The sequence below is a fragment of the Echeneis naucrates genome, chromosome 13, assembly GCF_900963305.1.
Source record: "Echeneis naucrates chromosome 13, fEcheNa1.1, whole genome shotgun sequence".
In the NCBI taxonomy this organism is placed as follows: Eukaryota; Metazoa; Chordata; class Actinopteri; order Carangiformes; family Echeneidae; genus Echeneis; species Echeneis naucrates.
The window spans coordinates 9,204,000-9,266,393 of NC_042523.1; the positions used below are offsets into that span (position 1 = coordinate 9,204,000).

At 41.0% G+C, this 62,394-nt stretch overlaps 9 protein-coding genes across 9 annotated transcripts; 6 read left to right on the forward strand and 3 right to left on the reverse strand.

Moving 5' to 3' along the window:
* The first annotated feature begins 8,444 nt into the window (after positions 1-8,444).
* On the forward strand, positions 8,445-9,368 carry LOC115053153 (odorant receptor 131-2-like). Its single transcript, XM_029517719.1, has one exon. The coding sequence runs from the start codon at positions 8,445-8,447 to the stop codon at positions 9,366-9,368; it is 924 nt and encodes a 307-aa protein (XP_029373579.1).
* A 6,634-nt stretch (positions 9,369-16,002) lies between these two features.
* LOC115053156 (odorant receptor 131-2-like) lies at positions 16,003-16,869 on the reverse strand. Its single transcript, XM_029517723.1, has one exon. The coding sequence runs from the start codon at positions 16,867-16,869 to the stop codon at positions 16,003-16,005; it is 867 nt and encodes a 288-aa protein (XP_029373583.1).
* A 2,035-nt stretch (positions 16,870-18,904) lies between these two features.
* On the forward strand, positions 18,905-19,822 carry LOC115053158 (odorant receptor 131-2-like). Its single transcript, XM_029517725.1, has one exon. It carries the CDS (start codon positions 18,905-18,907, stop codon positions 19,820-19,822), a length of 918 nt encoding a protein of 305 aa, XP_029373585.1.
* A 6,259-nt stretch (positions 19,823-26,081) lies between these two features.
* Positions 26,082-26,960, reverse strand: LOC115053161 (odorant receptor 131-2-like). The gene has a single exon (XM_029517727.1). The coding sequence runs from the start codon at positions 26,958-26,960 to the stop codon at positions 26,082-26,084; it is 879 nt and encodes a 292-aa protein (XP_029373587.1).
* A 3,154-nt stretch (positions 26,961-30,114) lies between these two features.
* Positions 30,115-31,038, forward strand: LOC115053163 (odorant receptor 131-2-like). Its single transcript, XM_029517729.1, has one exon. It carries the CDS (start codon positions 30,115-30,117, stop codon positions 31,036-31,038), a length of 924 nt encoding a protein of 307 aa, XP_029373589.1.
* Positions 31,039-32,219: 1,181 nt separating this feature from the next.
* Positions 32,220-38,261, forward strand: LOC115053164 (odorant receptor 131-2-like). The gene is made up of 2 exons (XM_029517730.1): positions 32,220-32,354; positions 37,473-38,261. Exons 1-2 carry the CDS (start codon positions 32,220-32,222, stop codon positions 38,259-38,261), a joined length of 924 nt encoding a protein of 307 aa, XP_029373590.1.
* Positions 38,262-39,469: 1,208 nt separating this feature from the next.
* LOC115052872 (diablo homolog, mitochondrial-like) lies at positions 39,470-41,120 on the reverse strand. Its single transcript, XM_029517293.1, has 6 exons — positions 40,984-41,120; positions 40,631-40,763; positions 40,383-40,508; positions 40,143-40,253; positions 39,910-40,006; positions 39,470-39,675 (listed from the first exon to the last, which is right to left on the reverse strand). The coding sequence occupies exons 1-6, from the start codon at positions 41,118-41,120 to the stop codon at positions 39,470-39,472; spliced, it is 810 nt and encodes a 269-aa protein (XP_029373153.1).
* Positions 41,121-45,161: 4,041 nt separating this feature from the next.
* On the forward strand, positions 45,162-46,356 carry or95a1 (odorant receptor, family 95, subfamily A, member 1). The gene has a single exon (XM_029518405.1). The coding sequence runs from the start codon at positions 45,172-45,174 to the stop codon at positions 46,255-46,257; it is 1,086 nt and encodes a 361-aa protein (XP_029374265.1). The 5' UTR covers positions 45,162-45,171; the 3' UTR covers positions 46,258-46,356.
* p4ha3 (prolyl 4-hydroxylase, alpha polypeptide III) lies at positions 45,273-59,921 on the forward strand. Its single transcript, XM_029518404.1, has 14 exons — positions 45,273-45,387; positions 47,912-48,124; positions 48,889-49,043; positions 49,168-49,391; positions 51,950-52,099; positions 52,203-52,254; positions 52,407-52,564; positions 53,199-53,375; positions 54,934-54,998; positions 55,181-55,340; positions 55,465-55,527; positions 55,914-55,982; positions 56,864-56,960; positions 57,744-59,921. Exons 1-14 carry the CDS (start codon positions 45,350-45,352, stop codon positions 57,812-57,814), a joined length of 1,692 nt encoding a protein of 563 aa, XP_029374264.1. The 5' UTR covers positions 45,273-45,349; the 3' UTR covers positions 57,815-59,921.
* The last annotated feature ends 2,473 nt before the right edge of the window (positions 59,922-62,394 follow it).

The following is a 62,394-nucleotide window of genomic DNA, read 5'->3' on the forward strand; positions in this document are numbered from 1 at the left end:
GGTGGCAGATAGTTCTGTACACAGTGTACAGTCTGTAAACAGAGGAGGCTGGCTCCCTGGTACAATTCTCACATTCCTACCTTAAAGCAGACATCATGGAAATTAGAAAGAATTTGGTGTTCCAGTAACTCGGAAGAGTTTCACAGAGCCTGAAAAGAAAGCTTAAAAACATATAAATAAGCTCTCCACAGTGCTAGAAGTTCATATTACTCAGCACTAATAGAAGAAAACAAACAAACAAAAAAAAAAAAAAACAGGTTTCTCTTCAGCACTGTAGGTCTACAGACCCATATTGAACCTTCTGTTCATCTATAAAATCATTTAGAAAGCGGTAGCAAACCAATTACATGACCATCTGCATAGGAACGGCTCGCTTGAAGAGTTAGTCAGGATTTAGAGCCCATAACAGCACAGAAACCTTTTGTCCCACCTGGTAAGGAGGGGGGTCTGGGAGCGACAGCGATTGGCAGCTGTTGAATACCGTTCTGCTGCCTAAAGGAGTGAGGACCTGGCCTGGGTCCAGTTTTTGTGGCAGCGGCAGATGAATGCCTCCACGAATAGACAGAAAGTCTCTTTTTCCTGGGTCGGAAATATTGGAAACAATGAAACCCAGAAGACGGACTGGCGGATGCTCCAACAAGGCGACAGAACTCCCTCCAGAACAGTGAGGTGAACTGGGGCCCTCGTTCCGACACCCTGTCAGTAGGAAGGCCATGTAGTCAGAACACGTGTTGAAGGACCAGTTCAGCAGTCTTTAGCTGACAGGAGTTTGGGGAGGGGAATGAAGTGAGAAATCTTGCTGAATCGGTCTACAACAGTCAGGATGGTGGTGTGATCTCCAGACCGTTGTAGCCCGGTGACAAAGTCCAATGAGATGTGAGACCATTTTCGATGCGGGACAGGCAGAGGTTGTAGGTGGCCTGCAGGAGCCCGGCGGGGGACCTTGTGCTGGTTACAGACCAGGCAGGCATTGACGACGTCTCTGGTGTTGTCCTACAGAGTGGGTCACCAGAATCGTCTTTGCAGAAACTCAATAGTGCGTTGGATCCCAGGATGGCAGGTGAGCTTGGAGTTGTGGGCCCATTGCAGAACCTCTGACCTCAGTTCCTGAAGGCCGAACAGCTGATGCTGGGGACTGGAACTGGGTCCCGGCTGGTCCTGCAGGGCAAACCGTTCCTCCATTTGCCAGGTGAGTGAGGCCATCAGGCAGGAACTGGGAAGGATGGTGTCCATTCCCCCAGTGTTCTCTTCCTCGACCAGGAACTGGCATGACAGAGCGTCGGGCTTGACATTATGGCAGCCTGGACGGTACGAGAGTGAAAAGTTAAACCTGGTGGAAAGACAGCCCACCTGGCCTGTCGAGAGTTAAGTCTCTTTGCTGAGCGAATTTATTCCACGTTTTTATGATCTGTCCAAACAAGGAAAGGGGACTTGGTCACCTCCAGCCAGTGGCACCATTCTTCCAGCACCAGTTTCACAGCCGACAGTTCTTGGTTCCTGATCTCGTAATTCCTCTCTGCTGGGGACACACGCCTGGAGAAGAAAGCACGGGTGAAGCTTCTGGTCCTCAGCAGAGCGTTGGGAAAGGACGACACCCCCCCCTACATCCAAAGCGTCCACCTCCACAACGAACTGTCTCTCGGGGTCGGGAACCAGGAGAATGGGGGCTGAGCTGAACCGTCCCATCATATGTTGTAGCGCTTCCTGTGAAGCTTGAGACCACCGAAAGGTTACCTTGGAGGAGGTGAGGGTGGTGAGCAGTGCAGCCACAGTGTATCCCCGGATGAATGTTTGGTAAAAATTGGCGAACCCCAGAAAGCGTTGCAACGGTTTACAGGATTCAGGGACGGGCCAGGAGACGACAGCAGAGACCTTGGCGGGGTCCATCTCCATGCAGTTCAGGAAAATTAAATATCCCAGGAAAGAAACAGAGGGGACATGGAACTCGTACTTCTCTGCCTTGACAAACAGGAAGTTCGTCTCCCTTGCAAATCTGGACCAAATGATAGGCATTGTGGAGATCCAGCTTGGTGTAGATGTTGGCCCCCTGCAGTAACTTGAAAGCTGTGGCAATAAGGGGGAGAGGGTAACGGTTTTTAAATGTGATCTCATTCAATCCTCTGTAGTCGATGCAGGGCCTCAAGGAGCCGTCCCGCTTGCAGACGAAGAACAACCCTGCTCCAGCAAGTGATGAGGACGGATGGATATTCCCAGCAGCCAGGGTGTCGCTGATGTAAGTCTCCATGGCCTCTCTTTCAGCTGCAGACAGGGAGTAGAGCCGGCCCTTGGGGGTGTGGTACCGGGAAGAAGTTCAATGGCTCAGTCATGCGGCCGATGCGGGGGCAAGGAGATGGCCATCGCCTTGCTGAACACCTCTTGAAAACTCATGGTAGTCTGCAGGTACCTTGGAAAGGTCAGAGGTCAAACAGGTTATGACGGTTGGTGTAGGGGCAGTAGGTTGGACCCCGTAGACCAGCCTAGATTTTAGGACGTGGAAACAGACTGTCTCTTGGTGGTTGCCGGACAGGAGCATGGGAATAGCTTTGGTCTGATGGGTGACAGTCCCCAGGAGGTGCACTGCCTGGCACTGGACGAGACGGGGGAACCTGATTGATGCTGCTGATAGGCGAGTTCCTCATCAATCAGGTGATGCCCGGCGGTAGCACAGGAGCCGGAGTCAGAGTCGTGTCGGAGGGGTCGGGGCTGCAGCGGCTGCAGCTTGTTGAGTCATGACCGTAGCCATCTGTTGAACCTGGACGGCTAGCAAGGCTAGCGCCTGCTCCAGCCCTGAAGCTGTGCCTTGTGCTGCTGGAGCATGTCCTCTACTCGAGCTAGGCGAGAGGTTGGAGAGGAGGTGTCTGCTGGGTCCATGTCTAGCCAGATTTTTACTGACACTGGGGTGGTTAGGACCCAAAAGCACCTCAGACCCAGGCCCCCAGTTCGTGTCAGAGCTGTGGTCAGCACTTGCGCAATCATTTGGTGTGCAAGTGCACCGCACTACCACATGCCACCCTCAGGCCAATGGTTTGTGTGAGTGATATCACTGGTTGCTGGAGGCAGCGCTGCGTGCTTCGCTCTCAGATGGTAACTGGGTGGACCGTTTACCTTGGGTTATGCTCAGATTGCATTCGGCACCCAAGGAGGACCTTGATGCTTCGCCTGCTGAGCTGGTTCTTGGCCAGCCACTCCTCATCCCTGGGGAATTTTCACCTGGGGGCTCCGTTCCTCGGCCTCGTCCAGCCATTTATCCTATTTTAGTCAGACAGCACTCGTGTACTTGGCCTCATTCACCACTGTTTTCCGCAGTCGTTTGTGCCTGCAGAGCTCATGTCGGCTCGGTTTGTTTTAGTAAGACACGATGCTCACCGCTTGCCCCTTCAACCCCCATAAGATGGCCCTTTTCGGGTTCTTGAGACGGATTCTAAGAGTTTTGTGCTGATCATGGGTGGGCGTAGGGAGCGTGTTACACTTGATAGCGTCCCCTCTGGGTATTCAGGGTAGGGGGCTGTGTCATGGACACCAGGGGCTCAAGAGTAAAGTTGTTCCTGTTTCAGTTGGTGGAGGATTAAATAAGTTAAAGCTTTCCTGGTTTTTCCTCCTCCTGCCACAATATTTTCAATACAGAACGAGTAGATAAGATTTGATTCTACTGTTAACATCGGTTGATGTAGATGTAGACATTAATCATATATTATAAAATAAAGAAGCCAATTCTATACAAGTAACATTCTTACAGTATTTTCAAATATGTAGAAGACCACATATCCCCAAGCATTGTTGCTGTATAGCACTGGCAAAAATAAAATTCAAAAAGAATAACTAAATCACGTCAATATATTTATTTTTAGATCCCATTGCAACGACTCTACAATCGATTCATCTATGGATTCATGGCTGATTCGTATCGATTCAGGAGGCTGCTACCAACGCAACCGTATCTCTCACGTGTCAAACCAAATATCCGGTCTTATTTTCTTTATCGTTCACGACCATAGTAAATATTGATTATATGTCATCTCCGGCCATTCAGTGGGATCATTTCTCCATTAAAATGAGGGCAAACAGAAGGGTCAATGAGAGATACCTACATATGTGAGATTTTCATTGTGTTTCATTGTTTTAAGCAAACTACTGAACAGTGTAATTTAAATTGTACCAATTGTTTTCCCCTCCGGTGGACGTGGATTTTGGAGAATGACGCGTTGCGCTCTGTCCTATCACAGGACGCCCTGAGGAGGATTTTCCTTCAGCCCGAGCAGGATATTGACTCGTATTACTCATATGGTACTTGTACTTGTCAAAATTGCTATATCTGTACTGGATACTTGTTTCAACCAAGTTTCTGGCTCAACCTATGATAATAATATTTCAAACATAAAGTTTTTTTGAACATTTAAGAGCTGTATTCTAATACTCCTTAGTAATAGCCAGGTAACATATCAGCCCTTTATTTATTTATATGATTCTCCTGAGGTTCATTTGATTTCTTTATGTTGAAAATGATATTTATGTAAAAAGAAAGACCTTTAAAACCAATATTTTCATGGACAAGGAAGCCTAACAAGGTAACCAAGAGGTAAGAAACGAATTGGATGATCAATAATTGTTTTTAGGGTTTTTATGACTGATTATAGAAACAGAAAGCTAACAAAGTTAGCACGTTCATCCCGAGAGTCCCTGATCTCTTGTCTCTCTCACTCTCTCCATCACTGGCTGGCCACACTGATCCTCATGTTTTTGTTGTTTGTTTGTTTGGATAGTTTTTTCTCTTAGTTCATATGTTAATAGGTATGTTTTCTTTTGTGTAAATAACATGATGGAATCTTGTGAGCTGATGGAAGAATGTGTATGAAGAGGCACAGATGATTTTAATGAAAGCATTTATTGAAGAAATATGTGAGCAGTAAGGGAAACCAGGGACAAAAATTCCCTGAATCAGAAACAAACTAGAACACAAATTTTGCGCTAAAACATTTTCACCAGTTTTCACCAAAAGTGTTTTTCCAGATTTATTTTTTGGATGCTGTCCTGAGATCAAATGTCGACAGTAGGAACCCAAACAAGTATTACTGAGTCACTGTTTTGTTGGCTAACAACATAAGACATCCCTGAACCAACTAGTCAGTGACTTTCAGTGGAATTCTCTCTCTCATTATTTCATTCTTTCATTTTGACAACATATATCATGAACATCATCACAACAAGTCATTCATTTTTTTCCCTCGCACCATTTGATCACCAAATATCACACCATAGCTGTAAGAAGTCATTGTTTACTCCACCAACTGCTTGCCAATATCTTCAGAGGAATTTTTTTCACCTGACTGTGATGCACAAGAAGTCTGTCACATCAAAGAAGAGAGGCCCAAAGTAAGATAAATGTTAAAATACAGGTACTCATCCATTTTGACTGATACTGTGGTTTTGTTAAAGAAAACCTAGAGGCCCACTGGCTCATTGTTTTTGAGGACCAGCTCATTAAGATCAGATCGACATGCTCTGACTCGGACACACACACTGACTTTGATTTATCAAATCAGATTTCCTTTATACAGCCCAAAGGAGAGAGAACTTTTCAGTGCATGAAAGAAAATCTCATCTCTGAGGCCATAAATGAGAGGGCTCAGACATCTTGGTGTAAGATAAAATACTATATAGTTGAAGTATCTGACATAATAAAATACAACAAAATCAATATGAAACAATGCAGATTCAATGAAGGGACACCACAGCTGGATGACACAGAGCAGCAGCTGGAAACCATGAAGAGCCACTGTCCTGAGCCCTTTCCTTGATGACTGCTTATCCTCTCCTGATGCAGCTTTGGCCACTTTCATTATTTTAACATAGCAAAAAACAAGTATGATGCACATGACCAAAAACTGTAATTGATATATAGCTGACCTCAGATGGCGCTGCCATAAGTAAATCATAAATATCTGCATAGAACATAACTGATATTGGGTGTAAAATTTTAGGGATGCAGATCCAAAGAAGGTGGAGAAAATAAAAATAGAGGGCACAGAGCTGAGAGCATGAATGATGAGGATACAGTTAATAGTATTACGTGTGGAGCAGAGCTCTCCATGATGCAACGGCATACAAACAGCCACATAACGCTCCAGAGTCATTGCTGTCAGAGTGACTGGTGTGACTGTAGTATACACAATTACCACAACACAGATAATGACACACAACCAAACATGAATGGGGATATTAAACTGGGTCAAAATAGCAAGGACATCAGAAAGGAATAACACCAAACTATCAGATAGTAATGTAACAGCAAATAAGATGTAGCGTGTTGTTGTGTAGAAACACTCTTTTTGAAAAAAGGTTATGATGAGCAACAAGTTGATGAACAGAAATATTATAACCAGGAGCTGGACAGTAATCATATTATCCTTCATCGATACATGCATGAGTTCATTACCAACCAGTGAATTGTTATCAGCCATAAGTGTGTTTTCTAAGCAAACGTAGAGTTTTAGCCACAACAAAATGTCCTTTAAGAGTCAGTATTCCTTCAAGTGTTTCCTTGTAGTTTCAATCAGTTTATCAAATCCTACATGCAGTCTCAGGCAGAGCTGTTGTCTTCTGATGTGTGTCCATCCTTCTGAGAGAGGGCTGTGCACGAGGCTTTAAAGTCTAGAGCATCCAAAAATAACTTCAAATGAAAGTTCACCCACCAGTATTGTCATCGTCTCTGAGATCCTGCGTGTTGATTGGCTGTTTACAGTTTGATGGACAAATTACTGCAAACTTTAAAGTGAGCCGATGTTCCGGCTCATTTTATTTAAAATGTAAATAAAACTATTATTATTGTTATTAATGGGAAGGCAGCTGCATGTTTTGCATGCAGAGGCCAAACCCCAGTTGCAGGGTGAACCAGTGGAATGCTTGTGCTGTAGTAATGGAGAGGGTGTGACAGGAATGGCAGCCAATGTAAAAACTGAGGCCATCAGTCATGAAAGACACTGAGCTGACTTTTTGTGGCGACCCCAAATAGGGAAACGCTGAAAGAACAAGTGACAAACATATACATACATATATGTTATGAACCGAGATAGACTGGTGACCTGTCCAGGGTGTACTCCGCCCTCACCCAGTGTGAGTTTGGATTGGCTCCTCAATTGTAATATAAAACTGGGTAAAGATGACAAGAATATCAGACATGAATAGTAAGAAACTATCTGATATGAATGTAAGAGCAAATTAAATATAGCATGTAGTTGTGTAGAAGCACTCTTTGGTAAAAAAAGGTTATGGTGAAGAAAAAATGATCTGCCATCTTTGTATTTTCTAAGAAACGGGAGCTTCAGTCACTGCAACAAGTCCTGTAAACTGTAAAAATGTGTTCTTTACACAATTTGATTACTGTCCAATTTTAAGTACCCTTTAAAGTGATATGAAGTTGGATTGTTAGTTTTCCCAAATCCTGTTTCTCCACTCCAGCGACTAAAGTTGTCAGCTGAGCTCTAAACCAGGGCCGTGCATGATGATGACTTTATAGACTGCACGTACAACAGTTGGAAACAACGCTGCCGTGACCTCCTGAGTTTAGGTTGTTATTCATCCCAGGTTTTTGTGAGTTAACGGTGACCCTGACCTGTGACTGCGAGAGTATAATCAGTTCAAATAAAAATCACTTAATTTTTGAGTAATAATCTATGTTTTTGTTCAATTTAAAGAGATTACCTCAAAGTATTAATGAGATATTGTGTTAACAAGACCTGGTGATTTTTCACTGTGCCAACTTGTTGCTCATCATGAACCTTTTTCAAAAAGAGTGTTTCTACACAAAAACACGTTACGTCAGTTATGTGCAGTGGAGCTGTTTACGAGTGGTGGTGTCCAGTTGATGGAAAACTACAGGCCATAGAAGAATATCCTGTCGTAGAGATGAAGAAGGAGTTGAAGCCTTTTCATGGCCTGCTCAGTTGCTATGGCCACAGTTGTGGTACCTGTGACTGCACTGCTAGATGCTTTGGGAGGCAGGTCTTGGATGTAGTCATTAATCTGCTTGTAGAGGGGCTTGGACCCTCCCCATTATCAAGCAGAGATCCCTGATGTTGTGACCAGATAATATGAGTGAGTCACAAACAACACGTGGCCAGAGACAGGGCGCAACAATAAATGCTGATGACGACAGTGCAGTGTGGAGTGAGTTTGACTTGATGTTGTGTTTAGATGCGCTACTGTTGATGAAGTTTTTTCTCAAGCAATGAAAAACCACGTCTTTAATTTCATTGAACCTTACTGCAGATAACAGCTGTAAATCACTTCATGAGGAACTTGGGCTTCATTTTCCGTATATGTATTGTGTGTGTGAATATTTGAACAATGAATGATATCATTGTAATTATCCCTCACAGAATTGTAGCTGCTTTGTGTGATCAGTAATATCAGGGACTGTGGACTCTTGTAGCATATAACAGCATGCCATGGCAGATAACACTTCACTGGCTGGTGAATTTCTGCAGCGACAGATTAATGAGCAGGTCTTGATTGTTCAGGTCCTGGTAATAATTTTTCTCTGCGTCAACTTGTTGCTCATCATAATCTTTTTTCAAAAAGAGCATTTCTACACAACTGCACGTTACATCTTATTTGCTGTTGCATTGGTGGCAGATAGTTTTGTGTTATTCATTTCTGATGTGCTGCTCATCTTCAGCTATTTTCGTTTTACCATGCAAATTTGGTTGTGTGTCATTATCTCTATTTTGATTTTTATGTACAGCGTTGTCACACCAGTGACTCTGACAGCAATGACTCTGGAGCGTTATGTGGCTGTTTGTATGCCGCTGCGTCACGGAGAGATCTGCTCCACACGCAGCACTGTGCACTGTATCCTCATCATTCATGGCATCAGCTCTTTGCCCTGTGTTGTTATTCTCTCAATGTTTTTTGTGTCAGCACCTCTCACTCTCTATAAGCAATCTAAGATATGTTCATTAGAAATGTTCAGTCTTTATTTGTGGCATGATCATGTCAGGTCAGCTGTTCAACTGCTCTTCTTCCTGATCATGTGCATCATCATAGTTTTCTCCTATGTTAAAATAATGAAAGTGGCCAAAACTGCATCAGGAGAGGATAAACAGTCATCAAACAAAGGACTTAAGACAGTGGCTCTTCATGGTTTCCAGCTGCTGCTCTGTCTCATCCAGCTGTTATGTCCATTTGTAGAGAGCTGGATGTTTCATATTGATTTCAGATTATTTGTTGAAGTCAGATACTTTAATTATGTAATGTTTTTTCTAGCACCAAGATGTCTGAATCCTCTCATATATGGCCTCAGAAATGAAGCTTTTTCTCAAGCAATGAAAAACTATGTCTGCATTAGTTCATTTAAAAGAAACGCTAACTGAGTTCAGTTTTAAATCACTCTGTGAGGAACATCCAATATTTATTGTGTGCGTGACTATTTGAAAGGAACAATGAATGATATCACTGTAACTGTCCCTCGCAGAATAGTGGAGTTCCTTTGTGTGATCAGTAATGTCAGGGACTGTGGTCTCTTGTAGCATTTTAATCTGGCAACAATTAGGAAGGACTGACTTCTGAAAAGAGAGACTGTGTTTCAGTAAAGATTGCTTTGTCTCAAAGGTATGCTCCGTTTCATTAGAGTTCATTTGTTATTTAGAAATGTTATGTTTTTTGTGTTTTGCAAAACTCATATATATCTTTGCATGCTGTTGAAGCTCTAATCCTAACCCAGTGAGACCACCCTGCCTGCAGCACTCACCCCTCTCTGCAGTGAGTGAGGGAGCATCACATAACCCTGAATGTCCCTCCACATCTTTGACTAAGCTGCAGCCCATCATCCGTCTATACGACCAAAGAAATGAAAGAAGAAAAAGACAAAACCACCTCTAGCACCACAGTGATGAAGTCAATAACAAAGAAAAATTCATTCCAAGCTGAGCTAGAAATCAGAACCTAGATTTATCTACTATCAGCTCCAGGATTGTTATATTTAGATTATATTTTTATATTCATTGTTGTGACGGTTTTATTAAAATTCGGTGGTGTTTGTAATGTTCATGATGATCAGGTGATGCTTTGTTCGTTCTTTTTGGAAAATTAAATCTCTCTTAAATGACTAATCAGCCTGCGATGCAGATTGTGGACAAGGAAAGAATAGGACAGCTGCCTCGGGCTGAGGGGTGCAGACTGTACGCTACCAGGCCGAGGCTTAAGGTCAGGCCTGAACAGCCAGAGTATGATCGAGTCACAAACAACACCTTGCCAGTGAGAGGGAGCAGCAGTCAGTGCTGATGACGACAGTGCAGTGGGGGGTGAGTTAGACTTAATGGTGTGTTGGGATGGACTACTCTTTAAAATCATTTGACACAGCTCTTTCTCAGAGGGCAGCACAGCGCTCAGCAGAAGGTATTTATAAGAACCTGAAGGGTTTGAACTGCTGGATTCAGAGAAGTTGGACAGTGAGCTTAACTATTATCATTTGGTAAAAAGAATGGCACTTGATTTGACTTTTGACAGCACCCAGAAAACTTGGTTTAGCTCATAAGAGCCATGACAGATAACACTTCACTGGCTGGTGAATTTCTGCAGCGACAGATTAATGAGCAGGTCTTGATTGTTCAGGTCCTGGTAATAATTTTTCTCTGCATCAACTCGTTGCTCATCAGAATCTTTTTTCAAAAACAGTGATGCTGACTTATTTGCTGTTACATTGGTGGCAGATAGTTCTGTACACAGTGTACAGTCTGTAAACAGAGGAGGCTGGCTCCCTGGTATAATTCTCACATTCCTACCTTAAAGCAGACATCATGGAAATTAGAAAGAATTTGGCGTTCCAGTAACTCGGAAGAGTTTCACAGAGCCTGAAAAGAAAGCTTAAAAACATATAAATAAGCTCTCCACAGTGCTAGAAGTTCATATTACTCAGCACTAATAGAAGAAAACAAACAAACAAACAAAAAAAAAAACAGGTTTCTCTTCAGCACTGTAGGTTTACAGGCCCATATTGAACCTTCTGTTCATCTATAAAATCATTTAGAAAGCGGTAGCAAACCAATTACATGACTATCTGCATAGGAACGGCTTGCTTGAAGAGTTAGTCAGGATTTAGAGCCCATAACAGCACAGAAACCTTTTGTCCCACCTGGTAAGGAGGGGGGTCTGGGAGCGACAGCGATTGGCAGCTGTTGAATACCGTTCTGCTGCCTAAAGGAGTGAGGACCTGGCCTGGGTCCAGTTTTTGTGGCAGCGGCAGATGAATGCCTCCACGAATAGACAGAAAGTCTCTTTTTCCTGGGTCGGAAATAATGGAAACAATGAAACCCAGAAGACGGACTGGCGGATGCTCCAACGAGGCGACAGAACTCCCTCCAGAACAGTGAGGTGAACTGGGGCCCTCGTTCCGACACCCTGTCAGTAGGAAGGCCATGTAGTCAGAACACGTGTTGAAGGACCAGTTCAGCAGTCTTTAGCTGACAGGAGTTTGGGGAGGGGAATGAAGTGAGAAATCTTGCTGAATCGGTCTACCACAGTCAGGATGGTGGTGTGATCTCCAGACCGTTGTAGCCCGGTGACAAAGTCCAATGAAACGTGAGACCATTGGCGATGCGGGACAGGCAGAGGTTGTAGGTGGCCTGCAGGAGCCCGGCGGGGGACCTTGTGCTGGTTACAGACCAGGCAGGCATTGACGACGTCTCTGGTGTTGTCCTACAGAGTGGGTCACCAGAATCGTCTTTGCAGAAACTCAATAATGCGTTGGATCCCAGGATGGCAGGTGAGCTTGGAGTTGTGGGCCCATTGCAGAACCTCTGACCTCAGTTCCTGAAGGCCGAACAGCTGATGCTGGGGACTGGAACTGGGTCCCGGCTGGTCCTGCAGGGCGAACCGTTCCTCCATTTGCCAGGTGAGTGAGGCCATCAGGCAGGAACTGGGAAGGATGGTGTCCATTCCCCCAGTGTTCTCTTCCTCGACCAGGAACTGGCATGACAGAGCGTCGGGCTTGACATTATGGCAGCCTGGACGGTACGAGAGTGAAAAGTTAAACCTGGTGGAAAGACAGCCCACCTGGCCTGTCGAGAGTTAAGTCTCTTTGCTGAGCGAATTTATTCCACGTTTTTATGATCTGTCCAAACAAGGAAAGGGGACTTGGTCACCTCCAGCCAGTGGCACCATTCTTCCAGCACCAGTTTCACAGCCGACAGTTCTTGGTTCCTGATCTCGTAATTCCTCTCTGCTGGGGACACACGCCTGGAGAAGAAAGCACGGGTGAAGCTTCTGGTCCTCAGCAGAGCGTTGGGAAAGGATGGCACCCACCCCTACATCCAAAGCATCCACCTCCACAACGAACTGTCTCTCGGGGTCGGGAACCAGGAGAATGGGGGCTGAGCTGAACCGTCCCATCATATGTTGAAGCGCTTCCTGTGAAGCTTGAGACCACCGAAAGGTTACCTTGGAGGAGGTGAGGGTGGTGAGCAGTGCAGCCACAATGTTGTATCCCCGGATGAATGTTTGGTAAAAATTGGCGAACCCCAGAAAGCGTTGCAACTGTTTACAGGATTCAGGGACGGGCCAGGAGACGACAGCAGAGACCTTGGCGGGGTCCATCTCCATGCAGTTCAGGAAAATTAAATATCCCAGGAAAGAAACAGAGGGGACATGGAACTCGTGCTTTTCTGCCTTGACAAACAGGAAGTTCGTCTCCCTTGCAAATCTGGACCAAATGATAGGCATTGTGGAGATCCAGCTTGGTGTAGATGTTGGCCCCCTGCAGTAACTCGAAAGCTGAGGAAACAGACTGTCTCTTGGTGGTTGCCGGACAGGAGCATGGGAATAGCTTTGGTCTGATGGGTGACAGTCCCCAGGAGGTGTACTGCCTGGCACTGGATGAGACGTGGGAACCTGATTGATGCTGCTGATAGGCGAGTTCCTCATCAATCAGGTGATGCCCGGCAGTAGCACAGGAGCCGGAGTCAGAGTCATGTCAGAGGGGTCGGGGCTGCAGCGGCTGCAGCTTGTTGAGTCATGACGGTAGCCATCTGTTGAACCTGGACAGCTAGCAAGGTTAGCGCCTGCTCCAGCCCTGAAGCTGTGCCTTGTGCTGCTGGAGCATGTCCTCTACTCGAGCTAGGCGAGAGGTTGGAGAGGAGGTGTCTGCTGGGTCCATGTCTGGCCACATTTTTACTGACACTGGGGTGATTAGGACCCAAAAGCACCTCAGACCCAGGCCCCCAGTTCGTGTCAGAGCTGTGGTCAGCACTTGCGCAATCATTTGGTGTGCAAGTGCACCGCACTACCGCATGCCACCCTCAGGCCAATGGTTTGTGTGAGTGATATCACTGGTTGCTGGAGGCAGCGCTGCGTGCTTCGCTCTCAGATGGTAACTGGGTGGACCGTTTACCTTGGGTTATGCTCAGATTGCATTTGGCACCCAAGGAGGACCTTGATGCTTCGCCTGCTGAGCTGGTTCTTGGCCAGCCACTCCTCATCCCTGGGGAATTTTCACCTGGGGGCTCTGTTCCTCGGCCTCGTCCAGCCATTTATCCTATTTTAGTCAGACAGCACTCGTGTACTTGGCCTCATTCACCACTGTTGTCCGCAGTCGTTTGTGCCTGCAGAGCTCATGTCGGCTCGGTTTGTTTTAGTAAGACACGATGCTCACCGCTTGCCCCTTCAACCCCCATAAGATGGCCCTTTTCGGGTTCTTGAGACGGATTCTAAGAGTTTTGTGCTGAATATGGGTGGGCGAAGGGAGCGTGTTACACTTGATAGCCTTAAACCAGCACACTCAGGAGTCCCCTCTGGGTATTTGAGGTAGGGGGCTGTGTCATGGACACCAGGGGCTCAAGAGTAAAGTTGTTCCTGTTTCAGTTGGTGGAGGACTAAATAAGTTAAAGCTCTCCTGGTTTTTACTCCTCCTGCCACAATATTTTCAATACAGAACGAGTAGATAAGATTCGATTCTACTGTTAACATCGGTTGATGTAGATGTAGACATTAATCATATATTATAAAATAAAGGAGCCAATTCTATACAAGTAACATTCTTACAGTATTTTCAAATATGTAGAAGACCACATATCCCCAAGCATTGTTGCTGTATAGCACTGGCAAAAATAAAATTCAAAAAGAATAACTAAATCACGTCAATATATTTATTTTTAGATCCCATTGCAACGACTCTACAATCGATTCATCTATGGATTCATGGCTGATTCGTATCGATTCAGGAGGCTGCTACCAACGCAACCGTATCTCTCACGTGTCAAACTAAATATCCGGTCTTATTTTCTTTATCGTTCACGACCATAGTAAATATTGATTATATGTCATCTCCGGCCATTCAGTGGGATCATTTCTCCATTAAAATGAAGGCAAACAGAAGGGTCAATGAGAGATACCTACATATGTGAGATTTTCATTGTGTTTCATTGTTTTAAGCAAACTACTGAACAGTGTAATTTAAATTGTACCAATTGTTTTCCCCTCCGGTGGACGTGGATTTTGGAGAATGACGCGTTGCGCTCTGTCCTATCACAGGACGCCCTGAGGAGGATTTTCCTTCAGCCCGAGCAGGATATTGACTCGTATTACTCATATGGTACTCGTATTCGTCAAAATTGCTATATCTGTACCGGATACTTGTTTCAACCAAGTATCTGGCTCAAATATTAAATTGCGGAAAGGTATGAACATTTTAATCATATACCTTTTTTCCCCTATTATTGTTATTAATTTTTTTTTCTCTCTCTCCCTCTCTCTTTCTCTCCTCAACCCACACGACTATTTTAGCCCCAATCCTAACCTTAACCAATTTCTTCCCCCCTTCTCCCCTTAAGCATTTTATAGGCCACCTGTGCCAGAGCAGCTCAGATAAACAATGAGCTTCTTGTCCCCAAATTCAACCTAAGATAATAATATTTCAAACATAAAGTTTTTTTGAACGTTTAAGAGCTGTATTCTAATACTCCTTAGTAATAGCCAGGTAACATATCAGCCCTTTATTTATTTACTTATTTTCATGGACAAGGAAGCCTAACAAGGTAACCAAGAGGTAAGAAACGAATTGGATGATCAACAATTGTTTTTAGGGTTTTTATGACTGATTATAGAAACAGAAAGCTAACAAAGTTAGCACGTTCATCCCGACAGTCCCTGATCTCTTGTCTCTCTCACTCTCTCCATCACTGGCTGGCCACACTGATCCTCATGTTTTTGTTGTTTGTTTGTTTGGATAGTTTTTTCTCTTAGTTCATATGTTAATAGGTATGTTTTCTTTTGTGTAAATAACATGATGGAATCTTGTGAGCTGATGGAAGAATGTGTATGAAGAGGCACAGATGATTTTAATGAAAGCATTTATTGAAGATTGATTAGTCAAGAAAATATGTGAGCAGTAAGGGAAACCAGGGACAAAAATTCCCTGAATCAGAAACAAACTAGAACACAAATTTTGCGCGAAAACATTTTCACCAGTTTTCACCAAAAGTGTTTTTCCAGATTTATTTTTTGGATGCTGTCCTGAGATCAAATGTCGACAGTAGGAACCCAAACAAGTATTACTGAGTCACTGTTTTGTTGGCTAACAACATAAGACATCCCTGAACCAACTAGTCAGTGACTTTCAGTGGAATTCTCTCTCTCATTATTTCATTCTTTATTTTGACAACATATATCATGAACATCATCACAACAAGTCATTCATTTTTTTCCTCGCACCATTTGATCACCAAATATCACACCATAGCTGTAAGAAGTCATTGTTTACTCCAACAACTGCTTGCCAATATCTTCAGAGGAATTTTTTTCACCTGACTGTGATGCACAAGAAGTCTGTCACATCAAAGAAGAGAGGCCCAAAGTAAGATAAATGTTAAAATGCAGGTACTCATCCATTTTGACTGATACTGTGGTTTCGTTAAAGAAAACCTAGAAGCCCATTGGCTCATTGTTTTTGAGGACCAGCTCATTAAGATCAGATCGACATGCTCTGACTCGGACACACACACTGACTTTGATTTATCAAATCAGATTTCCTTTATACAACCCAAAGGAGAGATAACTTTTCAGTGCATGAAAGAAAATCTCATCTCTGAGGCCATAAATGAGAGGGCTCAGACATCTTGGTGTAAGATAAAATACTATATAGTTGAAGTATCTCACATAATAAAATACAACAAAATCAATATGAAACAATGCAGATTCAATGAAGGGACACCACAGCTGGATGAGACAGAGCAGCAGCTGGAAACCATGAAGAGCCACTGTCCTGAGCCCTTTCCTTGATGACTGCTTATCCTCTCCTGATGCAGCTTTGGCCACTTTCATTATTTTAACATAGCAAAAAACAAGTATGATGCACATAATGAAAAACTGTAATTGATATATAGCTGCCTTCAGATGGTGCTGCCATAAAGTAATCATAAATATTTCCACTGAACATAACTGATATTGGGTGTAAAATTTTAGGGATGCAGATCCAAAGAAAGTGGAGAAAATAAAAATAGAGGGCACAGAACTGAGAGCATGAATGATGAGGATACAGTTAATAGTATTACGTGTGGAGCAGAGCTCTCCATGATGCAGCGGCATACAAACAGCCACATAACGCTCCAGAGTCATTGCTGTCAGAGTCACTGGTGTAACAGTAGTATACACAATTATCACAACACAGATAATGACACACAACCAAACATGAATGGGGATATTAAACTGGGTCAAAATAGCAAGGACATCAGAAAGGAATAACACCAAACTATCAGATAGTAATGTAACAGCAAATAAGATGTAGCGTGTTGTTGTGTAGAAACACTCTTTTTGAAAAAAGGTTATGATGAGCAACAAGTTGATGAACAGAAATATTATAACCAGGAGCTGGACAGTAATCATATTATCCTTCATCGATACATGCATGAGTTCATTACCAACCAGTGAATTGTTATCAGCCATAAGTGTGTTTTCTCACCAAACGTAGAGTTTTAGCCACAACAAAATGTCCTTTAAGAGTCAGTATTCCTTCAATCGATTCCTTGTAAAAAATGTAAAAAGTTACATTTCATCAGTTTATCAAATCCTACATGCAGTCTCAGGCAGAGCTGTTGTCTTCTGATGTGTGTCCATCCTTCTGAGAGAGGGCTGTGCACGAGGCTTTAAAGTCTAGAGCATCCAAAAATAACTTCAAATGAAAGTTCACCCACCAGTATTGTCATCGTCTCTTAGATCCTGCGTGTTGATTGGCTGTTTACAGTTTGATGGACAAATTACTGCAAACTTTAAAGTGAGCTGATTTTCCTTGAACTTTATTTAAAATGTAAATAAAATTATTATTATTATTGTTATTAATGGGAAGGCAGCTGCATGTTTTGCATGCAGAGGCCAAACCCCAGTTGCAGGGCGAACCAGTGGAATGCTTGTGCTGTAGTAATGGAGAGGGTGTGACAGGAATGGCAGCCAATGTAAAAACTGAGGCCATCAGTCATGAAAGACACTGAGCTGACTTTTTGTGGCAACCCCAAATAGGGAAACGCTGAAAGAACAAGCGACAAACGTATACATACTGTATTTTTCGCACTATATGACGGACTTAAATCCTTCAATTTTCTCAAAAATCGGCAGTGCACCTTATGTATGAAATCTTGCTGTGCTTACTGACCTCGAACAAATTTTATGCGGCACACTGCGCTAAAAAATCTGTCAAAATGTTTTAGTGTGACTTTGGTGAGCGATGAAGCGGATTGTCGGAGGATTCCCAGCTGGCACAGGGACGTCGTGTTAACATTGGTCCTTGGTTGGATATGGGTTACAAAGTCAGACAATGTTAGATAACTAATAATATAGTGCTGGCAACCAACCACCATCCAACATTTAGTCAAAGTACCCTTCCGATCATTAGACGTCAGGCCAACGTTGGGTTTTTAACGTAAACCCAATTTTCAAATCCAGATAATAATCTAATTATAATCAAATGTTTTACAACGTTGTTCCAACGTCACACTAACTTCAGCTGTTTGCTACAGCTGGCAACGATAAACCAATCAGAGAACAGTATGCAGTACGCTTACCTCCGCCACTTTTTGTAATACCGGTACATACTGTGCTTTGCTTTATATAAGTTTTATCATGCGCCTTATGTCTGAAGTTAGACTCCTTCATTGATATTGAGCCTTATGATGCGGTGCACCTTATGGTCTGCAAAATATGGTATATCTATGTTATGCCCTGCGATGGACTGGTGACCTGTCCAGGGTGTACTCCGCCCTCACCCAGTGTGAGTTTGGATTGGCTCCTCAATTGCAATATAAAACTGGGTAAAGATGACAAGAATATCAGACATGAATAGTAAGAAACTATCTGATATGAATGTAAGAGCAAATTAAATATAACATGTAATTGTGCTAGATGCTTTGGGAGGCAGGTCTTGGATGTAGTCATTAATCTGCTTGTAGAGGGGCTTGGACCCTCCCCATTATCAAGCAGAGATCCCTGATGTTGTGACCAGATAATATAAGTGAGTCACAAACAACACGTGGCCAGAGACAGGGCGCAACAATAAATGCTGATGACGACAGTGCAGTGTGGAGTGAGTTTGACTTGATGTTGTGTTTAGATGCGCTACTGTTGATGAAGTTTTTTCTCAAGCAATGAAAAACCACGTCTGCATTAGTTCATTTACACAAAGTGCTAGTTGAAAACGTTTCCAGTGCATTCATTTACTGAAACTTTAATTTCATTGAACCTTACTGCAGATAACAGCTGTAAATCACTTCATGAGGAACTTGGGCTTCATTTTCCGTATATGTATTGTGTGTGTGAATATTTGAACAATGAATGATATCATTGTAATTATCCCTCACAGAATTGTAGCTGCTTTGTGTGATCAGTAATATCAGGGACTGTGGACTCTTGTAGCATATAACAGCATGCCATGGCAGATAACACTTCACTGGCTGGTGAATTTCTGCAGCGACAGATTAAGGCCTTGGTTATTCAGGTCCTGGTAATAATTTTTCTCTGCATCAACTTGTTGCTCATCATAATCTTTTTTCAAAAAGAGCATTTCTACACAACTGCACGTTACATCTTATTTGCTGTTGCATTGGTGGCAGATAGTTTTGTGTTATTCATTTCTGATGTGCTGCTCATCTTCAGCTATTTTCGTTTTACCATGCAAATTTGGTTGTGTGTCATTATCTCTATTTTGATTTTTATGTACAGCGTAGTCACACCAGTGACTCTGACAGCAATGACTCTGGAGCGTTATGTGGCTGTTTGTATGCCGCTGCGTCACGGAGAGCTCTGCTCCACACGCAGCACTGTGCACTGTATCCTCATCATTCATGGCATCAGCTCTTTGCCCTGTATTGTTATTCTCTCAATGTTTTTTGTGTCAGCATCTCTCACTCTCTATAAGCAATCTAAGATATGTTCATTAGAAATGTTCAGTCTTTATTTGTGGCATGATCATGTCAGGTCAGCTGTTCAACTGCTCTTCTTCCTGATCATGTGCATCATCATAGTTTTCTCCTATGTTAAAATAATGAAAGTGGCCAAAACTGCATCAGGAGAGGATAAACAGTCATCAAACAAAGGACTTAAGACAGTGGCTCTTCATGGTTTCCAGCTGCTGCTCTGTCTCATCCAGCTGTTATGTCCATTTGTAGAGAGCTGGATGTTTCATATTGATTTCAGATTATTTGTTGAAGTCAGATACTTTAATTATGTAATGTTTTTTCTAGCACCAAGATGTCTGAATCCTCTCATATATGGCCTCAGAAATGAAGCTTTTTCTCAAGCAATGAAAAACTATGTCTGCATTAGTTCATTTAAAAGAAACGCTAGCTGAGAAATTCTGCAAATATCAGTTTTAAATCACTCTGTGAGGAACATCCAATATTTATTGTGTGCGTGACTATTTGAAAGGAACAATGAATGATATCACTGTAACTGTCCCTCGCAGAATAGTGGAGTTCCTTTGTGTGATCAGTAATATCAGGGACTGTGGTCTCTTGTAGCATTTTAATCTGGCAACAATTAGGAAGGACTGACTTCTGAAAAGAGAGACTGTGTTTCAGTAAAGATTGCTTTGTCTCAAAGGTATCCTCCGTTTCATTAGAGTTCATTTGTTATTTAGAAATGTTATGTTTTTTGTGTTTTGCAAAACTCATATATATCTTTGCATGCTGTTGAAGCTCTAATCCTAACCCAGTGAGACCACCCTGCCTGCAGCACTCACCCCTCTCTGCAGTGAGTGAGGGAGCATCACATAACCCTGAATGTCCCTCCACATCTTTGACTAAGCTGCAGCCCATCATCCGTCTATACGACCAAAGAAATGAAAGAAGAAAAAGACAAAACCACCTCTAGCACCACATTGATGAAGTCAATAACAAAGAAAAATTCATTCCAAGCTGAGCTAGAAATCAGAACCTAGATTTATCTACTATCAGCTCCAGGATTGTTATATTTAGATTATATTTTTATATTCATTGTTGTGACGGTTTTATTAAAATTCGGTGGTGTTTGTAATGTTCATGATGATCAGGTGATGCTTTGTGCGTTCTTTTTGGAAAATGAAATCTTACTTAAATGACTAATCAGCCTGCGATGCAGATTGTGGACAAGGAAGGAATAGGACAGCTGCCTCGGGCTGAGGGGTGCAGACTGTACGCTACCAGGCCGAGGCTTAAGGTCAGGCCTGAACAGCCAGAGTATGATCGAGTCACAAACAACACCTTGCCAGTGAGAGGGAGCAGCAGTCAGTGCTGATGACGACAGTGCAGTGGGGGGTGAGTTAGACTTAATGGTGTGTTGGGATGGACTACTCTTTAAAATCATTTGACACAGCTCTTTCTCAGAGGGCAGCACAGCGCTCAGCAGAAGGTATTTATAAGAACCTGAAGGGTTTGAACTGCTGGATTCAGAGAAGTTGGACAGTGAGCTTAACTATTATCATTTGGTAAAAAGAATGGCACTTGATTTGACTTTTGACAGCACCCAGAAAACTTGGTTTAGCTCATAAGAGCCATGACAGATAACACTTCACTGGCTGGTGAATTTCTGCAGCGACAGATTAATGAGCAGGTCTTGATTGTTCAGGTCCTGGTAATAATTTTTCTCTGCATCAACTTGTTGCTCATCAGAATCTTTTTTCAAAAACAGTGATGCTGACTTATTTGCTGTTACATTGGTGGCAGATAGTTCTGTACACAGTGTACAGTCTGTAAACAGAGGAGGCTGGCTCCCTGGTACAATTCTCACATTCCTACCTTAAAGCAGACATCATGGAAATTAGAAAGAATTTGGCGTTCCAGTAACTCGGAAGAGTTTCACAGAGCCTGAAAAGAAAGCTTAAAAACATATAAATAAGCTCTCCACAGTGCTAGAAGTTCATATTACTCAGCACTAATAGCAAACCAATTACATGACCATCTGCATAGGAACGGCTCGCTTGAAGAGTTAGTCAGGATTTAGAGCCCATAACAGCACAGAAACCTTTTGTCCCACCTGGTAAGGAGGGGGGTCTGGGAGCGACAGCGATTGGCAGCTGTTGAATACCGTTCTGCTGCCTAAAGGAGTGAGGACCTGGCCTGGGTCCAGTTTTTGTGGCAGCGGCAGATGAATGCCTCCACGAATAGACAGAAAGTCTCTTTTTCCTGGGTCGGAAATAATGGAAACAATGAAACCCAGAAGACGGACTGGCGGATGCTCCAACGAGGCGACAGAACTCCCTCCAGAACAGTGAGGTGAACTGGGGCCCTCGTTCCGACACCCTGTCAGTAGGAAGGCCATGTAGTCAGAACACGTGTTGAAGGACCAGTTCAGCAGTCTTTAGCTGACAGGAGTTTGGGGAGGGGAATGAAGTGAGAAATCTTGCTGAATCGGTCTACCACAGTCAGGATGGTGGTGTGATCTCCAGACCGTTGTAGCCCGGTGACAAAGTCCAATGAGATGTGAGACCATTTTCGATGCGGGACAGGCAGAGGTTGTAGGTGGCCTGCAGGAGCCCGGCGGGGGACCTTGTGCTGGTTACAGACCAGGCAGGCATTGACGACGTCTCTGGTGTTGTCCTACAGAGTGGGTCACCAGAATCGTCTTTGCAGAAACTCAATAGTGCGTTGGATCCCAGGATGGCAGGTGAGCTTGGAGTTGTGGGCCCATTGCAGAACCTCTGACCTCAGTTCCTGAAGGCCAAACAGCTGATGCTGGGGACTGGAACTGGGTCCCGGCTGGTCCTGCAGGGCGAACCGTTCCTCCATTTGCCAGGTGAGTGAGGCCATCAGGCAGGAACTGGGAAGGATGGTGTCCATTCCCCCAGTGTTCTCTTCCTCGACCAGGAACTGGCATGACAGAGCGTCGGGCTTGACATTATGGCAGCCTGGACGGTACGAGAGTGAAAAGTTAAACCTGGTGGAAAGACAGCCCACCTGGCCTGTCGAGAGTTAAGTCTCTTTGCTGAGCGAATTTATTCCACGTTTTTATGATCTGTCCAAACAAGGAAAGGGGACTTGGTCACCTCCAGCCAGTGGCACCATTCTTCCAGCACCAGTTTCACAGCCGACAGTTCTTGGTTCCTGATCTCGTAATTCCTCTCTGCTGGGGACACACGCCTGGAGAAGAAAGCACGGGTGAAGCTTCTGGTCCTCAGCAGAGCGTTGGGAAAGGACGGCACCCACCCCTACATCCAAAGCATCCACCTCCACAACGAACTGTCTCTCGGGGTCGGGAACCAGGAGAATGGGGGCTGAGCTGAACCGTCCCATCATATGTTGAAGCGCTTCCTGTGAAGCTTGAGACCACCGAAAGGTTACCTTGGAGGAGGTGAGGGTGGTGAGCAGTGCAGCCACAATGTTGTATCCCCGGATGAATGTTTGGTAAAAATTGGCGAACCCCAGAAAGCGTTGCAACTGTTTACAGGATTCAGGGACGAGCCAGGAGACGACAGCAGAGACCTTGGCGGGGTCCATCTCCATGCAGTTCAGGAAAATTAAATATCCCAGGAAAGAAACAGAGGGGACATGGAACTCGTGCTTTTCTGCCTTGACAAACAGGAAGTTCGTCTCCCTTGCAAATCTGGACCAAATGATAGGCATTGTGGAGATCCAGCTTGGTGTAGATGTTGGCCCCCTGCAGTAACTCGAAAGCTGAGGAAACAGACTGTCTCTTGGTGGTTGCCGGACAGGAGCATGGGAATAGCTTTGGTCTGATGGGTGACAGTCCCCAGGAGGTGTACTGCCTGGCACTGGATGAGACGGGGGAACCTGATTGATGCTGCTGATAGGCGAGTTCCTCATCAATCAGGTGATGCCCGGCAGTAGCACAGGAGCCGGAGTCAGAGTCATGTCAGAGGGGTCGGGGCTGCAGCGGCTGCAGCTTGTTGAGTCATGACGGTATCCATCTGTTGAACCTGGACAGCTAGCAAGGTTAGCGCCTGCTCCAGCCCTGAAGCTGTGCCTTGTGCTGCTGGAGCATGTCCTCTACTCAAGCTAGGCGAGAGGTTGGAGAGGAGGTGTCTGCTGGGTCCATGTCTGGCCACATTTTTACTGACACTGGGGTGATTAGGACCCAAAAGCACCTCAGACCCAGGCCCCCAGTTCGTGTCAGAGCTGTGGTCAGCACTTGCGCAATCATTTGGTGTGCAAGTGCACCGCACTACCGCATGCCACCCTCAGGCCAATGGTTTGTGTGAGTGATATCACTGGTTGCTGGAGGCAGCGCTGCGTGCTTCGCTCTCAGATGGTAACTGGGTGGACCGTTTACCTTGGGTTATGCTCAGATTGCATTCGGCACCCAAGGAGGACCTTGATGCTTCGCCTGCTGAGCTGGTTCTTGGCCAGCCACTCCTCATCCCTGGGGAATTTTCACCTGGGGGCTCCGTTCCTCGGCCTCGTCCAGCCATTTATCCTATTTTAGTCAGACAGCACTCGTGTACTTGGCCTCATTCACCACTGTTTTCCGCAGTCGTTTGTGCCTGCAGAGCTCATGTCGGCTCGGTTTGTTTTAGTAAGACACGATGCTCACCGCTTGCCCCTTCAACCCCCATAAGATGGCCCTTTTCGGGTTCTTGAGACGGATTCTAAGAGTTTTGTGCTGATCATGGGTGGGCGTAGGGAGCGTGTTACACTTGATAGCCTTAAACCAGCACACTCAGGAGTCCCCTCTGGGTATTTGAGGTAGGGGGCTGTGTCATGGACACCAGGGGCTCAAGAGTAAAGTTGTTCCTGTTTCAGTTGGTGGAGGATTAAATAAGTTAAAGCTCTCCTGGTTTTTCCTCCTCCTGCCACAATATTTTCAAAACAGAACGAGTAGATAAGATTCGATTCTACTGTTAACATCGGTTGATGTAGATGTAGACATTAATCATATATTATAAAATAAAGGAGCCAATTCTATACAAGTAACATTCTTACAGTATTTTCAAATATGTAGAAGACCACATATCCCCAAGCATTGTTGCTGTATAGCACTGGCAAAAATAAAATTCAAAAAGAACAACTAAATCACGTCAATTTTTAGATCCCATTGCAATGACTTTACAATCGATTCATCTATGGATTCATGGCTGATTCGTATCGATTCAGGAGGCTGCTACCAACGCAACCGTATCTCTCACGTGTCAAACCAAATATCCGGTCTTATTTTCTTTATCGTTCACGACCATAGTAAATATTGATTATATGTCATCTCCGGCCATTCAGTGGGATCATTTCTCCATTAAAATGAAGGCAAACAGAAGGGTCAATGAGAGATACCTACATATGTGAGATTTTCATTGTGTTTCATTGTTTTAAGCAAACTACTGAACAGTGTAATTTAAATTGTACCAATTGTCTTCCCCTCCGGTGGACGTGGATTTTGGAGAATGACGCGTTGCGCTCTGTCCTATCACAGGACGCCCTGAGGAGGATTTTCCTTCAGCCCGAGCAGGATATTGACTCGTATTACTCATATGGTACTCGTATTCGTCAAAATTGCCATATCTGTACTGGATACTTGTTTCAACCAAGTTTCTGGCTCAACCTATGATAATAATATTTCAAACATAAAGTTTTTTTTGAACATTTAAGAGCTGTATTCTAATACTCCTTAGTAATAGCCAGGTAACATATCAGCACTTTATTTATTTATATGATTCTCTTGAGGTTCATTTGACATTTCTTTATATTGAAAATGAGATTTATGTAAAAAGAAAGACCTTTAAAACCAATATTTTCATGGACAAGGAAGCCTAACAAGGTAACCAAGAGGTAAGAAACGAATTGGATGATCAACAATTGTTTTTAGGGTTTTTATGACTGATTATAGAAACAGAAAGCTAACAAAGTTAGCACGTTCATCCCGAGAGTCCCTGATCTCTTGTCTCTCTCACTCTCTCCATCACTGGCTGGCCACACTGATCCTCATGTTTTTGTTGTTTGTTTGTTTGGATAGTTTTTTCTCTTAGTTCATATGTTAATAGGTATGTTTTCTTTTGTGTAAATAACATGATGGAATCTTGTGAGCTGATGGAAGAATGTGTATGAAGAGGCACAGATGATTTTAATGAAAGCATTTATTGAAGATTGATTAGTCAAGAAAATATGTGAGCAGTAAGGGAAACCAGGGACAAAAATTCCCTGAATCAGAAACAAACTAGAACACAAATTTTGCGCTAAAACATTTTCACCAGTTTTCACCAAAAGTGTTTTTCCAGATTTATTTTTTGGATGCTGTCCTGAGATCAAATGTCGACAGTAGGAACCCAAACAAGTATTACTGAGTCACTGTTTTGTTGGCTAACAACATAAGACATCCCTGAACCAACTAGTCAGTGACTTTCAGTGGAATTCTCTCTCTCATTATTTCATTCTTTCATTTTAAGAACATATATCATGAACATCATCACAATAAGTCATTCATTTTGTGATGCACAAGAAGTCTGTCACATCAAAGAAGAGAGGCCCAAAGTAAGATAAATGTTAAAATGCAGGTACTCATCCATTTTGACTGATACTGTGGTTTTGTTAAAGAAAACCTAGAGGCCCACTGGCTCATTGTTTTTGAGGACCAGCTCATTAAGATCAGATCGACATGCTCTGACTCGGACACACACTGACTTTGATTTATCAATTCAGATTTCCTTTATACAACCCAAAGGAGAGATAACTTTTCAGTGCATGAAAGAAAATCTCATCTCTGAGGCCATAAATGAGAGGGCTCAGACATTTTGGCACAAGATAAAATACTATATAGTTGAAGTATCTGACATAATGAAATACAACAAAATCAATATGAAACAATGCAGATTCAATGAAGGGACACCACAGCTGGATGAGACAGAGCAGCAGCTGGAAACCATGAAGAGCCACTGTCCTGAGCCCTTTCCTTGATGACTGCTTATCCTCTCCTGATGCAGCTTTGGCCACTTTCATTATTTTAACATAGCAAAAAACAATTATGATGCACATGATCAAAAACTGTAATTGATATATAGCTGACCTCAGATGTTGCTGCCATAAGTAAATTATAAATATCTGCATAGAACATAACTGATATTGGGTGTAAAGTTTTAGGGATGCAGATCCAAAGAAGGAGGAGAAAATAAAAATAGAGGGCACAGAGCTGAGAGCATGAATGATGAGGATACAGTTAATAGTATTACGTGTGGAGCAGAGCTCTCCATGACGCAGCGGCATACAAACAGCCACATAACGCTCCAGAGTCATTGCTGTCAGAGTCACTGGTGTGAGTGTAGTATACATAATTACCACAACACAGAAAATTATACACAACCAAACATGAATGAGGATATTAAACTGGTTCAAAATAGCAAGGACATCAGAAAGGAATAACACCAAACTATCAGATAGTAATGTAACAGCAAATAAGATGTAGCGTGTTGCTGTGTAGAAACACTCTTTTTGAAAAAAGGTTATGATGAGCAACAAGTTGATGAACAGAAATAATATAACCAGGAACTGGACAGTAATCATATTATCCTTCATCGATACATGCATGGGTTCATTACCAACCAGTGAATTGTTATCAGCCATAAGAGTGTTTTCTAAGCAAACGTAGAGTTTTAGCCACAACAAAATGTCCTTTAAGAGTCAGTATTCCTTCAATCGTTTCCTTGTAAAAAATTAAAAAAGTTACATTTCATCAGTTTATCAAATCCTACATGCAGTCTCAGGCAGAGCTGTTGTCTTCTGATGTGTGTCCATCCTTCTGAGAGAGGGCTGTGCACGAGGCTTTAAAGTCTAGAGCATCCAAAAATAACTTCAAATGAAAGTTCACCCACCAGTATTGTCATCGTCTCTGAGATCCTGCGTGTCTTTGATTGGCTGTTTACAGTTTGAGGGACAATTTACTGCAAACTTTAAAGTGAGCCGATTTTCCTTGAACTTTATTTAAAATGTAAATAAAATTATTATTATTGTTATTAATGGGAAGGCAGCTGCATGTTTTGCATGCAGAGGCCAAACCCCAGTTGCAGGGTGAACCAGTGGAATGCTTGTGCTGTAGTAATGGAGAGGGTGTGACAGGAATGGCAGCCAATGTAAAAACTGAGGCCATCAGTCATGAAAGACACTGAGCTGACTTTTTGTGGCGACCCCAAATAGGGAAACGCTGAAAGAACAAGCGACAAACGTATACATACTGTATTTTTCGCACTATAAGACGCACTTAAATCCTTCAATTTTCTCAAAAATCAGCAGTGCACCTTATGTATGAAATCTTGCTGTGCTTACTGACCTTGAACCAATTTTATGCGGCACACTGCGCTCAAAAATCTGTCAAAATGTTTTAGTGTGACTTTGGTGAGCGACAAAGCCGTTCCGCTTGATGGATTGTCGGAGCATTCCCAGCTGGCACAGGGACGTCGTGTTAACATTGGTCCTTGGTTGGATTAAATTAAATTATGTTAGTGGGACACAAGTGATGCATTTGTGACGTCAGTCCAAAGTCCCGGCAAAACTACGGTAACAACTGAACTGGTATGACGTGTGTTGTGACGCTCCGTGTTTAGCTTCTAAGCTAGCATCATAAAAGTAATTTATTTGATTGAAACTGAATTCAATGAAACAGTAGTCCTTTATGTGTGTAGTAGTGAATTTTGCCTGTGTATTTTGTCCGCTAAAGCGGCCGTAACTTTAGTTAAATCTGACTTTGCTCACTTGCACATTGAGTGACTCACCACAGGAGAGAGGGAGAGAGAAACGCTGCTGTGTGTGTAACCTGACTGCCCCTGTGCTGCTCTTATAGAGAATAAACCCGATAGGAACCCTCAACCCTGATGTGACTGGTTTGGCCTGTAAGCAACCATCTTGCAGCTGCTACACTGGCAACCAACCACCATCCAACATTTAGTCAATGTACCCTTAAATGTCAAGCCAACGTTTGGTTTTTAACGTAAACCCAATTTTCAAATCCAGATGATAATCTAATTGTAATCAAATGTTTTACAACGTTGTTCCAACGTCACACTAACTTCAGCTGTTTGCTACAGCTGGCAACGATAAACCAATCAGAGAACAGTATGCAGTACGCTTACCTCCGCCACTTTTTGTAATACCGGTACATACTGTGCTTTGCTTTATATAAGTTTTATCATGCGCCTTATGTCTGAAGTTAGACTCCTTCATTGATATTGAGCCTTATGATGCGGTGCACCTTATGGTCTGCAAAATATGGTATATCTATGTTATGCCCTGCGATGGACTGGTGACCTGTCCAGGGTGTACTCCGCCCTCACCCAGTGTGAGTTTGGATTGGCTCCTCAATTGTAATATAAAACTGGGTAAAGATGACAAGAATATCAGACATGAATAGTAAGAAACTATCTGATATGAATGTAAGAGCAAATTAAATATAGCATGTAGTTGTGTAGAAGCACTCTTTCGTAAAAAAAGGTTATGGTGAAGAAAAAATGATCTGCCATCTTTGTATTTTCTAAGAAACGGGAGCTTCAGTCACTGCAACAAGTCCTGTAAACTGTAAAAATGTGTTCTTTACACAATTTGATTACTGTCCAATTTTAAGTACCCTTTAAAGTGATATGAAGTTGGATTGTTAGTTTTCCCAAATCCTGTTTCTCCACTCCAGCGACTAAAGTTGTCAGCTGAGCTCTAAACCAGGGCCGTGCATGATGATGACTTTATAGACTGCACGTACAACAGTTGGAAACAACGCTGCCGTGACCTCCTGAGTTTAGGTTGTTATTCATCCCAGGTTTTTGTGAGTTAACGGTGACCCTGACCTGTGACTGCGAGAGTATAATCAGTTCAAATAAAAATCACTTAATTTTTGAGTAATAATCTATGTTTTTGTTCAATTTAAAGAGATTACCTCAAAGTATTAATGAGATATTGTGTTAACAAGACCTGGTGATTTTTCACTGTGCCAACTTGTTGCTCATCATGAACCTTTTTCAAAAAGAGTGTTTCTACACAAAAACACGTTACATCAGTTATGTGCAGTGGAGCTGTTTACGAGTGGTGGTGTCCAGTTGATGGAAAACTACAGGCCATAGAAGAATATCCTGTCGTAGAGATGAAGAAGGAGTTGAAGCCTTTTCATGGCCTGCTCAGTTGCTATGGCCACAGTTGTGGTACCTGTGACTGCACTGCTAGATGCTTTGGGAGGCAGGTCTTGGATGTAGTCATTAATCTGCTTGTAGAGGGGCTTGGACCCTCCCCATTATCAAGCAGAGATCCCTGATGTTGTGACCAGATAATATGAGTGAGTCACAAACAACACGTGGCCAGAGACAGGGCGCAACAATAAATGCTGATGACGACAGTGCAGTGTGGAGTGAGTTTGACTTGATGTTGTGTTTAGATGCGCTACTGTTGATGAAGTTTTTTCTCAAGCAATGAAAAACCACGTCTGCATTAGTTCATTTACACAAAGTGCTAGTTGAAAACGTTTCCAGTGCATTCATTTACTGAAACTTTAATTTCATTGAACCTTACTGCAGATAACAGCTGTAAATCACTTCATGAGGAACTTGGGCTTCATTTTCCGTATATGTATTGTGTGTGTGAATATTTGAACAATGAATGATATCATTGTAATTATCCCTCACAGAATTGTAGCTGCTTTGTGTGATCAGTAATATCAGGGACTGTGGACTCTTGTAGCATATAACAGCATGCCATGGCAGATAACACTTCACTGGCTGGTGAATTTCTGCAGCGACAGATTAATGAGCAGGTCTTGATTGTTCAGGTCCTGGTAATAATTTTTCTCTGCATCAACTTGTTGCTCATCATAATCTTTTTTCAAAAAGAGCATTTCTACACAACTGCACGTTACATCTTATTTGCTGTTGCATTGGTGGCAGATAGTTTTGTGTTATTCATTTCTGATGTGCTGCTCATCTTCAGCTATTTTCGTTTTACCATGCAAATTTGGTTGTGTGTCATTATCTCTATTTTGATTTTTATGTATATTGTAGTCACACCAGTGACTCTGACAGCAATGACTCTGGAGCGTTATGTGGCTGTTTGTATGCCGCTGCGTCACGGAGAGATCTGCTCCACACGCAGCACTGTGCACTGTATCCTCATCATTCATGGCATCAGCTCTTTGCCCTGTATTGTTATTCTCTCAATGTTTTTTGTGTCAGCATCTCTCACTCTCTATAAGAAATCTAAGATATGTTCATTAGAAATGTTCAGTCTTTATTTGTGGCATGATCATGTCAGGTCAGCTATTCAACTGCTCTTCTTCCTGATCATGTGCATCATCATAGTTTTCTCCTATGTTAAAATAATGAAAGTGGCCAAAACTGCATCAGGAGAGGATAAGCAGTCATCAAACAAAGGACTTAAGACAGTGGCTCTTCATGGTTTCCAGCTGCTGCTCTGTCTCATCCAGCTGTTATGTCCATTTGTAGAGAGCTGGATGTTTCATATTGATTTCAGATTATTTGTTCAAGTCAGATACTTTAATTATGTAACGTTTTATCTAGCACCAAGATGTCTGAATCCTCTCATATATGGCCTCAGAAATGAAGCTTTTTCTCAAGCAATGAAAAACTATGTCTGCATTAGTTCATTTAAAAGAAACGCTAGCTGAGAAATTCTGCAAATATCAGTTTTAAATCACTCTGTGAGGAACATCCAATATTTATTGTGTGCGTGACTATTTGAAAGGAACAATGAATGATATCACTGTAACTGTCCCTCGCAGAATAGTGGAGTTCCTTTGTGTGATCAGTAATATCAGGGACTGTGGTCTCTTGTAGCATTTTAATCTGGCAACAATTAGGAAGGACTGACTTCTGAAAAGAGAGACTGTGTTTCAGTAAAGATTGCTTTGTCTCAAAGGTATGCTCCGTTTCATTAGAGTTCATTTGTTATTTAGAAATGTTATGTTTTTTGTGTTTTGCAAAACTCATATATATCTTTGCATGCTGTTGAAGCTCTAATCCTAACCCAGTGAGACCACCCTGCCTGCAGCACTCACCCCTCTCTGCAGTGAGTGAGGGAGCATCACATAACCCTGAATGTCCCTCCACATCTTTGACTAAGCTGCAGCCCATCATCCGTCTATACGACCAAAGAAATGAAAGAAGAAAAAGACAAAACCACCTCTAGCACCACATTGATGAAGTCAATAACAAAGAAAAATTCATTCCAAGCTGAGCTAGAAATCAGAACCTAGATTTATCTACTATCAGCTCCAGGATTGTTATATTTAGATTATATTTTTATATTCATTGTTGTGACGGTTTTATTAAAATTCGGTGGTGTTTGTAATGTTCATGATGATCAGGTGATGCTTTGTTCGTTCTTTTTGGAAAATTAAATCTCTCTTAAATGACTAATCAGCCTGCGATGCAGATTGTGGACAAGGAAGGAATAGGACAGCTGCCTCGGGCTGAGGGGTGCAGACTGTACGCTACCAGGCCGAGGCTTAAGGTCAGGCCTGAACAGCCAGAGTATGATCGAGTCACAAACAACACCTTGCCAGTGAGAGGGAGCAGCAGTCAGTGCTGATGACGACAGTGCAGTGGGGGGTGAGTTAGACTTAATGGTGTGTTGGGATGGACTACTCTTTAAAATCATTTGACACAGCTCTTTCTCAGAGGGCAGCACAGCGCTCAGCAGAAGGTATTTATAAGAACCTGAAGGGTTTGAACTGCTGGATTCAGAGAAGTTGGACAGTGAGCTTAACTATTATCATTTGGTAAAAAGAATGGCACTTGATTTGACTTTTGACAGCACCCAGAAAACTTGGTTTAGCTCATAAGAGCCATGACAGATAACACTTCACTGGCTGGTGAATTTCTGCAGCGACAGATTAATGAGCAGGTCTTGATTGTTCAGGTCCTGGTAATAATTTTTCTCTGCATCAACTTGTTGCTCATCAGAATTTTTTTTTCAAAAACAGTGATGCTGACTTATTTGCTGTTACATTGGTGGCAGATTGGTTCTGTGCTATTAATTTTTGGGGAAACTGGTTCTATAGTTCTTCTGGAAAATGTGGGTATTTACTGAGGAACCTGGATCCAGGTGTTTGAGAGGAATGGTCTGAAGTTGATTGTTTGAATGATTTCATGAAAAAGCTGTCAGTTCTAACAAGCTCTTACAGCAGTGAAGAGATCAATAAATTCATTCATTACAAAAAGAGTGTGTCTTTTATGTACATGTTAATACTTTGAATGTTTTTAAAGTTAAAATCCTTCGTTAGCAGCTACCTTCAATCAGTCATGTGGGCGGGTTAGGATTAGCGTGTTTAGCTGAATTTTAGCATATAGCAAATGGAAAATATGTGGAAAATCATTCACATGACTTTTGTTGCTTTAAATTGCATTTAACTGTAATTCGGTGATTTCATTTTTATTGATTTAAAGAATGATATGACTTTCATTCTTGGCCCTGTGATGGACAGGTGACCTGTCCAGGTTGCACCCTGCCCTCACCCAATTGGCACTGGCATTGGCTCCAGCATCCCCCATGACCCAGAAATGAATAAGTGCGAGAATATGAATGAATGAATGAATGAATTTGCTGTGGTTAGTTCCCATGATTACTATTTTTCTTTTTACGTGTACATGTCTTGTTGAGCGTTTTATCAAGTACACTTAATACTCTACTATCTCTTTGTAGTAGGAACATTTCAACACACAATATCATTTTGTCTATGAGCAGAAATGTGGGGTTGGATCCTCACATACTTTTTAGGTTCTTTACACACTCCATTTATTACTGAGAAGAAAAAAACGCAGTTTTCCGTGGACAAAGAAACAAACTTCTCACCTATTATTTCATCCTGCTACTCTGTCAGGTCCTTCTCCATTCACCGGATGCCTTATACTGGAAGAAATGAATGTCTCTGGGATCCAGCTCAAAAGGACCAAAAGTGATGGTGAAAGAAATCAGCTGTCTCACAAGCAATCTCTTGAAGTAAGTCTCTTTATTCAAGCTGTGCACAGAATCTCACACGACAGAGTGATGAGAGAGGAGCTCTCTGAACAAAGAGAAGGAACAGTTTTCATGCACAAGATAACAACTCCCTTGGCAGCATTATTACTGATATTCTGTATATTTGTTGGATACGCGATATCTTTTAACATGAGCCCACAGAAAGAAGTCCAGGGGAGTGATATCTGGTGAACGAGGTGGCCGGGGAATTGGGCCATCCCTTCCCAGGGTTAGGGTTCGGGTTAGGGCATTTACCACAACCTTTTACCTGAAACACACAAATGCAATGTGATTAAAAGGAACATACAACAAATCTGATTAAGATCTCTCTTCAATTGCCTTTGTAATATTTTTTTTATTGTAAAGAGACTTTATGGACACCCTGAATGTTGGGACACATATATTATCATATTTTTCTATCAATAGTGTCAATTTATAAAGCTTGCAGTATTTTCTTTTGCAGTTAACTTGTTAATAGTAATGCTCTCTTTGACGTTAATAATTCTAACTTATTCTTTATTTCAAGTGGAACTGATTGATAGAAAAGTGTATAAAGTGGCACTGATGTCTTTACTGTAAGCATTTGTTGAAGACTCATTAGCCAAGGAGAAAATAGATGAGCAGTAGGGGAAACCAGGGACAGTTGTAATATCTTGTATTTATCCAATCAGAACCAAGCTAGAGTGGTAATACTGCACATTCCCAGTCAGATTGTCTTCTTGGAAAAAAAATAAGGAGCCACATTTGAAACTACCGCAGAAAGTTTTCACCAGAAATGTTTTTTGAGTGAAGAATCTAACTTTTGAGAGGTATTTTTTGGACACTGTCCTGAGATCAAATGTGGAACGTAGGAACCCAAACAAGTATTGCTGAGTCACTGTTTTGTTGGCTAACAACATAAGACATCCCTGAACCAACTAGTCAGTGACTTTCAATGGAATTCTCTCTCTCATTATTTCATTCTTTCATTTTAAGAACATATATCATGAACATCATCACAATAAGTCGTTAATTTTTTTCCTCGCACCATTTGATCACCAAATATCACACCATAGCTGTAAGAAGTCATTGTTTACTCCACCAACTGCTTGCCAATATCTTCAGAGGAATTTTTTTTCACCTGACTGTGATGCACAAGAAGTCTGTCACATCAAAGAAGAGAGGCCCAAAGTAAGATAAATGTTAAAATGCAGGTACTCATCCATTTTGACTGATACTGTGGTTTTGTTAAAGAAAACCTAGAGGCCCACTGGCTCATTGTTTTTGAGGACCAGCTCATTAAGATCAGATCGACATGCTCTGACTCGGACACACACTGACTTTGATTTATCAATTCAGATTTCCTTTATACAACCCAAAGGAGAGATAACTTTTCAGTGCATGAAAGAAAATCTCATCTCTGAGGCCATAAATGAGAGGGCTCAGACATCTTGGTGTAAGATAAAATACTATATAGTTGAAGTATCTGACATAATAAAATACAACAAAATCAATATGAAACAATGCAGATTCAATGAAGGGACACCACAGCTGGATGAGACAGAGCAGCAGCTGGAAACCATGAAGAGCCACTGTCCTGAGCCCTTTCCTTGATGACTGCTTATCCTCTCCTGATGCAGCTTTGGCCACTTTCATTATTTTAACATAGCAAAAAACAAGTAAGATGCACATGACCAAAAACTGTAATTGATATATAGCTGACCTCAGATGTTGCTGCCATAAATTAATCATAAATATTTCCACAGAACATAACTGATATTTGGTGTAAAATTTTAGGGATGCAGATCCAAAGAAGGTGGAAAAAATAAAAATAGAGGGCACAGAGCTGAGAGCATGAATGATGAGGATACAGTTAATAGTATTACGTGTGGAGCAGAGCTCTCCATGATGCAGCGGCATACAAACAGCCACATAACGCTCCAGAGTCATTGCTGTCAGAGTCACTGGTGTAACAGTAATATACACAATTACCACAACACAGATAATGACACACAACCAAACATGAATGAGGATATTAAACTGGGTCAAAATACCAAGGACATCAGAAAGGAATAACACCAAACTATCAGATAGTAATGTAACAGCAAATAAGATGTAGCGTGTTGTTGTGTAGAAACACTCTTTTTGAAAAAAGGTTATGATGAGCAACAAGTTGATGAACAGAAATATTATAACCAGGAGCTGGACAGTAATCATATTATCCTTCATCGATACATGCATGAGTTCATTACCAACCAGTGAATTGTTATCTGCCATAAGTGTGTTTTCTCACCAAACGTAGAGTTTTAGCCACAACAAAATGTCCTTTAAAGAGTCAGTATTCCTTCAAGTGTTTCCTTGTAAAAAAATGTAAAAAGTTACATTTCATCAGTTTATCAAATCCTACATGCAGTCTCAGGCAGAGCTGTTGTCTTCTGATGTGTGTCCATCCTTCTGAGAGAGGGCTGTGCACGAGGCTTTAAAGTCTAGAGCATCCAAAAATAACTTCAAATGAAAGTTCACCCACCAGTATTGTCATCGTCTCTTAGATCCTGCGTGTTGATTGGCTGTTTACAGTTTGATGGACAATTTACTGCAAACTTTAAAGTGAGCCGATTTTCCTTGAACTTTATTTAAAATGTAAATAAAATTATTATTATTGTTATTAATGGGAAGGCAGCTGCATGTTTTGCATGCAGAGGCCAAACCCCAGTTGCAGGGTGAACCAGTGGAATGCTTGTGCTGTAGTAATGGAGAGGGTGTGACAGGAATGGCAGCCAATGTAAAAACTGAGGCCATCAGTCATGAAAGACACTGAGCTGACTTTTTGTGGCAACCCCAAACAGGGAAACGCTGAAAGAACAAGTGACAAACGTATACATACTGTATTTTTCGCACTATATGACGGACTTAAATCCTTCAATTTTCTCAAAAATCGGCAGTGCACCTTATGTATGAAATCTTGCTGTGCTTACTGACCTCGAACAAATTTTATGCGGCACACTGCGCTAAAAAATCTGTCAAAATGTTTTAGTGTGACTTTGGTGAGCGATGAAGCGGATTGTCGGAGGATTCCCAGCTGGCACAGGGACGTCGTGTTAACATTGGTCCTTGGTTGGATATGGGTTACAAAGTCAGACAATGTTAGATAACTAATAATATAGTGCTGGCAACCAACCACCATCCAACATTTAGTCAAAGTACCCTTCCGATCATTAGACGTCAGGCCAACGTTGGGTTTTTAACGTAAACCCAATTTTCAAATCCAGATAATAATCTAATTATAATCAAATGTTTTACAACGTTGTTCCAACGTCACACTAACTTCAGCTGTTTGCTACAGCTGGCAACGATAAACCAATCAGAGAACAGTATGCAGTACGCTTACCTCCGCCACTTTTTGTAATACCGGTACATACTGTGCTTTGCTTTATATAAGTTTTATCATGCGCCTTATGTCTGAAGTTAGACTCCTTCATTGATATTGAGCCTTATGATGCGGTGCACCTTATGGTCTGCAAAATATGGTATATCTATGTTATGCCCTGCGATGGACTGGTGACCTGTCCAGGGTGTACTCCGCCCTCACCCAGTGTGAGTTTGGATTGGCTCCTCAATTGCAATATAAAACTGGGTAAAGATGACAAGAATATCAGACATGAATAGTAAGAAACTATCTGATATGAATGTAAGAGCAAATTAAATATAACATGTAATTGTGCTAGATGCTTTGGGAGGCAGGTCTTGGATGTAGTCATTAATCTGCTTGTAGAGGGGCTTGGACCCTCCCCATTATCAAGCAGAGATCCCTGATGTTGTGACCAGATAATATGAGTGAGTCACAAACAACACGTGGCCAGAGACAGGGCGCAACAATAAATGCTGATGACGACAGTGCAGTGTGGAGTGAGTTTGACTTGATGTTGTGTTTAGATGCGCTACTGTTGATGAAGTTTTTTCTCAAGCAATGAAAAACCACGTCTGCATTAGTTCATTTACACAAAGTGCTAGTTGAAAATAATTGTATTTTTTTTAAATAATTGTAATGTAATAATTTTTCTCTGCATCAACTTGTTGCTCATCATAATCTTTTTTCAAAAAGAGCATTTCTACACAACTGCACGTTACATCTTATTTGCTGTTGCATTGGTGGCAGATAGTTTTGTGTTATTCATTTCTGATGTGCTGCTCATCTTCAGCTATTTTCGTTTTACCATGCAAATTTGGTTGTGTGTCATTATCTCTATTTTGATTTTTATGTACAGCGTAGTCACACCAGTGACTCTGACAGCAATGACTCTGGAGCGTTATGTGGCTGTTTGTATGCCGCTGCGTCACGGAGAGATCTGCTCCACACGCAGCACTGTGCACTGTATCCTCATCATTCATGGCATCAGCTCTTTGCCCTGTATTGTTATTCTCTCAATGTTTTTTGTGTCAGCATCTCTCACTCTCTATAAGAAATCTAAGATATGTTCATTAGAAATGTTCAGTCTTTATTTGTGGCATGATCATGTCAGGTCAGCTGTTCAACTGCTCTTCTTCCTGATCATGTGCATCATCATAGTTTTCTCCTATGTTAAAATAATGAAAGTGGCCAAAACTGCATCAGGAGAGGATAAGCAGTCATCAAACAAAGGACTTAAGACAGTGGCTCTTCATGGTTTCCAGCTGCTGCTCCGTCTCATCCAGCTGTTATGTCCATTTGTAGAGAGCTGGATGTTTCATATTGATTTCAGATTATTTGTTGAAGTCAGATACTTTAATTATGTAATGTTTTTTCTAGCACCAAGATGTCTGAATCCTCTCATATATGGCCTCAGAAATGAAGCTTTTTCTCAAGCAATGAAAAACTATGTCTGCATTAGTTCATTTAAAAGAAACGCTAGCTGAGAAATTCTGCAAATATCAGTTTTAAATCACTCTGTGAGGAACATCCAATATTTATTGTGTGCGTGACTATTTGAAAGGAACAATGAATGATATCACTGTAACTGTCCCTCGCAGAATAGTGGAGTTCCTTTGTGTGATCAGTAATATCAGGGACTGTGGTCTCTTGTAGCATTTTAATCTGGCAACAATTAGGAAGGACTGACTTCTGAAAAGAGAGACTGTGTTTCAGTAAAGATTGCTTTGTCTCAAAGGTATCCTCCGTTTCATTAGAGTTCATTTGTTATTTAGAAATGTTATGTTTTTTGTGTTTTGCAAAACTCATATATATCTTTGCATGCTGTTGAAGCTCTAATCCTAACCCAGTGAGACCACCCTGCCTGCAGCACTCACCCCTCTCTGCAGTGAGTGAGGGAGCATCACATAACCCTGAATGTCCCTCCACATCTTTGACTAAGCTGCAGCCCATCATCCGTCTATACGACCAAAGAAATGAAAGAAGAAAAAGACAAAACCACCTCTAGCACCACATTGATGAAGTCAATAACAAAGAAAAATTCATTCCAAGCTGAGCTAGAAATCAGAACCTAGATTTATCTACTATCAGCTCCAGGATTGTTATTCCTCTTGGATTCCCAACTGTAAATGTAGCATCACGGCTACACTGTTGAAGTCCTGAAGAGGACATTTCTGGGAGACTGTAATATGAACATGGGGAAAGCTGGGGATCATAAACTGGAGAGACAGCTATACCTCAAAATGATGATGAATAATGAGACTGCTTACATTCGCTTTCTTTAAATCACTCTAAAAAAGACATCCTCTAAGTGGAAAGACAAGTACATTAACTTCTCATACTTGAATCTTATTTACTTTTTTTATTTTTATGAACATCAAACAAATAGAAATCATACAACCTTTGGTCTTTAAGTATGACCAAACATATAATTTACATTTCATTTTGTCTTTAAAATATCTTTCCTAATCCAAAAGCAGCTCAGTTTCATGAATCAAACATAAATGGTCATCTTAACTCTTTAAATAGCAGCAATTTTCTGGTTGGTGTTTTGTTTAATTTTCTTTTCTGAATGCAAATATGTGAAAGTCTTACAAATCCAAGAAGTAAAAGAGAAATGGTACAAAAATAAAATGTCGAGGTTTTCACACAAAATCAAAAAATGTCAATGCATGTTCTTCTCACTGGCCATTTCTTAGTCCTCTCGCAGATAAGCTTCATGCACTTCATGCTCTTCACTGCTGTCAAAGGAGGCAGCATATTCAGCCTTCCTCTGGATCTCTTCAACTTTTGTCTCTGCCAGTTTCATTTCTGCATCCGCCGACAGTTTCTGCGCCTCGTCCACCTGCAACTTGGCCACTTGTATGTTTGTCCTTACTGTGATGCATGCATGCTCAGCTCCTGGGAACAAAAAAGGAATAAATACACATTTGATCTAATTGCTGAAAAAAGTCAAAGAATGCCACATAACCACACAAAGTTTGGACGTTAGATCGGGAGCATCAATGTCTTTCACCTGAATCGAGTTTGAAATACAGATTTCAAATATGATCATGATTTCAATCAGTTCATCATTCCATCATTTTAAATATAGAAATATTTAGGAATAAAAAGAGCCGAAAGAATTTCTCTCACCTGAATTGTGGGCTGCCTCAGCCGCCAATTTACACAAGTTGACAGCATTGATCCAGGATGACTCAAAACGTTTGCATTCATTCAATCTGTTGCTGACCTGTCAGGTCAAAGAGATGGAACATCATATCTCTATTGTTGATTTTGAAAAATGTAAGAATTTAGGTGTGCAAAACTTGAAGTAGCTGTAGGTTTGTTTGAGCCACTTTTCTCCATAGAGGATAACACACACTGACCTCTGTACGCTGTCCATTGATGGCCTGCTGAAGCAAAGCCTCCTCTGCTGGGGTGATTTTGCCCAATGAGGCCAAATACCGTTTTTGAACAGCAATGCGTGTGTGCACAGCCTGTTGGAGGATGGAGAGTAAGGAACAATACAGCTACATCTCCTATGACTACAACCCAAAGCCTGGATTAATACGTGTTACCTCTCACTGTATCATCCAATGCAAAAACACCAATGCTTTTCAACCTACCTTTGAGTAATCTGTGAGGGTGTCTATGAGAGCCAAGGTGGTCTGTGAGAGGAAAGTACTTGAACTGTCTGTCACCACTGAAGCTGCTCTTCTGATCAGGGCATCGTGGGAAAGGTTTTCCACTTGCTTCAAGAACAGGAATAAAAATAGGTTAATTCAATGGACATAAGCACATTTTCAGTGATGTGAAGCTGGAGCTCATTAGCTGGTACATGTACTGAGTTGTCTCTGATAGGAGACTCACCCACCTGCGGAACAGGAACAGTATACATCCCTCTTGCAGCACCTAAAGGCGCGATTCTCGTATGTGCAGTGTTTGTCCATTCCCCTGACTTCTGGACTGCAGGCTTCCTGCCGATGAACAGGTCGCCTTCAGAACTGCTGTGGAGAGACATAAGGAAGTAATTTCTTGTTCAAGTTTTTCAGAAGTGCTAGTCATGAGTTTCACAAGGTTTAGATTTGCCAATTTCCCAACTTTGCAGTTAATACTTTAGAAGAGAAACCGGAGAAAGCCTGTTTATCTGTATGTAAGCTGCTGAAGCCTTTTCAGCAAAATCCAGACCGTGCTGGTTCATGTTGTTGTATATTCCTAATAACTAACCTTAGGACTCGCACGCAGGCTGCTCCCCTCCTGAAGACACTCTTTTTCATCCGCAGGTTTGAAATGTCTGTCTGTTTCTGCAGAAATCCTCTGGTCACATGGCCAGCACACACCGAACACTGTCGGACAGCTTGCATTCTCCTCATGGATTAGATCTGCTGCAGTAGAAGAATGTATTTGATCGACGATATATGTTCTATTTCTGCAACTCAGCTCAGCCTGTAACAGCTGTAACCTTCTGTGGCCTTGTCTTTGGAAATCAGAAAAGTCTTTTTTCTGTTAGAAGTCTTCCCTCTCAGCAGTTGCTGCACAGCTGTACTACAATGCTCGCAGTGGCTGGTGGGTATTTGTAACACACCAGCAGCATGCCATTGCGTAAAAGTATTGATCTGTTGACTCTGCCAGCAAATGTGCGTATTTGGTGTTATCTGCAAAAGCCAACAGAGATCACGCAGAGGCTGCAGAACCTGATGTGGTTTGGTTGTTGACTAACATGTCTGTTTTGTGTCTGACTGAGTGTTCATGAAATAGAAAAATAGGACTGGCTTAAGGTCACAGAAATGAACTTAGGTAATTTCCACACTTTCTTTGATCCTTAAATCACCATTTTATTTATGTATCTGCTTTATTTTGCAAATTACCAGCATTTAAATGTATAATATTGATCGCCCTGTATACGTTACATGTTGCATGCTTGGGATTGTGCATGGACTATCAGATAGCTGAGGCACTAGGGAGGCCACTGAGATATTAAGGTTGAAATCAGAGCAACTCTAGAAAGAAACAAAAACCACTAAGGTGGGGAATGAATTCAATGTCCATAACAACAGACCCAACAGACACAGGAACTAATAGGATAACTCACAAGGAATGCAACATATATGAAAACTGAGCAGAAGGCAAGAAGAAGGAGACTCTGGGAATTTCGAGCTAAGTGAAACAAAAGATTTCTTATGCTCCATCTCTATTAACTATATTTATATACTTCACAATATGGCAAATAGGCCTGTAGATAATATAATAAGACCAAGTGCTTAGTTTGTCCTGGATTCCATTGTGTCTCTGTGTTTGTAAATTGCCCTCCTCCACTATTTCCATATTTTTATTTATTTATGTTAGTTTCAATGAAAATATCTTAGTTTTTTTTTTTTTTTTTACATTTTTTGGGGTCATTTAATATTTCAATAATTGACAACTCTAGTTCCCAAATATTTTGCAATACTATTAGTTCTTTCTGATATCCTTCATATAACTATTTGCTGAGATGACGTGTACTTGGGTTCAGCAGTAGAAAGTTTGTTTTGGATGTTTATTTTGGTCCAATCCCCTGCAGTCCCTATTACTGACGCAAAACCTGCGTAAAGGGCTGATGAGCCGCTGTGAGCAGTTCTCACTGGAGTCAACTTGTTTGCTAAACAAATGGAAACTTTAGGTTGCACAATTAGACTCGGGAGCTTTATGTTAATAATCAGCTACTCTGTTAATTGCTAAACAGGGAATAAAGGACCTGTTTTCTAATCATGCTCTGGAGATAACACAGGACAGTACCTCACTCCAGCACTGCGCATGGAAGTCATTTGAACTACACAAACAACTCTTTAAGTGTTTCATCATACTCTTGAAAAAGATTCACCTGCAAGTTACATTCTCACTGTGACATCAAAAATGTTGTGTAAGACTTTGACAATGAGCATAGTCAAATCAGATTAAACACTGTGCAGATGACAAAAAGTTTGTGTCACATCAACATTTTTCAAAGCGTCTTTTGCACTGCAACCACAAGCAGCCTAACAAGTAATCTATCAAACAAGCAATCCCCTTGTGAAACACATGGTTACAGTATGACATTGCTGATATAGCAAAAGATCAGTAAATTAATATAAACAATTTTTTGTAATTTTTATGTTTCTATTTTATGTATTCAATTCAACTTCTAAAATAACGTATTTTGTCTAATCCTGTTCAAAAGTATTAACAGTACAACTATGATAATGCCTGCAAAATGCACTAAACTGATCCTTCCGATGGCTGTCAGTAACATTTACTTTCTCATTCTGGTTATGCCCTTTAACCTGAAATCATTATCCCTCCATGCACGTGACACTAACCCATGCTGTACGTGTCTAGTTTATCTTAAACTTAGCCAGTGCTGTTTTCGCCATGTCAATGAACAGCGTACTGAACATATTGGTCCTGACAAAGTTCACAAATTTTAACTATGACTTTGATCAAACTCAGAGTCAGATTTCAGATAGAAGTCTAAATCCATCTGTTGGCTTTGAGCTAACCCCCCCCCCCCGTGCATGACTTAGAATCAATAAGAGAGGAAGTGTTTTTTTACAGACCCCAATGATGTCAATTTGATCTTTGACTTTTCAAATGTCATAATTTATTCCTGTTACACGCTGTTAAAATTCTCTCACAAATGCCAAATGAATTTCTGTGCTATTGCCAGAACTTGTTTGTGAGATCAGACTAAACTTTCGCAACCAAAATGTAAAAAGTTCATCCAAGTAAACAACTGGAGACATTTCCTGTTAGAGAGATAAATAAATAAATAAATAAATAGCTGCACAATCTGAAAACATTATACCTCCAGCCACAGCTGCTTGAAAATAAAATCTTGGTTTACTTGGTAAAGTTTGTACAACATATTAAGGATGAGTACATGCTGCAATGGCCTGGATTTGAACGTAGAAAAACAACAAATAAATGTAAAAAATTTAGTTAAATAATAAAGTAAAAAAAAACTCCAATGCCAATGACAGCCATTAATTTCCTGTACACAATCATCCACATGCCTTATTTTTGCACATAGCATTTTTGTCCAGCAGTGTTTCAGTTCATATTGCAATCTCAGGATAAATACAGGTCCAATACATGTAATGTGAGGAGCCTAATAAAACCTATTTCATGAATAACGATGAATAACGATTATGGAAGGTAATATTGATTGTTTTCCCATTTTTCCCTCCTTTTCTTTTGTATTATCACCATCTGAACCTGTCTGATTGTTCTTGCATTTATTAAAGTGTTTCATTGGTTCTGAATCTCTATCAATATGAGAGCTCCCCCTGCCAGCTGGAAAAGGCTCATCCATGTGAATGCACAAAAACAAAAAAGTAAAGACAAAGAAAAAAGAAATTCTTGTCTTTAGTTTACAGATAGTTTATGCACAGAGGTCAGACATCACTGAAGTGGATTACTGGAAACGTCTTCCTGTGGCTCTACAGTGCACTGTCGTAAATAATGATTACAAAAATAAATTGGATAAAAACATTTTTTAAGAATAAATAGAAAAAAAAAACAGTTTTTAGCTGTCCCCTGGAGACACTTTTGTTGTGTTGTGAATATATAAGATGGATTTGTGTGTTTTATTTGTTGTGATATTCGCAGCGAACCTTTTTGTCCCACTGTCTTGCTGAATGTACTATGGCAAACACACACCGGAAGGCTGAGCTCTTAATTTCCAAGCAACAATGGTGGCTTATTAATAAATGCAAATGAGCACACGTGATCACATTAATGATGGACAGCTACTACACTCAACCTTAACACAACGCTGCCATGAGTCTTTGCTGTTGTAACCTTCAATAATCAAAGCCAGATACCAGAGATTCTGATAATGTACTGTTGGTATTTTGTGATGAATGTAGATTTTAGGGACATACTGACTGGACTTGATAAAATACTAAATATTGTGTCACCTTTTACTTCGATTAATCTCACCTGGGGATACTTGAGGTCGAAGCTCAGTAGAATATCTCTTACAAATTAGAGTTTTAACTTTGCAGTGGTCACGTTGTGTCTGCTTAACGCTTTCTATATCACTAAAGGTTTAATGCTTCCTATACGAATTTCAGCTCCTCATTGAAATCTGTTGAAAAACAGATTATGATGAGAAACATGACACTTACTGACGACAGCATGTATCTCTGGGGGAACTGGACTGGAGCTTAACATATGTGAAGAAAGCAGACACAAGTGATAAGAGGCAGAACATCCCAAAGATATTATGAACTGAAGACACGATATGTACGAAGGATAAAGTAAATCTGAATTCTTCCAACTGATGAGGATATTCTTTGGTGAGTAAAGTGAATCTTGGATTTGTCATACATTCTGTATTCCATATTTTCTTACACCATTCAGGTGTTCTCTTAATCATCAAATGTTTGTTATTTTTTTATGTTGGAGCTAGACATTCAATCAGTGTTGTGCTCCACTTCCAGTTCCAATTTGAGCAATGATAAAAGTTTTCTCTGTGTATTTAACTTTGTAGTGTGTATGTGGACCTTTAATTCACGTCTTCTGCGTCCTCCTATGCACAGCAGCAAAATGCAGAATCTGAGTGAACTTCCAGGAAATGCAACATCCCCAAAAAGCTTTTCTGTCATTATCAAGGTGTGTTTGGTTATCCCCTTCTTCGCCATCTTCCTCTGGTGCATTTCCATCATGCTGCACGTCTTTGCATCACATAGGCAATTCCTGGACACCACCCGCTACATCCTATTTGCCTACATGCTGATCAATGACACCTTCCAGCTCCTGTCCTCTGTGCTGCTCTTCCTCTTTGTCATGGCTCAGGTGAAATTTGCTATAGTGTATTGTGTACCTCTGCTGTTCATATCCACCTCCACCTTCCAGAACACGCCGTTAATCCTGGCCACAATGTCACTGGAGCGATATGTTGCCATCTTCTATCCCCTGCGACGCCCGTCCACCTGGCGTTCAGACCGTATCTGGATCATTATTCTGTCTCTCTGGGTGATCAGCTCTATCTTCCCTATTATTGAATACTGTATCGGGGAAAGGGATCCTGCTGTAGATGTCCTCTCCACCCCTGTGCTTTGTAAATCCGTCATTGTCAATTCATCTCCAATTCATACATTGTTCAAAGCTACTATAAGTGTGCTCTTCTTTGCAGTAGTGGCTGTCATCATCCTCTTTACGTATGTGAGAATTCTGCTGGAAACCAGAAAGCTGAGACAGGACAGGGTGTCTGTGAGCAAAGCCATGCACACTGTGCTGCTCCACGGCTTTCAGCTGCTGCTTTGCATGCTGGCCTTTACTCACCCCATCACCGAAAGTCTCATTGTGCTCCACGCAAACTGGCTACCAGAAGACATTGCCTTTTTTAATTACTTCTGCTTCATCCTAATCCCACGATTTCTCAGCCCACTCATCTATGGCTTTAGGGATCAGAGCATAAGGTCATGTATCGGGAAACAATTCCTCTGCTGCTCAGAAGTCACACCCCAAGTAAGGAACTGATTTATTTTCGATTGAGCTCTCCAACACAGTTACAAAATATCAAAGGATGTATTTGGGATTTTGAAACAGAACCTCAGTTATAGGTCTTAAAATGTCTTAAAGGGTAACTTGGCAGTTTTTGAAAACTGTTATATATATATATATATATATATTTAATGGTTTACTGTATGCTGGTGCCTTTTTTCTGTTTTGTTGTTATTCCTCCTGTTAATCCTGACCAGTTATAGGCCCTTTCGAACACACCTCCATTGTAAATGATGTGGGCATTGCCTCATCAGCCTGAGTTCAAAGGTTCAAGATGAAGTCTGTCAAAGTTTTTCCTTTCATCATAAAACTCTCTTTGAAAAAATACACGCAGCCGGCTACTGAATTAAGGCACATTTGGCAAACTGTAATACAGTATTAAAAGGTCTCAGCTGTAATGTCACACATTAAATGTTATTGAATCTGAATGCAGGACTAAACCAAGATGGACTTTTTTAAACAGCTGAATCATTCCTTGTGGTGTGTCAGTCAGGACATCAGACCTAGAGTAAATTATGTCGCCATTTCTGTCACAGACTCCCAATAGGAACTTTTAAGAAAGGCTTAAATGATGCTAATATCACTGTGCATGATTGAATGAAAATATGTAAAAGCCGTTTTAAAAAATGCTTTCACAACGCTTAAAAGCTGTTTGGTGGCAACAATATAAATAAATGATAAATATATGATAAATGAGCATACGCAATGTAACTGCAAGCTTCTGCTTAAGGGCTGAAAATATGCAAATCAAAACTGTAAATGTATCGTTTTTAATTTAAGTGCGTGTCAAGCAAATAACATTTCTGTGCTCAATATATTTTTATTTTCCCAAAAATATGCTTAACAGCTATCTGTAGACCACGTTTGTGAAATAAATAGTTGCACATTCTTATGAGTTTCTTATTTAAAGTTCATTAGAAGAAGCACATCAGTTCATTATTCATGTGGATTTCTGTAAATCCTTTGTACCTTTGGTGACTGGATTGTTATTGTGCTTGCACCTAGTACTGAATTATAGGTTTTTCATTTTAAATGGCTTTTGTCTTGGTCCCATCCCCTTCTTGTTGTTGTACAGAGTTTAACCTGCAGGTGTCACTGTGACTCCAAACATAATACCCATATTCACCCATAATACTCTTTGGAAAGCCACAAAAAAAAGAAACGTTTTTTTTTATTATTATTACTCACTTCAAAAGCATTACAATGAATTAAAAATGTTCAGTGAATGTGGCATGTAAAGTGCACCATACCTTCTCAGAGTTCATTTTAATCAATAAGAATATCTAAATCAAAACACCCTCCACACACAGGAGTTGGTCCCAAACTCCACACAAAACGTTAGTGGATTGCTGTGAGTATTACAGAGGAAATAAAGCCAAAGAGAACCTAATTGATCCGGTGAGTGAAAGCTGATCCCAGATAGAGGAGATCCCCTAGTGGGCTGTGAAGACACGTTTGAGCCTCACAAGCAGAGAGAGAGAGAGAGAGAGAGAGAGAGAGAGAGAGAGAGAGAGAGAGAGAGAGAGAGAGAGAGAGAGAGGCCAGATCCTGAGGATCCTCAGAGCTCGGACTCGGACTCTGAAGACATTATTATTATTATTATTTTTTTTTTTTTTTTTTTTTTTTGGAGATCGAGCAGATTTAGTGTGCGGGAGATGAACTGTCTTCCACGTGTTTACTTCTGCTGGGCGCTCCTGACTGCGGCCGGGATCCCCGCGGCGTCCGGAGAAATGTACACCTCCCTGCTGAACGTCAAACAGGCGATCAGCGTCGAGCAGAAGCTCATCGATTATCTGAGGACTTACATTGACCACGAGCTGCAGAGGCTGGACGACATCAAACGGTGAGTGATGATACCTGGCAGCCTGTAGTTTGTTTGTTTTCATCCATACATTTGTGCCTGCTCATGGAGGGAAACATAACTCCTAATATAGTGGTGGAGAATAAGAGGAACAGTGATTCACTGGCCTGACTGTGGTGATGATATCATCAGTCTGTTTTTTTGGGCCAGGATGATGAGAGTATGTGTGGAGGTGTGACATTTCCACTCCACACCACATTTCAAGCTGCCAGCAATCACATCAATGACCTGAATCGATAAAACGTGAAGCTTAAATGACTTTTAGGATGTTTTTTTCTCTTGCCCAGAAACTTTCCTGACCTTGGAAAGAGAAGGAATGCAAGCAAGCACTTATCACTTCCCACAGATTTGCGCTCATGATTCAAGAGTTTCTGGGTGGAAATAACTGGCACAAGTTTAATGGAGGAGTCGATTTGACCATGAAACCAAATGAGACCAGCTGTGGAAGTTTTTTTTTTTTTTTTTTTATTTTCTTCTGGGGTTTGTCTGGGGAAAAAGAAAGTTGACTTGACATGATGATCATGGAAATATTAAGATTCCAAATACATTTTAATCAGTGTTTCATCTGAACAAAATGATAATTAAAAAAAAGAATAGAAAGAAAAACAGATGAGATGGAAAAAAGAAAGCATTCAAACTCACTGAGCTGCTGCAGTGTGCCATGTTTCCTTTGTAGTTTAATATATATATATATAATATTGATATTTCACTCACACACACATCATACTTGATGTTTTTTCACATAGATTTTATTCCAAAGTGTCTGGCCTCCACGCTGAACTCTACAAAGGCTCGGGTGCTGCAATGGCAAACCCTCTGGTGGCATTCACCCTGATCAAGCGGCTGCATTCGGAGTGGCTGAACGTCGTCTACAGCAACGAAGCCTTGGAGAACTCACAAGGTTGGTTGGCTGCCTTCTTCACAGACACATCTGGTGGCGATAACTAAACACAGCCGCTCCTCTCTGCTATCATCACCCAACCCCCCACATTCCCAGTTTCACATTTTGGCCTTCTGTTATCCAGCCCTCAGGTCCAGTTACGAGGAGCAGGAGGCTGACCTGCCCATGCTGGAAGACCTCCAGGGGGCTGCCAAGGGGCTGATGAGGCTGCAGGACGTCTATGCTCTCCAGGTGGCCAGCCTTGTAAGGGGTCGTTTCCAGAGAGTCACTAATGGAAAGCATGTTGATATCTACATGCCATCAGTGTCTTTCCCACTGTCTGGTGATGACTGCTTTATGGTTGGAAAGGTAAACAGTTCATTTTCCTTTATTGCCCTTTAACATACTTTCTAACTAATTTCTGATGGTGGTGGAGACACTTAAACCTTTTATCAGAGCACAAGTATCATTAAAACAATCTAAAAAAAAGACGTCACTATACTAAATTCAAATTTTAGTGGAACTAGGTTAAAATATTTTATATTTATGTTAGTCAGGCCAGTAGACCAGTGGTCTTCCAGAGACTATTCAGCCATATTCTGTATTGTTGAGATCGACAGGCACACAAAGTTTTGTAAAGTTTTGGACTTTTTTATGAAGCTTTGAGGAGTTCAACATTTTTAAACTTAAACTGTTATTTGAATAAAGTCATTTGTGAAGCTTAGGGAGGAACTCTCACATTGAGTGCAATGAAAAACAACTCATAGACATCTGAAGAAGGAGACCCAAGCAGATGTTGCTGTTTTGTATGAAAAGTCACATAGTTTTTTGCTATTTTTGAACCACAAATATGATCTTTACTAATGAACTACATATTTTAATATAACTTTATTACTTTCCAATACCACAAATTTGTTACAGTTTCCTAAAATATTGCATGTAGGGGTGCTAGACCATATTCCATTCTTGTGGGTCATTATTCTGAGTGGCTTTTTTTTTTTTTTTTAATCCCTCCCTGCTTAATATCCCGAGCCAGAGTCCTGGCTTGTGGGAATTTTCCTGTCAGCAGGAAAAAGCAGAGGTCTTCCCATAGTATGCCTGCGAATCCACTTGATGTGAAGATGAAATTTATTCAGCAAGAATGAGGTGAAGAAAAAAAGAGAAGATTTTCCCCACAGTAGATTCCACTGTTTACGTACAGTGGTGATGACTGAGGGCAGGGCGCTTTGTGGGACAGACATCCTCTTGTATGGAAAAGGCATTATCTCACGCAGCAGACATTAAGAAGTGCTTGGAGGGAGGGGAAGGACTGAGGAAGAGATTATATATGAGATTCTCTCTAAAGAGAAATGCTCAATTGTGGGGTGTTTTCAGTAAAAGAGCTGCAAATGCCTTTATGTGGCAGTTAAACTGCTTTTTAGAGCCAGCAGGGCGTGTTAACAGAAACTTCGCTTGTAGTTTAAAAGTTTTGTTCAAAGAAATTTTCAGGCTGTCTACATGTTTTCTCCAGCAATAAGAGGATCTGCTGAATATGAACTATTATTATTAAATAGTTTCTTTAGTCCGTTGCTGTGGAGACTAACAGCTGTGAAGTGACAGGTCCGTGTGTTTGGTTAGCTGTGTGTTGAGTCTGTGTGTGTGTGTTTGGGGCCAGGGGTTAAATGCTACACTGGAATTTTTGTTTGTGTGCTATCTGGAGGGGTTGTTGATATAATCTGTGTTGGGAGGAACCACGTGTCACCCTCCTCCCATGTGGGGGCTGCCATACCTTTAGTCAGCACGTACTTAATCAAGTCCCGTCAGGCCCCAAAAGGGAGTTTGAATCCAGGTGAGGGGTAAAGGTGTCTGTAGCCAGCGTTTGAGACTTTCTGTATGTCAAAGTATCGCTCAAGGTGTTTATTGATCGACAAAGATGTACACGTAATGTCTGAGGAGCCACAAAATGGTCAAAACTTGTACAGCGAAATTACAGATAAGTCAACATTTTTTATGCCTAGCTTTTTTTTTTCTTTGTCAATACCTGACACTGGTAATGTATTTTGAGCACCCACACTTCTGTCACAGTTTTGTGTGTGTTGTGTTAAAAGCAGCCAATGTTGCCTCGAGCGATGAACTTAAGGCAGAGGTCAGTGAGAGGTGTGGAGAGTTTATCATATTTAACATAACGCTCACACATTTATTTATTTATTTTCATTTTTATGAAGCTCGCAGTTCTCAGAGCCAAATGAAACCAAGTCAAGTGACGTCACCTCAGGCACCATGTCCCCATATACCTCCCTCTGCAGCCACAAAAGGCCTTTCTTAAGTTTTTCTTTTTGCGGATGCAGTTATATATCTAGAAAAGGAGATTTTTCAAATTAAATACCCGATGCTTGCTGTTTCTCAGCAACAGTCAATATGAGCAATATCTTTGGACTGTAGTTTTGATCTGCTGTTTTATTTGAACACCCAATAGTGCCTTTCCGGGAACTTTGGTAATGTTAAATTTGTATAATTCACCATTTCTTGAGCTTTTGCAAACTAATGAGCATGCTACTTACAGCCAAATAGAGTATCAGACAAAGATGCCTTTCATAATATAATGACTCTCACATCAGATCTCATAATTTCTAGGCAGGTTACATTTTGTCTTCAGACATTTAATGCAATGGGTCTCATTAAACTCAACAGGAGATTTTAAGAAGATTTTAAAACAGCAATAAGACAAGCCACTGGCACGCAGGCACATTAAAAAGATATCTGAAACAAGCACGTATCCTTAAAATTATTCCGAATGAAAAGGTAAATTAATCCCACAGGACACATTCACATTTAAAGTTTTCATATTATCTTTGTAATGCATTGGATGTCACTTTTTTGCATTCCTGCTACCTGCCGCAGCCTGAGCTGGTGATAATTTAAAGTAACTTGTGTATTTTTTTACACAGGTAGCCTACGAGCAGGAAGACTACTACCACTCAGTGCAGTGGTTGGAGGAGTCGGTGCGTCTCTTCAGGAGGACAGGAGGCAAGTGGAGTCCTGAGAATGAGGCAACTTTGGAGGATGCTCTGGATCACCTGGCTTTCTCTCACTTTAAAGTATGGAGAAGGACATTAAACACACACACACACACACACACACATATATATATATATAATGATTGGTGCTTTTGGACTTTGGACTAAATTCCTCTTGTTTCAGACAGGAAACGTGTCCTATGCTCTAAGTCTGTCTCAGGAGTTACTGCATTACGGTAAATCATTACTGTTTACCTCCTGTGCTGCATAAACAATCTCTTAAAAAGCCTTTCTTACTGGTTGTACCTTCCCCTGAAATCTGATGAGCAGTGCGACTTGTTTCTCTGAATACACTACGTTTACACACACTACATTTGTTTCTTCTCAGATCCATTGAATGGAAGAGTTTTGCAGAATGTAGAGAAATATGAGAAGCTGCTGGTTGCTGCTAGGCCACCCAGGGCTGATGGGCTAAGGAGGCCCTCTACCCAATATTTAAGTACCAGGGACACTTATGAGAGACTCTGCCAGACCCAAGGCTCTCAGGTATTCATCATAATTAATCATACTGGGCACATGTGGTAGAAAAGAATGTGAGAAGGACCAGGGTATTCTTACTCCTAAAAAATTTGCAATTTTTTAAACTTGCAATTGGTGTTTTTAATTTTTAATGGTACATTTATTTAATAAGGAACAGTTGTATGCAAAAACTGGGGCTTCTCAAATGATGCATTTTCTGGGTCCTTTTCCTCTGAAGTTGAATGAAAATACAACCAAAACGATGCATCCATCTGTACTAATGAATCCAAATTTTCAACAATTGTTGTATTGTCGAAGGGTAAAAAATGTACATAGGAGCTTATGAAATCATTATTATCATGCATGGTTAAATTTTATATAATGCAGCAGTTCAGAACTGTGTATGATCATGTTGGTTTATGATGGTCATAAACAAACCATTTTCGATGCACCATGCATTTTTGTCCTAAATGCAATGGCAACTGACTCAATAGTTATTATATTTTCCAAAAAAAATTATAAATGGTGTAGGTAGAAATTTCAGTCTGAGCTAAGTGGTATACCATACAAAAGATTCAAGATTCAAATTTGTAATTGGAGTCTCCTTGAAAATTTGTGCTTGTTTCTAACTTGTTAATGAATTTAGATTTCTCCCTAACAGCCAATGCATTTTGAAAGCCCCAGACTATTCTGTGACTACTTCACCAACAACAATCCTGGGCTGCTACTGCTGCCAGTAAAACGTGAAGTGCTGAACCTGCAGCCATATGTGGTCCTCTACCACGACTTCATCACTGACACAGAGGCTGAAGATGTCAAGACGCTTGCCCAGCCAGGAGTAAGTGCCAGCACTGTGCACAATTTAAGTCTTTGAGCCAAAGTCTGTTCAGTTTGTTGGAATGAACAAAAACAAGAATCATTGGAGAGACGCTGCTGTCATGCGAACACCATGTACCTCCGTCTCACACTGAAGAATCAGGTCTTTATGAATTGTACCAGGATCACAGTTTTTATTTATTTATTTATTTATTTGTTTATTTGTTTATTTTCCATGTCTTTGCTGCATGTTCAGAACATAATTAAATTGGAAGTTTTTCGGTAGATTTATAAAGTTGTGATTTCCCTTAACATGTATATTTTAACATTTAACATTAACATTATATTTCAAATGGAGATAAAAATCTCCATTTGAAATATAATAATATGGCTCCTGTCCTACATTGGACTTCAAATTTTTTAAAAATAGGCATTTTAAGTAGATTTTACTCACTGAAATTTTTAAAACTTGTGTTTTGTTTTGTTTTTTTTCTTTCTTAAGATGGTAATTCTCTCAAGTAAAGGGGACTTTTTGTAAATATTACTTCTGCATATATTCCCTGGCATTGCGCTCTGCTGTGTGGCCTCTGCGGGGGTATAAGCCAACAGTGTATCAGCAGCATCCGACAACGTTGCTCAACTACCTAAAATGAAAAGTTCTAACCGTTTGCTGACTCTGTGACTTGAGGGAATATTTGGTGAGGTAATTCAACCTCTGCCCTATATATTCTGTGAGGTTTTGGCATTGTTCAATGTGTTTTCCATTTTCCTTTGCTCAGATTAAAAAAAAGCCCTTGCACTTATTTAATCATTATGTCAGCTTGTGGGTTGATTGAAAACATGCCCAGGGTACAGTATTAGTTTGACGCAGTGAGCAGAATTGGCTAACATGGCATAGTTCACACTGTGTTCATGTTGGATCTTAAAATCCTGAGATCTAGCATGAACACAAAGTCTGTTTTGAGTTACCAGATCTGGCATGGTGTACGTTTTTTTTGATTAAGTAGCATGTGGAGTAAGAAGTTGAATTTTTTGTTTTACTTCTTTCGAAATTGTTCTGTCAGCCAAGAATGAAGTAATCTTCTCTGATGGTCTATGGTACCTGGATGTTGTCAAGACTTTGAGCTGCAAAATGACCCGGAAATATTGTGTTTCCAGTTTTCTGTATGGAACAGTTGTACTAGCTTATTTAACTACTGCAATAGGCATGACATGAGCAGAAGTCCATTTTAAGAAGACAACACTTGGACCAAAACATCTGGGTTTCCCCAGACCTCCTTCCAGGATCATTGAGGCCTACTTTAAGTTGGTGTATCTGCACATTGGAGAAACCGCCTTACATCCTTTTTGTTGGCTTTCAGCTGAAAGGCTGTATTAGATGGATAGTTTACAAATAAATCTTTGTCGCAGCTTTGGGTTATTTTTTTCTCATCTGGTCTCAGTTTTCATGTTGTTGGGTTGGTCATGTCATGGCGCATTTTCATGCTATTACTCAAACTTTGTCAGGGCTTGCAGCTGGACATCAAGGCTTGGCTCCTGTAACAATCACAAACAAGATGTTTTCTGTCTTTGCTAACAAGCTGAGAAGGTCTGTGGTGGCAGCTGGAGAGAAACAAGCAACAGCAGACTATCGCATCAGCAAGAGGTACAACTGTCTTCCGATTGTTTTCTGATTTAGAACAGCTTGTCATGTTGTTTGCAATCTGTTATTTGATCCATGTTATCACGTGTAGAGGATACACTATTAATTTAGACAAATAACAACTTTTATACCAGAAAACAAAAGTATGCAAACGATATGTTCCTTTTTACACCTCTTACTTCTAGTGCGTGGCTGAAGGACTCAGCACACTCTGTTGTGGGGAAGCTGGACCAGAGAATCTCCAGGCTCACAGGTCTGAATGTGAATCATCCATATGGCGAGTACATCCAAGTGGTGAATTATGGGATTGGTGGCCATTATGAGCCTCACTTTGACCATGCTACAGTAAGTTAATCATTGCCTGCTTAAGAAGTTCCACTTCTTTTCAATTTGCTGCACTCTTTGCATTTGAACTCTGATAATATTTATACATGCTGCTGCTCTCTTGTTTGCATTTCTGTGTGGCCAGTCACCGTCAAGTCCTGTGTATAGACTGAAAACTGGGAATCGAATTGCAACCTTTATGATATATGTGAGTAAAATCTTGATCTCATCACCTCCTGGCTCTGTAAAACTGAGACAGCTGCGAGACGTTACTGAGAACGTTCTAATCCAACATCCATATTAAAGCCAAAGATGTCAGCCTTTTGCCACGTAAGATGCATGCTCTTGGAACAGCCTGCCTAGATCTGACCTCACTGCCTTAATTACATTTTTACAGCTGTTCTGTCATGTAAACTCTTACGCCAAAATCTATTTTCAGTCTTTTAAGATAATTATACACTTTACTTCAAAAAATTTGCCTTTAAATGTTCTTATTTGTTTCTTGTTTATTTATTACCATAAAGAAACAGTGCAGCAGACAGAATGGCTTTTCGTAAAAGAGCACGTAAACACAAGGAATGCCCTTTTCCACAGCTCAGCTCTGTTGAGGCAGGTGGGTCCACTGCCTTCATATACGCCAACTTCAGCGTTCCTGTCGTGGAGGTAAACACATTCTGGATATCTGAGATGAGCTCAAAGCACCTTTTTATTTGTTGTTTTCATGTCATTTGTGCCTGCAGCTAGATTATGTTTACCTCTCTCACATTCTCTGGTGCAGCCGTCAAAATGTCCAAAGGTCAGATCAGTCAACATCAGCCATTGACCACAATACTGCTGTTGTACAGTTGAACCTCAGTGCAGGTTGGGTCTGTTTAGGGGTTAATAAATGAACTACTGTGGAAAGTTTAACTGGCCATTTGTGGGTTTTAACCTGTCACTATCCATTTAACTGAAATCTCACTTCCTGGTTGCTTATACAGAAAATAATTGAAGCTCCTTAACTGAAGAAACTGAGAAAATTTGCCACGAAGTATTCCAATATACTTGAAATTACAATTATAACAAAAACTAAATGAAATGTTTAATATTACAGAAAAGGTGTCTTTTACCTCTCTATAACTTCTCAAAGATTTTCATTATTTTCATTAACTATGACTTCTGTGTTAAAATCTGTCTTTTTACCACTTTCATTACTTTTGATAATTTAAATTGATATTCATCTCTGAACGTAAAGAATTATTTTAATAAGCGGCCATGTCCTACCTAAACAAAGCTACAGCAATTAATCATTTGGTAATAAGCACAGTTAATCTGTTTTTTCTACTTATACTATGGTTTTCTTTGGCTTTTAGACGGAAATAAGGACGGAAGTAATAAGAAAAATGGTTGTATGGTTTTGTTTTGTTTTGTTTTTTTCCCAAGCAAATGATTAATCATTTAACCAGGAAAATGTACTGAAACTGAATATGGTTGCTGTAGTTACCTGAATTTGGACCAAATCACTTTTCTGACTTATTCAAAGTTTGTTTCTTGTCATATCACAGAACGCTGCCATCTTCTGGTGGAATCTCCACAGAAATGGTGAAGGAGACGTGGACACCCTGCATGCTGGCTGCCCTGTGCTTATTGGGGACAAATGGGGTAAGATTCAATGAATTATGGGGGCATGATGTAATGATGCAACAGGAGCCAAGAAATGATCACATAAATATGAAAAAGGTAGATCACAGAGTTGTGAAACATGTTGAGCTTTAATAAGGATATTAAACAGTATTAAAATTATGCTCTTTCCCTGCATTTACTTACTGTTATACAGGCGTGACTTTCCGCAGTAAGGCCACATCTGTGCTGCATTATACATTTCGATGTTAAAAAAAAAAAAGTGTAGTGCAGTTCAGACACTGAGGGCTCATCTTGGAGGCTCAACATACATTATGCTGCTGGTCTGGTTGGCTCAGGCAGCCAAACTCCCAAAGCTGAGACGTGTCCTTGGTTCCCAGCTGGGTCAGATGGTTATTAATCATCATATTACAGCTGCAGAAGCATTTCACTGCTGTTGGGTTTTTTTAATCATTATATATACTCTCAGAAGGTAATGTTAAGTCAGTGTTTTAGATGAAGTATTCAGGCATGTGGTAAAAGTAAATAAATTGCAAGTTAAATCTGTATATTTAAATCATTATCTGCAGAGTAACTAGAAACTAAAGTTGTGAAATTAATTTAGTAAATTGAAACTCAATCCATTTGAAATATACAGTTCTCTACAAGTACAGAATTGTACAAAAGGGAATGCTAAACCAAACAAATATGTAATATTCATAAATTGACTCAGTTAATTCCACCGTTGTACAAAATGATCTAAAAGTTTTTAACATGTAAGGGATAGAAAACTTTAATCTATGGTGTTCTCCCTGTGTATTTCAGTGGCAAACAAATGGATCCACGAATATGGCCAGGAGTTCCACCATCGCTGCAGTCTGAATCCTGAAGAGTGAGAGCGGTGGAACATTCACTGGGCCCCTTGGAGTACAAGAGCCAGCCTCTACAATTGAGAGGCACAGTGTAAGGCCAAGAGGGGGAGGCAGCCAAAAAGTGAGCACACACAGGAGGGGAGGTGAGAGCCATGAGAAGGCAGCCTACATCTGTGATTGGAGCCCCTGGCCCCAGGGAGCCCGGAGCACACAGTGGAAACTCCTGCAGGGGACATGGATAACAGAACGCCAAGACATGGAGTGGAAGAGGGCTGGGGCAGTTAGCAGTGGGCCTCTGGAGGTGAAATACTCTCTTGCTCTTAAGGGCTAGTTCCTGCAAATGGGGAGAGGCCTCCGCCTTCTCACACTGTGCTGGTTTCAGTTAACTGCACAAGGTTGTTTACCTCCTGCTTGTTAGAGATCTTTTCCTGCACTGGACCTGCTGTCTCTGCCATTACAAGTCAACACAGCTGTCTTTGTGCAGACTCTCAAATTTACTTTTAAATACATAAATTCCTAATTCATGAAGATAGTGTATATGTCCGAATGTGCGTGTATGAGCTGATCCATTATGTGTGAAGGTGCTGATGAAAATAAATGTCTCTTTTAGGTCTGAGAATTTGTTACTGCGTTATTGATTATACTTCACGAAAAACCTGGTGCAAGCAGATGCAGAGCATGCCCAGCCCATGCTAAAAGGAGAACTTCATGACCTGTCCGCAGTAGTGATGGGAAGTTTGGATCTTTTTACTGACTCAAGTCTTTTAATCTCATTCAGTAAAATCAACGAATCTTTTTTCAAGTCATTCGTTCATTTCATTCGTCGGAACCAGCGTGGCCCTGTAGCTGTCATTTGAGTAATGACTGAAAAGCTCGGCTTTCAAACACTGAAGAGCAACATGGTTTGCGTCACTTGGCATATAATACACAAATTTGCATTTGTTAAACTATTGAGCACCCTTTTGGGCCACATCCTACTGAAGTTGAACCGACAGATTACTTCATTTGCTGGCAGGAGAGGGCTCTGCCAATCATTAAAAAAATTCTATGATGGGTCACTACCTACCTACCTGGTTATCCCAACAAACCAAATGTGGGACATAAGAGTGTGTTTGTGTGGGGCAATGTGGGACACATTACCAATGCTGAGAGGTAGTCTACATTTTTTGATATAATGTCTATTCACCTTAAAAAAATAAACATTTCTATTCTGCTCCTTACATTGTAACATCTCTATGTTTTGCCCACTGGGTGATTCAGTAGCTCACAATAGACTGGTGACAGGTTAGGCCTGTCATGCCTGTTACTCATGAAGGACTTAAGTATATTTTAGTTGAATCCAACTTTCCCAACTCCCACTATGAGTTAATACAGTAAGCATAAAAGGAAGCTTAAGTTTCACAGTTCTTATGGTCTTATGCTATAGTCCGTTTTCACTCATGTAATCCCTTTTTTTATCCCAATAACTGTTGAAAGTGATCTCATATCCCCAGTTTTGTTTAATTCATATATGGATGATTTAACTATGAGACTGAGAGGCTGTCACACTGGTTGTCTGATTGGTGAAGCACTTGTGAATCATCTTATGTGCGCACATGATCTGTTGTTACTTAGCCCAAGTAGTGCTGGTCGACAGCAGCTTTTTGAAATTTGTACTGAGTATGGTGTGCAATATGATATAAATGTTTAAAATTTCCTATATTTAAGTTATCAGATGTGAATCTTGAGGGTTGTGATAGTTGTGAAGTTAAATACCTTGGGCACATTATTACGGGCCTGTTGACAGACGATGGTGATATTTACACACAATGCCGTAAGTTGTATGCACAAGCTGACACTATTGCATGCAAATTCGGCATGTGTTCTGTCAACGTAAAAGTGGCTTTGTTTCGTGCATATTGCACACCACTGTACACAGCACAGCTTTGGTCATGTCATAAAAAGCAAACTTACTAAGACTGCAAGTTGCATATAATGATGCAATGAGGATTTTGCTTAAAATACCAAGAGGTGCTAGTGCAAGATCAATGTGTGTCACTGCAGGCGTAAGCACTTTTAAAGCTCTGTTAAGAACTCTTATGCAGAAACCGCTGGATGAATCTGCAAACAGTATCATAGGGGCACTATCCAAATCCACTATAAGCTGTTTCTGTTACTCATCCAAACTGAGGATGCATTGGCTGAAATACCTATATGTGAACTGTTTGTGAATGTATATTTTATACATATTTCTTATTGTTTTCTATAGTGTTTGTTTTTATGGACCAGAGTCCGTCAATAAAGATTGAATTGAATTGAATTGAACATTACTATGCATTAAAAGTGTTCATATGCCCTTCATACATCATTAAATTAAACCGAATTCCACTCAGTGGTTTTCCTGCTGTTACACTTTAACCTGTCCTGTCTATCTGACTGGCAGTCATCTTTGGGTTTCAGTGGGAATGCATCCATAGATCGGCACATCTCTTTTTGAGCCACACGTTTCTTGTGAGACTCACATGCACTTCGCCAAGTCGTATTCCCACTCCTTGTGAAACTGAAAAATAACTCTGAGAATCATCTTGCATGGACTTCACCCAATTTTAAGTTGTTTCCCAGTCTTTGGCGTAGCTGCATTTTCTTTTCTTTGTGTAACTGTCCATCATATGTGTTCCCCAATGGGCATAGCCTGGCAGCAAAGATGGTGACAGATTACGCTGCACTTGACCTGACCTGGACCCCACATGCGCCCAGATTGACTGGCATCAAACATAGCCCCGTAATGACAGCCTTCCCTGCTTTCTTCACAGCCATTGGATAAAAACCACATTTTAGAAAAGCGTCTGTGCTGAAGTGGTTTGACTTCTGAAAACTAGAGCCAGTCAAAATGCGGGACATCGTCTCATTAAAAATGGATAAAAAAAATTAAATTCTGATTCATTCATGACCTTTGAGCCATGAATGAATCAGCCATTCCTACGCAGAGAACACGTGGCAGAAAGATGACTTGTTACTCTCAAGTCATACAAAAGATTAGTTCAAAATGAACAAATCGTTCACGAATGACACATCACTAGTCCACAGACTTTTGGTCATCTCAGAACTGCAGTTCATCCTGGCGCTGTGAGTCAAACGTTTTTGAGAGAGAGCCTGCTTACTCCAGCTGACTGAATGATGTGGTCATTGCTTGCACTGCTTGCGGTGAGAGACTCTCTCAAATTGATCTGATGCAATAAATTGTCTAACGGAACAAAGTGAACTAGATCTGTCAGCTTGTTACTAAGCTTCAGAGCCTGGTCATTAATCACGCTTGTCTGCACAGCCAATGATTGTGGAGTCATACTATATGTCTGAACTCATGCAACCATTGCTGCTTGCATACCATATGCACAACCCATTTTAAAGCAAAATGAGAAATGACACAAAAAATGATTCGATTTCAACTTATATGCTTTATGACACAACAGGCTTTTCAACAAAGGGGCCTTTCTTGGGAGGTCATGCTGCTTCTCTGGAGAAGAGATGATATTGCTGATTTCTTATCTCACCATAGTGCCCATTAACAGCTAGAATTCAACACTCACACAAACATGCAGAAAATATAAGCACACGCCATATATTGGATAGATACTGCACATTCCAAGTTTGACATTTGACAGTACAACCTAATTATTTTCCCAGCGAACTGATGTATCGGAGGTCTCTGCTGTTCTGTAGCTCAGTCAGACCACAAACATCAATTTGAAAATATGGACACCATATTATAACCATTTTGCATGTACTTTGCACGAAAGGAAAGGCATGTTGTAGTGGCTAGTCGGACTTAGATTTTCACAGGACCATCTTAAAACTTCAAGTTTCACTTTTTGTCCAGAGTTCAAAGAGCTTCATTCTGCCCTTTTCACTGTTACCACAACAAATATGGCCACAGAGGGACTCGTTGCTAAGCAAGAACATAGTCCAAACTACCTAAAGCTTGCCTGACAGGATCACAGGTCGACATTAGCACTTTGTTGAGTACAAACAGCAATTCCGCACATTAACAAAGATTTTAACCCCTAACACTACGGGAAGCGTCTGAAATTTAAAAAGGCTAATTAGCTGATTACTTGTAATAGCAGTTTGGTTTAGTGACCGCTGTCTAGCAAAATATATAAATAAAGGTTTCCAAGAAGTTCTAGAAAGAAACAGTCACTACATGAGCCTAAGTATATTTTGAGAAATAATGGGAAGTGCAATGCTTCCCTCTCCTGGTGGTGTCAATTATGTACAGGCATGTGGAGCTTCTGTAATCAAATGAGATTTCTCAGAAATGTTTTTTGTTTTCAGTTTTACTTTATTTAATTAAACAAAAAAGGCAACTTCCCCTTAAAGTTTTCTGCTGCTTAAATGTTAGAAAATAATTCAGAATCACTTCAGCACTTATACAATTAAAAATACAAACATATGTTGAGAATGGAAAGGTTAAGTTGAGTTACTTTAAAGAAATACTGTTAATACTTTTGTGATCCAACACTGTAGGTGACTGTCTGATTGTGGGACTCTTTGTGAATCACATAAATGCTCAGGCCAGAAGTAAACTTTAAGTCCTCAGTTGTGGTAGCAATGAAATATTAGAACAA

Bases quoted from the DNA above. Each gene is read 5' to 3' on its own strand.
- LOC115053164 (XM_029517730.1), top strand. From the start codon at position 32,220: ATGACAGATAACACTTCACTGGCTGGTGAATTTCTGCAGCGACAGATT. The intron at 32,355-37,472 runs GTGATGCTGACT...TTTCAAAAAGAG, and splicing joins GAATTTTTTTTTCAAAAACA to CATTTCTACACAACTGCACG.
- LOC115053161 (XM_029517727.1), bottom strand. From the start codon at position 26,960: ATGAAGGATAATATGATTACTGTCCAGTTCCTGGTTATATTATTTCTG.
- LOC115052872 (XM_029517293.1), bottom strand. From the start codon at position 41,120: ATGCAAGCTGTCCGACAGTGTTCGGTGTGTGCTGGCCATGTGACCAGA. The intron at 40,764-40,983 runs GTTAGTTATTAG...GTCTCTCCACAG, and splicing joins GCCTGCGTGCGAGTCCTAAG to CAGTTCTGAAGGCGACCTGT. The intron at 39,676-39,909 runs GTGAGAGAAATT...TTTTGTTCCCAG, and splicing joins TGAGGCAGCCCACAATTCAG to GAGCTGAGCATGCATGCATC.
- LOC115053163 (XM_029517729.1), top strand. From the start codon at position 30,115: ATGGCAGATAACACTTCACTGGCTGGTGAATTTCTGCAGCGACAGATT.
- LOC115053156 (XM_029517723.1), bottom strand. From the start codon at position 16,869: ATGATTACTGTCCAGCTCCTGGTTATAATATTTCTGTTCATCAACTTG.
- LOC115053153 (XM_029517719.1), top strand. From the start codon at position 8,445: ATGGCAGATAACACTTCACTGGCTGGTGAATTTCTGCAGCGACAGATT.
- p4ha3 (XM_029518404.1), top strand. From the start codon at position 45,350: ATGCAACATCCCCAAAAAGCTTTTCTGTCATTATCAAG. The intron at 49,392-51,949 runs GTAAACAGTTCA...TTTTTTACACAG, and splicing joins ACTGCTTTATGGTTGGAAAG to GTAGCCTACGAGCAGGAAGA. The intron at 55,983-56,863 runs GTAAACACATTC...GTCATATCACAG, and splicing joins TCAGCGTTCCTGTCGTGGAG to AACGCTGCCATCTTCTGGTG.
- LOC115053158 (XM_029517725.1), top strand. From the start codon at position 18,905: ATGGCAGATAACACTTCACTGGCTGGTGAATTTCTGCAGCGACAGATT.
- or95a1 (XM_029518405.1), top strand. From the start codon at position 45,172: ATGTTGGAGCTAGACATTCAATCAGTGTTGTGCTCCACTTCCAGTTCC.